The 70341-nt window shown below is 44.8% G+C and overlaps 8 protein-coding genes and 1 non-coding gene across 9 annotated transcripts in view; 6 read left to right on the plus strand and 3 right to left on the minus strand.

The window, feature by feature from the left end:
- The first annotated feature begins 2436 nt into the window (after positions 1-2436).
- Positions 2437-3802, plus strand: LOC124682436 (photosystem I assembly factor PSA3, chloroplastic-like). The gene is made up of 3 exons (XM_047217119.1): positions 2437-2837; positions 2929-3093; positions 3227-3802. Exons 1-3 carry the CDS (start codon positions 2496-2498, stop codon positions 3545-3547), a joined length of 828 nt encoding a protein of 275 aa, XP_047073075.1. The 5' UTR covers positions 2437-2495; the 3' UTR covers positions 3548-3802.
- Positions 3803-18351: 14549 nt separating this feature from the next.
- On the plus strand, positions 18352-21590 carry LOC124682437 (F-box protein At5g52880-like). The gene is made up of 6 exons (XM_047217120.1): positions 18352-18599; positions 19842-19993; positions 20375-20462; positions 20547-20749; positions 20844-20995; positions 21243-21590. The coding sequence occupies exons 1-6, from the start codon at positions 18367-18369 to the stop codon at positions 21360-21362; spliced, it is 948 nt and encodes a 315-aa protein (XP_047073076.1). The 5' UTR covers positions 18352-18366; the 3' UTR covers positions 21363-21590.
- Positions 21591-22148: 558 nt separating this feature from the next.
- LOC124682439 (reticulon-like protein B1) lies at positions 22149-24415 on the minus strand. The gene is made up of 5 exons (XM_047217121.1): positions 24176-24415; positions 23495-23675; positions 22928-23069; positions 22757-22826; positions 22149-22666 (listed from the first exon to the last, which is right to left on the minus strand). The coding sequence occupies exons 1-5, from the start codon at positions 24351-24353 to the stop codon at positions 22500-22502; spliced, it is 738 nt and encodes a 245-aa protein (XP_047073077.1). The 5' UTR covers positions 24354-24415; the 3' UTR covers positions 22149-22499.
- A 3835-nt stretch (positions 24416-28250) lies between these two features.
- TRNAD-GUC lies at positions 28251-28322 on the plus strand. The gene has a single exon. It is a non-coding gene; the product is annotated as a tRNA-Asp (tRNA).
- A 535-nt stretch (positions 28323-28857) lies between these two features.
- Positions 28858-29457, plus strand: LOC124682440 (RING-H2 finger protein ATL67-like). The gene has a single exon (XM_047217122.1). The coding sequence runs from the start codon at positions 28867-28869 to the stop codon at positions 29455-29457; it is 591 nt and encodes a 196-aa protein (XP_047073078.1). The 5' UTR covers positions 28858-28866.
- Positions 29458-33352: 3895 nt separating this feature from the next.
- Positions 33353-34155, minus strand: LOC124682441. Its single transcript, XM_047217123.1, has one exon. The coding sequence runs from the start codon at positions 34153-34155 to the stop codon at positions 33397-33399; it is 759 nt and encodes a 252-aa protein (XP_047073079.1). The 3' UTR covers positions 33353-33396.
- A 24794-nt stretch (positions 34156-58949) lies between these two features.
- Positions 58950-60670, plus strand: LOC124682442 (anthocyanidin 5,3-O-glucosyltransferase-like). Its single transcript, XM_047217125.1, has one exon. The coding sequence runs from the start codon at positions 59052-59054 to the stop codon at positions 60471-60473; it is 1422 nt and encodes a 473-aa protein (XP_047073081.1). The 5' UTR covers positions 58950-59051; the 3' UTR covers positions 60474-60670.
- Positions 60671-65369: 4699 nt separating this feature from the next.
- LOC124682443 (anthocyanidin 5,3-O-glucosyltransferase-like) lies at positions 65370-67079 on the plus strand. Its single transcript, XM_047217126.1, has one exon. The coding sequence runs from the start codon at positions 65408-65410 to the stop codon at positions 66827-66829; it is 1422 nt and encodes a 473-aa protein (XP_047073082.1). The 5' UTR covers positions 65370-65407; the 3' UTR covers positions 66830-67079.
- A 2741-nt stretch (positions 67080-69820) lies between these two features.
- LOC124682444 (UDP-glycosyltransferase 88B1-like) overlaps positions 69821-70341 on the minus strand; it is a 1419-nt gene continuing 898 nt past the window's right edge. Inside the window, exon 1 of the mRNA XM_047217127.1 lies at positions 69821-70341. This exon is cut by the window's right edge and continues 898 nt beyond it. Within this exon, the coding sequence (XP_047073083.1) occupies positions 69821-70341 (521 nt within the window).

Genomic DNA, 70341 nt, shown 5'->3' on the forward strand with positions numbered 1-70341 from the left:
GTATGGTAGAGCACCTTAGCAGTTCCAAAGTTAGTGTGCAACAAGGAGATCACCGTGACGAAATAATGGGTGAGAACGATCTCACTCGTGACAGTGTTCTCACTAGAGGTACTCACTAAGTCGTCTCCAACACTTTTTCTTTAATTTTAAAAATATGTATTAATATCAATAAGCTATCAATTGCACCTATCCTCTGCAGCAACAAAATGATGAAAACTAATCGAGACATCAAAGATGCATATAACAAAAGAAAAACAGAAAAAATGGCACCTGTCAAAACACTAATGCAAAGCGCTGGTTGCCAGGCACACAATTGCCACGTGCATGGTTTTGACGTGGACATAGTCACACAAATGAAACCATATTTGCACCTCGCACCGTGTAGTATATCTTCTAATGTTTGGGGGGCTGCCTGTTGGATGGAAGAAATTTTGTCTGGTCATCTCAAAAAGAAAAAATGTCTGTTCGATGAAAGAAATATTACATCACTTTTCTCAACAATCGGCGAAAGAAGTTCTCATTAAAGCGGTTGCCCAAGCTATCCCAATGTACGCCATGAGCGTATTCAAATTCTCTGCAAGCCTATGTGAAGATCTCATGAAGATGACTAGAAAATTTTGGTGGGATGAAGAGGATGATAAGAAGCACATCCATTGGACAAGCTGGGACAAGATGACTCAAAGGAAGGTACCTCCAAAAATAAGGATTTCCGGGATCTAGCCTGTTTCAACCAAGCTCTGCTCGCTAAACAAGCTTGGAGACTCATGGACCAACCAAATAGCTTGTGTGCTAAGCTCCTGAAAGCAAAATATTTTCCCAATGGTAAACTGACAGACACTGCCTTCATTAAAAATGCATCCCCGTGTTGGCAAGGAATTATGCACGGCATTGAACTTGTCAAAAAAGGTGTGGTCTGGCGAATTATCAACGGTAAAAATATTCGAATATGGAGAGACAACTGGATTCCAAGAGGAAACCTGAAAGCTTCAGGCAATCCAACCGGCTCGCGTGTCAGATGGGTTGTTGATCTTATTGACCATGATGCATGTGATTGGAAAATTCCTCTAATTAGATCCATCTTCCATGATCATGATGTTGATGAAATACTGAAAATCCGCATTCCAAACATATCCGGGGAAGACTTTGTGGCATGGCACCCCGACAAAACCGGCAAATTCTCGGTAAAGAGCGCCTATAATCTGGCTCTTGACCTCAAGTCCAAGAATAATGATATTGGATCTAGTTCACAGCCCAATGGGGACAGAAAAATCTGGGAACTGATCTGGAAAACGAAGGTACCTCCAAAAATAAGGATTTTTGGGTGGAAATTAGCTTCTAAAGGACTTGCAGTTCAAGAAAAAAGATGCAAAAGAATTAAAGACACGACTGAAACATGTACTATTTGTGGCACCGAGGCTGAAACTGAGTACCATGCTGTCATGACCTACCCAAAAGCTAGAGCTCTTCGCCAGGCTATGCGTAAAAAATGGCAGCTCCCAACTGAAGAAGATTTGAGAGAATCAGGTTCAGAATGGGCCCTTAATATCTTGGCAAATCAAGATGAGAATATGAGAAGTAAGATGTTGTTCATCTGGTGGCGTGCATGGCATCTTCGCAACAATTCCATTTTCGGTGATGGTAAAGCAAAGATCAGCGACTCTGCTAGTTTCATTGAAAATTATTTTGACACTACTATGCAAGGCCTACAGGAACCAGACCTTAAAGGCAAGACCAAAATAGAGAAACAAGCTCCCATGGTGGATGCAACAAAGGGTAACAACACTCAGTCCCTGTGGAGTAAACCTCTACCAGGATGGGTAAAACTTAATACTGACGCATCGTTCATCAAAGAGGATGGAACAGCACACTGGGGAGCCATTATCAGAGATGATAAAGGGAGAACAATCTGCTATGCTTGGAGCCTAATTCATAGGTGCAACAATGCAGAGGAAGCTGAAGCTATTGCTGTTCTGTAAGGGTTGCGCCTGGCTGCCAGTGTGAATTACCCAACAATACTAGAGAGTGACTGCAAGAATGTCATTGATGGCTTGTTACATCAGAATAACGACAGGTCTCAGTCCAGTATAGTGATCACTGAAGCCAATCAGGTGGCTGCCTCCTTCACTATACTGGAAAGGTTCCTAGAAATGCTAACAAAGCAGCGCATTTGTTGGCGGCTTTCAGCCGTAGAGTAAACCTAGGTGGTGTTGCGTACGACTCGACTCCTCAGTGTGTTCGGGATCAAGTCTTGAGTGATTGTAACCATGACGATATTGTTTAATTAATACAAACACCCTCTCAAAAAAAAAATGACTGTAACAAGTTTGCTCGGATTTATTTGCTGAAATACAAGTTCTCGGAAAATTTCATTATGAAGTTACGAAACTACTACTCCTACAGATTGTGAATGAAAATCTCTCGGCAAAAGCTAGTCCATGACCAGATAAGGCGCGCGCCACTACCACCACACGCAAAGCGTCCAAGAAAACCCATCGATGGGCATGGGGACACTGCCCGTCGCCCACAAGCTCTCGCTCGCCTCCCCCTTCCTCCCGCGGCACCGGAGGGGCTGTCGCTCCCCCGTCCAGCACTGCCGGCGCCGGCGGCATGGGGCGGTGGTGGCGTACATGGAGCCGGATCCGAACTCGCCAGCGGCCATCTTGGGTCGCATCGTCGGGGCCCTCCCCGTGGTGGGCCTCGTGGCGCGCATCCTGAGCGACGACGGTGGCGTCGGCGGCGACACCGTCGACTTCGCTGAGTTCCGGCGCCGCGTCAGCAAGAACTGCACCGTCATGGACTCCCAGGCCTTCTACGACTTCAACGACCGCCGCGGCAAGGTGCGTATACGCCCACCTCCTTTTTAGAACCACCGTAGCGTTTACCCGGCCGGCGTGCGTTCATGGTTGTCACGGTTGAATTGCTGCGAAGGTAGGAGACCCCTTCTATGTTCTGCTGTGCTGCTGGCTGGCCGCCATTGGTGCCGGGCTGCTGAAATCAGAGGAGATCTTGGAAGGCGTGGCTCGGCTCCGCATGTCCAACGACATCGAGTACGAGGAGGAGACCTTCCTCGAAATGATGAAGATTGCAAGAGAGGTACACACACACAGACACATGGCACATTCACTGTCCCAACTTTGTAATTTTAGTGCCACACAGGGAAATATCAATCAGTTCATCACTGACCCCTATGACGAAGACATGATCGAACTCTAATGTATATATGTAGAAACGGGCAAAGTCGAAGGGCCAGGCTCCGCAGGTACCCATGGAGGTGCGCGCGGAGAAGGCGTTGGAGGCCATCTACGTGTGCTGCTTCGGGCAGGACATGGTGGAGCCCGAGGACGAGGAGCTCCTGTGCGCGATGCTGAACGCGGTGTTCCCGTCGGTGGGGAGGCCGGCAGTGGAAAGCATGGTGTCTACTTTGGCCAAGCAGGTGGCCTCCGGGGAGAGGAGGGGCCCCGACGCCAAGGTCGTGTCAAAGGAAGTGGCGGCGCGGCAACTCAAGGACCTGGAGTTCCTGAAGGAGAACAAGCTGGACTCGATATGAGGAGGGGAACATTTTTGGCAGGTAGATCGATTGGCACTTTCAGTTCGAGGAACAGACGAAGATAATGATTTTTTTAATGTAGAAAGAACCAACTATCGTAGGATTGCAACACAGTTTGCACCGTCGATAGAGTAGCATGCAGGGCATTGCATGGTAGAAGATGTGACTTGTGAATGTGAGTTGTGCAACTTGAAAATACTGTTGCGAGATGTGACACACTCTGGATTACATGTTAATGCAGTAGTACATTTGCTATGTCAATGATCAATACTTACCAATTGTGTTGCTTGAGAATAAAAATAGAAAGGCATAGTTTTCACATAATATTATACTTCCTCCGTACCATGAAACTTATCTTAACTTTGTCTAAACTTAGATATCTAGACCCCAAATTTAGACAAAGTTACGACATGTTTCATGAGAGGGAGGGAGTACTTAATATTATTTTCTCCACCTATTGTATTTGAGTGCCACGTGGACAATTGTTATTTGATTGAAATAGCTGCCACATTAGCATTTGATTTCTGAGTTTAAACCAATAGGGGGTTCCCCTACCGTATTCCTTTCGAAAAAAGTTTAAAACAATAGGTAAACATGATTAGACTCAATATATTGTTATAAGGATTTTTGGTGTGTGATTGTTGAACGTCAAGGAATTCAGATCTGCCATTGTGCTAAATCATAGGCTTTCGCACGTTTATCTCTTCAATTCCTCATCATCCTTCTTCTCGTCCAGATTTTCTTAGTGATGTTGCGCATGTATTGACTCTATATTGATGGTTGTATTGCTAGTGTGTTGCTTATTGCCAGTTGCAGTTGTGTTGTTCCTCTATTGCAATGGTCCTCTTCCTACATGTGCATCATTATTGGTTATATTGCAACTTTGCTTTTCAACTATCGTGATATGTCTCCATATGCTTTCAAGCATGCTCACCTAATTATCAGTATCAAGGGCAAAAGCACAATGTGAGATCAAGGCACTTGCAGACACATCACATAATCTAGAATTTCCTATTAGGTTACAATTACGACAGAAAATCATACTCTTCAAACGTCTATTGAAATATTTGCAGGATATTTGAAGATATTAAAATAAGAATGCATATAAAGATACTACAATAAATCGATTGAATTGTCTTTGCATTGATGTGATTATGTCTAAATGTTGTATGTTTTTGAACTAAATGAAATCCAATTCAAACAAAGTGTTCGTCACATTATCTAAAAATGACATAGTTTTGACAGATAAAATTCTACCTTACTAATCTCATTCTACCTTACCAATCTTGTATTTATTTGTACTGATGGAAGTTTGAATTATATAACTATGAAATTCAAGTATAATAGTGCATGATCTTAGACTTCACAGAAAAAATAATAAAATTGTATAGAAAAGTCTTTAACAATGAGAATATATTTAATTATAAAAATAGCCGATGTGAATAAGTAAAATTGTTTGATATAAATTGGTGACAAGCACAATAGTCTCAAACATCCATGTGAAGTTTACTGATTGTTTTAGAAAAATGCTAAAAAACAATCATCAAGTTGTTTTACTATGTTATGTTGAAAATTTTACTATATTTTTATGTCTGGAGAGGTATCTACAAAACACCATTATTTTAGTAGTAGCTAATATATACGTTGTGATGTTATGAAATGACAAAAGATTACGGCATAGTTTGTACACACGAATCAATATTTGTTCTCCATATTAAATTAAACTGGTTGCTACATTATCATTTGATTTATCAATTTAAAATAAATAAATGTGGCCTACCAAAAAAAGATTGTTATCCAGGGAAACAGGACAAGAATCAACAACTTGTTGCAAGTATATTTTTTATGTGTGATAATTGACATCATTGATAACCCTAAAGTGCAAGAGATGGTTACAGCACAATTCAGTGAAAATGTGAGTACATCAGACCATAGGAGCAAGAAGGTAAAATATCCTATGAAGCTATATATATCTCACTTAAATAACCGTATACGCACACTTAAATACTGTGCAGGGTTCAAATGTGTTGCTACCCAAAAATAAGACAGACATTATGCGAGACAAGAAAATAGCTTAAGCAAATAAAAGAGAGAACAAAGGTAACCAAACAGCAAGCACAACATCCTGTGAAATTAGGTTAACTTTAAGAGAAGCTGAAGATGGAGACTTCATGGGTAAAATCAAGAAGTGTGCACATAATGCACCTAATTGTTCTACCTATACTGGGTTGAAATCCTATGTGGGTTGTTTAGTCACAGTGAAGAGCGACTGTTGTAGGTCCACTTTTCCATCCATTCTCTGCATGGCGGCTCCGTAGGATATACGATGGTCTTATAGTTTTAGCAAGCTAATGAAACCAAGATAAGCATGGACCACCGAAATAACTTAGGTGGTAGATTCAAAATCTAGGTGGAGACTGGAGATGGAGGTCACTACAAAAAAAAACCCATACATAACGGTGCGCCAGACTAAATGCTGAAAAAAAAGCCCTCGCGTCGCCCGCAGCGGGCGACTCGGGGGAGCCGCATCCGTGCCGCCGCCGGCACCCCAGGCATCCTCCTCGCCCCCGCCGCTGCCGCTGGCCTCGCCGCGGTGGCGGCGGCCCCCGCCGCCGAAGGTGACCGGGGGAGAGCCGTGATGCGTGTAGTTGACACGTCCGTTGGGAACCCCAAGAGGAAGGTGTGATGCGAACAGCGGCAAGTTTCCCTCAGTAAGAAACCAAGGTTTAATCGAACCAGTAGGAGTCAAGAAGCACGTTGAAGGTTGATGGCGGCGGGATGTAGTGCGGCGCAACACCAGGGATTCCGGCGCCAACGTGGAACCTGCACAACACAACCAAAGTACTTTGCCCCAACGAAACAGTGAGCTTGTCAATCTCACCGGCTTGCTGTAACAAAGGATTAACCGTATTGTGTGGAAGATGATTGTTTGCAGAAAACAGTAAAACAAGTATTGCGAGCAGATTTGTATTTCAGGTATAAAAGAATGGACCGGGGTCCACGGTTCACTAGAGGTGTCTCTCCCATAAGATAAAAGCATGTTGGGTGAACAAATTACAGTCGGGCAATTGACAAATAGAGAGGGCATAACAATGCACATACATGTCATGATAAATATAGTGAGATTTAATTGGGCATTACGACAAAGTACATAGACCGCCATCCAGCATGCATCTATGCCTAAAAAGTCCACCTTCGAGGTTATCATCCGAACTCCTTCCGGTATTAAGTTGCAAAACAACAGACAATTGCATTAAGTATGGTGCGTAATGTAATCAACAACTACATCCTTAGACATAGCATCAATGTTTTATCCCTAGTGGCAACAGACACATCCACAACCTTAGAACTTTCCGTCACTCGTCCCGGATATCAATGGAGGCATGAACCCACTATCGAGCATAAATACTCCCTCTTGGAGTTAAGAGCAAAAACTTGGCCAGAGCCTCTACTAATAACGGAGAGCATGCAAGATCATAAACAACACATAGGTAATAACTTGATAATTAACATAACATAGTATTCTCTATCCATCGGATCCCGACAAACACAACATATAGCATTACGGATAGATGATCTTGATCATGTTAGGCAGCTCACAAGATCCAACAATGAAGCACAATGAGGAGAAGACAACCATCTAGCTACTGCTATGGACCCATAGTCCAGGGGTGAACTACTCACTCATCACTCCGGAGGCGACCATGGCGGTGAAGAGTCCTCCGGGAGATGAATCCCCTCTCCGGCAGGGTGCCGGAGGAGATCTCCGGAATCCCCCGAGATGGGATTGGCGGCGGCGGCGTCTCGGTAAGGTTTTCCGTATCGTGGCTCTCGCATGCGGGGGTTTCGCGACGGAGGCTTTAAGTAGGCGGAAGGGCAACGCGGGGGCCACACGAGGGCCCCACACCACAGGTCGGCGCGGCCGGGGCCCGGGCCGCGCCGCCCTAGTGTGGTGGCGCCTCGTGGCCCCACTTCGACTCCTCTTCGGTCTTCTGGAAGCTTCGTGGCAAAATAGGACCCCGGGCGTTGATTTCGTCCAACTCCGAGAATATTTCGTTACTAGGATTTCTGAAACCAAAAACAGCAGAAAACAGAGAATCGGCTCTTCGGCATCTTGTTAATAGGTTAGTTCCGGAAAATGCACGAATATGACATAAAGTGTGCATAAAACATGTAGATATCATCAATAATGTGGCATGGAACATAAGAAATTATCGATACGTCGGAGACGTATCAGCATCCCCAAGCTTAGTTCTGCTCGTCCCGAGCAGGTAAAACGATAACAAAGATAATTTCTGAAGTGACATGCCATCATAACCTTGATCATACTATTTGTAAACATATGTAATGAATGCAGCGATCAAAACAATGGTAATGACATGAGTAAACAAGTGAATCATAAAGTAAAGACTTTTCATGAATAGTACTTCAAGACAAGCATCAATAAGTCTTGCATAAGAGTTAACTCATAAAGCAATAAATCAAAGTAAAGGTATTGAAGCAACACAAAGGAAGATTAAGTTTCAGCGGTTGCTTTCAACTTGTAACATGTATATCTCATGGATAATTGTCAACATAGAGTAATATAACAAGTGCAATATGCAAGTATGTAGGAATCAATGCACAGTTCACACAAGTGTTTGCTTCTTGAGGTGGAGAGAGATAGGTGAACCGACTCAACATAAAAGTAAAAAGAATGGTCCTTCAAAGAGGAAAGCATCGATTGCTATATTTGTGCTAGAGCTTTTATTTTGAAAACATGAAACAATTTTGTCAACGGTAGTAATAAAGCATATGAGTTATGTAAATTATATCTCACAAGTTGCAAGCCTCATGCATAGTATACTAATAGTGCCCGCACCTTGTCCTAATTAGCTTGGACTACCGGATCATCGCAATACACATGTTTTAACCAAGTGTCACAATGGGGTACCTCCATGCCGCCTGTACAAAGGTCTAAGGAGAAAGCTCGCATTTTGGATTTCTCGCTTTTGATTATTCTCAACTTAGACATCCATACCGGGACAACATGGACAACGAGATAATGGACTCCTCTTTAATGCATAAGCATGTGGCAACAATTATTATTCTCATATGAGATTGAGGATATATGTCCAAAACTGAAACTTCCACCATGAATCATGGCTTTAGTTAGCGGCCCAATGTTCTTCTCTAACAATATGCATGCTCCAACCATTAAGGTGGTAGATCTCTCTTACTTCGGACAAGACGGACATGCATAGCAACTCACATGATATTCAACAAAGGGTAGTTGATGGCGTCCCCGAAACATGGTTATCGCACAACAAGCAACTTAATAAGAGATAAAGTGCATAAGTACATATTCAATACCACAATAGTTTTTAGGCTATTTGTCCCATGAGCTATATATTGCAAAGGTGAATGATGAAATTTTAAAGGTAGCACTCAAGCAATTTACTTTGGAATGGCGGATAAATACCATGTAGTAGGTAGGTATGGTGGACACAAATGGCATAGTGGTTGGCTCAAGGATTTTGGATGCATGAGAAGTATTCCCTCTCGATACAAGGTTTAGGCTAGCAAGGTTATTTGAAACAAACACAAGGATGAACGGTGCAGCAAAACTCACATAAAAGACATATTGTAAACATTATAAGACTCTACACCGTCTTCCTTGTTGTTCAAAACTCAATACTAGATATTATCTAGACTCTAGAGAAACCAAATATGCAAACCAAATTAGCAAGCTCTAAGTGTTTCTTCATTAATGGGTGCAAAGTATATGATGCAAGAGCTTAAACATGAGCACAACAATTGCCAAGTATCAAATTATTCAAGACATTTTAGAATTACTACATGTAGCATTTTCCAATTCCAACCATATAACAATTTAACGAAGAAGAAACTTCGCCATGAATACTATGAGTAGAGCCTAAGGACATACTTGTCCATATGCTACAGCGGAGCGTGTCTCTCTCCCACACATTGAATGCTAGGATCCATTTTATTCAAACAAAACAAAAAACAAAAACAAACCGACGCTCCAAGCAAAGCACATAAGATGTGATGGAATAAAAATATAGTTTCAGGGGAGGAACCTGATAATGTTGTCGATGAAGAAGGGGATGCCTTGGGCATCCCCAAGCTTAGACGCTTGAGTCTTCTTAGAATATGCAGGGGTGAACCACCGGGGCATCCCCAAGCTTAGAGCTTTCACTCTCCTTAATCATATTGTATCATACTCCTCTCTTGATCCTTGAAAACTTCCTCCACACCAAACTCGAAACAACTCATTAGAGGGTTAGTGGACAATAAAAATTAACATGTTCAGAGGTGACACAATCATTCTTAACACTTCTGGACATTGCATAAAGCTACTGGACATTAATGGATCAAAGAAATTCATCCAACATAGCAAAAGAGGCAATGCGAAATAAAAGGCAGAATCTGTCAAAACAGAACAGTCCGTAAAGATGGATTTTATTGAGGCACCAGACTTGCTCAAATGAAAATGCCCAAATTGAATGAAAGTTGCGTACATATCTGAGGATCACTCACGTAAATTGTCTTAATTTTCTGAGTTACCTACAGAGAATTAGACCCAGATTCGTGACAGCAAAGAAATCTGTTTCTTGCGCAGTAATCCAAATCTAGTATTCACTTTACTATCAAAGACTTTACTTGGCACAACAAAACTCAAAACTAAGATAAGGAGAGGTTGCTACAGTAGTAAACAACTTCCAAGACTCAAATATAAAACAAAAGTACTGTAGTAAAAACATGGGTTGTCTCCCATAAGCGCTTTTCTTTAACGCCTTTCAGCTAGGCGCGTAAAGTGTATATCAAGTAACATCAAGAGACGAAACATCAACATCATAATTTGTTCTAATAATAGAATCATAAGGTAACTTCATTCTCTTTCTAGGGAAGTGTTCCATACCTTTCTTGAGAGGAAATTGATATTTAATATTACCTTCCTTCATATCAATAGTAGCACCAACGGTTCGAAGAAAAGGTCTTCCCAATATAATGGGGCAAGATGCATTGCATTCAATATCCAAGACAACAAAATCAACGGGGACAAGGTTATTGTTAACCATAATATGAACATTATCAACTCTCCCCAAAGGTTTCTTTTTAGCATTATCGGCGAGATTAACATCCAGGATAACAGTTTTTCAATGGTGGCAAGTCAAGCATATCATAGACTTTCTTGGGCATAACAGAAATACTTGCACCAAGATCACATAAAGCATTACAATCAAAATCTTTGACCCTCATTTTAATGATGGGCTCCCAACCATCCTCTAGCTTTCTAGGAATAGAAGTTTCAGGTTTTAGTTTCTCTTCTCTAGCTTTTATGAGAGCATTTGTAATATGTTTTGTGAAAGCCAAGTTTACAGCGCTAGCATTGGGACTCTTAGCAAGTTTTTGTAAGAACTTTATAACTTCAGAGATGTGGCAATCATCAAAATCTAAATCATTACAATCTAAAGCAATGGGATCATCATCCCCAAGGTTGGAAAAAATTTCAGCAGTTTTATCACAGGCAGTTTCAGCAGTTTTAGCAGGTTTCAGTAATTTTGCGCGCTTTGCACTAGGAGTAGAAACATTGCCAACACCAATTATTTTACCATTAATAGTAGGAGGTGCAGCAACATGTGAATCATTAGCATTGCTAGTGGTGGTAATAGTCCAAACTTTAGCTACATTTTTCTCTTTAGCTAGTTTTTCATTTTCTTCTCTATCCCACCTAGCACGCAGTTCAGCCATTAATCTTATATTCTCATTAATTCTAACTTGGATGGCATTTGCTGTAGTAACAATTTTATTTTCAATATCCCTATTAGGCATAACTTTCGATTTCAAAAGATCAACATCAGAGGCAAGACTATCAACCTTAGAAGTAAGAATATCAATTTTATTGAGCTTTTCCTCAACAGATTTGTTAAAGGCAGTTTGTGTACTAATAAATTCTTTAAGCATAGCTTCAAGTCCAGGGGGTGTATTCCTATTATTATTGTAAGAATTCCCATAAGAATTAGCATAACCGTTACCATTATTATAAGGATATGGCCTATAGTTATTACTAGAGTTGTTCCGATAAGCATTGTTGTTGAAATTATTATTTTTAATGAAGTTTACATCAACATGTTCTTCTTGGGCAACCAATGAAGCTAACGGAACATTATTAGGATCAACATTAGTCCTATCATTCACAAGCATAGACATAATAGCATCAATCTTATCATTCAAGGAAGAGGATTCTTCAACAGAATTTACCTTCTTACCTTGTGGAGCTCTTTCCGTGTGCCATTCAGAGTAATTAACCATCATATTATCAAGGAGCTTTGTTGCTTCACCAAGAGTGATGGACATAAAGGTACCTCCAGCAGCTGAATCCAATAAATTCCGGGAAGAAAAATTTAGTCCTGCATAGAAGGTTTGGATGATCATCCAAGTAGTCGATCCATGGGTTGGGCAATTTTTAACCAAAGATTTCATTCTTTCCCAAGCTTGAGCAACATGTTCATTATCCAATTGTTTAAAATTCATTATGCTACTCCTCAAAGATATAATTTTAGCAGGGGGATAATATCTACCAATAAAAGCATCCTTGCATTTAGTCCAGGAATCAATACTATTCTTAGGCAGAGATAGCAACCAATATTTAGCTCTTCCTCTTAATGAGAAAGGAAACAATTTTAATTTTATAATGTCACCATCTACATCCTTATACTTTTGCATTTCACATAGTTCAACAAAATTATTGAGATGGGCAGCAGCATCATCAGAACTAACACCGGAAAATTGCTCTCGCATAACAAGATTCGAGAAAGCAGGTTTAATTTCAAAGAATTCTGCTGTAGTAGCAGGTGGAGCAATAGGTGTGCATAGGAAATCATTATTATTTGTGGTTGTGAAGTCACACAACTTAGTATTTTCAGGGGTGGCCATTTTAGCAGTAGTAAATAAAGCAAACTAGATAAAATAAATGCAAGTAACTAATTTTTTTGTGTTTTTGATATAGCAAACAAGATAGTAAATAAAGTAAAGCTAGCAACTAATTTTTTTGTGTTTTGATATAAGTGCAGCAAACAAAGTAGTAAATAAAATAAAGCAAGACAAAGACAAAGTAAAGAGATTGGGAAGTGGAGACTCCCCATGCAGCGTGTCTTGATCTCCCCGGCAACGGCGCCAGAAATTTGCTTGATGCGTGTAGTTGACACGTCCGTTGGGAACCCCAAGAGGAATGTGTGATGCGAACAGCGGCAAGTTTCCCTCAGTAAGAAACCAAGGTTTAATCGAACCAGTAGGAGTCAAGAAGCACGTTGAAGGTTGATGGCGGCGGGATGTAGTGCGGCGCAACACCAGGGATTCCGGCGCCAACGTGGAACCCGCACAACACAACCAAAGTACTTTGCCCCAACGAAACAGGTGAGCTTGTCAATCTCACCGGCTTGCTGTAACAAAGGATTAACCGTATTGTGTGGAAGATGATTGTTTGCAAGAAAACAAGTAAAACAAGTATTGCAGCAGATTTGTATTTCGAGTATAAAAGAATGGACCGGGGTCCACAGCTCACTAGAGGTGTCTCTCCCATAAGATAAAAGCATGTTGGGTGAACAAATTACAGTCGGGCAATTGACAAATAGAGAGGGCATAACAATGCACATACATGTCATGATAAATATAGTGAGATTTAATTGGGCATTACGACAAAGTACATAGACCGCCATCCAGCATGCATCTATGCCTAAAAAATCCACCTTCAGGTTATCATCCGAACCCCTTCCAGTATTAAGTTGCAAAACAACAGACAATTGCATTAAGTATGGTGCGTAATGTAATCAACAACTACATCCTTAGACATAGCATCAATGTTTTATCCCTAGTGGCAACAAAGACAACACAACCTTAGAACTTTCCGTCACTCGTCCCAGTGTATCAATGGAGGCATGAACCCACTATCGAGCATAAATACTCCCTCTTGGAGTTAAGAGCAAAAACTTGGCCAGAGCCTCTACTAATAACGGAGAGCATGCAAGATCATAAACAACACATAGGTAATAACTTGATAATTAACATAACATAGTATTCTCTATCCATCGGATCCCGACAAACACAACATATAGCATTACAGATAGATGATCTTGATCATGTTAGGCAGCTCACAAGATCCAACAATGAAGCACAATGAGGAGAAGACAACCATCTAGCTACTGCTATGGACCCATAGTCCAGGGGTGAACTACTCACTCATCACTCCGGAGGCGACCATGGCGGTGAAGAGTCCTCCGGGAGATGAATCCCCTCTCCCGGCAGGGTGCCGGAGGAGATCTCCGAATCCCCCGAGATGGGATTGGCGGCGGCGGCGTCTCGGTAAGGTTTTCCGTATCGTGGCTCTCGATCGGGGGTTTCGCGACGGAGGCTTTAAGTAGGCGGAAGGGCAACGCGGGGGCCACACGAGGGCCCCACACCACAGGTCGGCGCGGCCGGGGCCCGGGCCGCGCCGCCCTAGTGTGGCGGCGCCTCGTGGCCCCACTTCGACTCCTCTTCGGTCTTCCGGAAGCTTCGTGGCAAAATAGGACCCCGGGCGTTGATTTCGTCCAATTCCGAGAATATTTCGTTACTAGGATTTCTGAAACCAAAAACAGCAGAAAACAACGAATCGGCTCTTCGGCATCTTGTTAATAGGTTAGTTCCAGAAAATGCACGAATATGACATAAAGTGTGCATAAAACATGTAGATATCATCAATAATGTGGCATGGAACATAAGAAATTATCGATACGTCGGAGACGTATCAAGCCGCGGTGAACGTGGGTTTGGTCGGCGCCCCGCTTCTGTCTGCTCCGCCTCGCGCGGCGGCCGGACGGCGGTGGTTAGCGTCGGCGGTGGAGCTTCGGCGTCGGCGAGCGGAGCTGCGCGGTAGGCGTCGGCGTCAGCCCCTCTGCGGGGTTGGTGCTCGGTGGTGCTGTCGGGCTCTATCTGGGTCTGGGCGGGCCCGATCTGGGCCTGCTCGGGGTTGGAGCTCGCCGGTCGCTCGCAGGCAGGGGCGGCGGCCCCGGGGACGCGGTGGTGGCGGGGTTTGGGCGGCTAGCTTCTCCTCGGCGCGGAGGTCGCGCGGTGGCCGCTGGTTTTCGCTGCGGAGGGCCACCGTGGGTGGCAGGTCTGGCACCTGCAGGCCCGTGGCGGAGTTGTGCCACGGCGCAAGGACGGCGGCGCGGCGGCGCCGCATCTGGTGGGCGAGGCGCCGGTTTCGGCGTCACGCAGACGGCGGTTGGTTGGAGAGAGGTGCTGGCCTATCGTGCGTGGAGACCGGAGCGGCGGCTCCGGGATTCAAGGTGGTGCTGCTGGCATGCTCCTGGCTGTGTGGGCGGCAGGGCATGCTTCCTTGGGCGTGGGCGGAGTCCCTCTTGCCGGTGGCTCGCGCTCGTTTGTAGTCTGGAGGTGCTGGTTGTGGGTCTCCAGACGAAAGTCTTGCCCGACTTGGTCGGTGCCGGCAACGGCGGCGCTCGTGGGCGTCGTTCTTCCTCCTTGGAGGCGTTGTTGTGGAGTCTCGACACCCCTCACCCACCATTCCGGGGTGAAAACTCAAATCCGGCCTGTCGGATTGGATGACGGCGGCGTTTTTTGGACGTCGTGACCTCCCTGGAGGCGTCATTTTTCGGATGGTTGGGAGACTCGTTGAGTTGCTTGGCCTACTGGTTGGGTCGACGTCCTTGGGTTCCGTCGGTGCGCGAGTGCCGCTGGCTTGCTTCTCGCGACCTGCCTCTCCCCATGAAGCTGGTTTGGCCTAGCCGTTTCCTTCGGCTCTGACTTCCTCTCCAGGGACGTGGACCGGGCAGCCGCGGTGCTCGCCATTGCCGTCGTGCTGGTGTCTTCCGGTGGCTCTCCATACCTAGTTCGGCTAGGTTGTGTGGCCATGTGTGGTTTTCGCCGGTTTTTCCTGAAAAACTGCGCCGTGTTGGTTTTTCTTGTCTGGTTTTCCTCATAAACCGGACACGTCGGTGTCGTGTTTGTTTCGGTTTTCGGCCAGTTTTCCTTATAAACTGGTCATTTCCCTCTTCTTAATGAAAAGGCAGAGCTCCTGCCGGTTGCTCCACAAAAAAAAAACCATCTTACAGTGGATTTTTTTTTTTGAACGGCACAAGGCGTAGTTGTCTGTAAAAGTTTTTTCGCTGGTAGATGTGTGTTCCCAGTGGCAAATATAGTTTCTCCATGCGGATCTCATACTGGAGGAAAAATACGATGTGGAAGGTGGCCGACAAGCCCGAACACGGTACTGCCGCGGTACATTAAGGGAGGAATTTAGCGTTGCATCTTACAACGTAAAAAGTCGGGTCAAAACTAGAGATGGTCAAGCACGTCCCAATGACTTTTCAACGTCTCGCCGACAAGTGCAACCCACCTCTGCCAAACCGTGCAATGTCTTATGGGTTCTTTGCATAAACGAGACCCAGATAGTTGGCCGCACTTGTTCTGAAACATATAAACAAACCGTAAACCCCACTTCCCAGCGTTGTTTCCTATATAATATATGGAACACTTAGTCCCCACTCCCCACCTCGTACGCCGTTGCGCCCACCGTTAGCTACTCCCACTAGGCAAGATAAACCCTAGATCAAACCATCTTTTGAATGAAAAAATAGATTTCTCACCAAATCTCATCTCTTCTACTAACCACCCTCTCCACTCTAGTCATGGAAAGGAGATGATGAGCAAGTTAAAGATCTAAGGGTTTTCGATGTCAGGTAATATATCCTGATGTGGTGCAGCCTATGCGTCGCATTCATCAACATCCATTCCCGATTCTAAGGTATGGTCTTAAACTCTTCTACTAATCATGTTGAATCTTTTTTTTTCATCTCCACCACCCCATTCCCCATTCGAATCGATCTACTGTACTTTTTCGATCCAACTATGCGTGGACAAATGGTGGGCATCGGGACCACTGTCAACGTAAGGCGGGCGGAGGATGAAGGGCATGTCCCCGCCGCCTTCGTAGTACCTTGCGCGAACGATTCCGGCGATGTCTCACTCGTCTTCGCGTAGGATGGCGGCCATGACGCCGCCGGCACAGCACCTTGCATCATGGAAGCCAGAATAGAGAGGCACCTTGCGTCGTGTCGCAATACTAGTCTAAGGCTGGTGCCAACGCGGGCGCTAGGAGGGGCTCTACCGCCTGCGACGGGGCGAGAGGGAGGCGAGAGCGGGGCGAGACGGTAGCGTCGGGCGGTGGCGCGGGCGCCCGGCGTTAGGGCGCGGTACCGCCCGCCTATAGCCCGCGTTGGAGGCGAGAGCGGGGCGAGAGGGAGGCGATAGCGGTGCTAGTGGGGGCGGTAGGGAGGCGGTAGGGAGGAGAGAGAAGTGAGAGCTGACACTATAGCCCGTGCACTGGCACCGTGGGGTGAGAGTGAGGTGAGAGTGGGGTGAGAGTGAGGAAAAAGCTGACGTGACGAGGCTATAGTGAGGTGATGCATTGGCACCAGCCTAAGTAATAACTAAAAAAAGTGTACAAATTTTTTTGTGACAAACATACTGAGCTTTATTGATCAATCAAGATGTTCCATCTATTTGGGCCTAGTCATCACTTCCCACGACACACATGCAACTATCCTCTTCCCTTGCTTACTCCGCCACCAAGATTATTTGATTATTGAATTGGTGTGCTCACGTAGCCCTTTTGGTAGTTTGAAACATACCACATAGAAAAGGGGGGATTGCATGTACCACTGATTTAATGAGAGCATCCATCCCTTGACCTTGCTCCATACTCGAGATCCTTCCAATATTTAAAAGTGACATACTTTGAGCTCCCCACCTTCATGGGCATACCAAGATAGCGATCACTAAGCGACTCCTTGTTGTTCTGCTACATGTGTGCATCCTTTCCTGAAGAACACAAAAAGAATAGTTGTTAATTCTTTTACTCAAAGTGTGACAATAGGACTTCGACAATAGGAGTTCAACAAGTTTGATACCGCCACTGCACTACCATTACTACCCTTAGGAAACAACAGCCATCCGCAAATAACATGTAATTAACCACCAGAATTGATGGAGCCACCCTAATACCTCCAAAGTGAGATGATTAATTTAATTTTAAGAGATATCTATAAAATACTCTTTGCTATCAACAAAAATAGATACGGTGAGATATGATATTTTTGTCTGATTCCCCTTGCAGTTTTAATTTGATCTAACTTGATTCTTCTGAAAAGAACTGAGAAAGAAACTAATTTGACCATGCCCATCATTACTTTGATTCACCGTCGATCAAAACCTAGCTTATCCATTATGGATTCCAAATAGCTCCACTAAACCCGATCATAGGCCTTGATCATGTCCAACAGTAATATGCAACTTTGAAGGACTTTATTAATTTAAAGTCGGACAATATGTGCCTTTTATCTAAAAAATGGCTATTCATCTTTGCTCTACTCATTTTCATAAAGTGTAGACGTTGTATGCACAAATTATATTATCAGTAATTAATCACTTAAGAAATGATGTCAAGATCTAAAAAAATAGGAAAATTTACCACAGAACACCGTTATTTTTTGACGCTTGCTGAAACACACCGCTAACCTAAAGTCAAAATCATATGTGCCTAACCACACGCGTCATCGCCCGTTCGTCTATGATGTGGATCTACAGGCGAAAAAAAGAGACCGAACTTTTCGTGCGCGATACCCAAAACGGGCATACCGCCCAGCTGCAGCGAGGCGGAGACGGGAGGCCGGTGGTCGTCACTGTTCAGGCGGCCGGGACGGCCAGCGCGCCGGTGACGTGGCGGATTCACAGGCAACGGCCCCGTGCTCTCAGCGGCGATGCCGGTGCGGAGGCGGGCGCCACAGCGGTTGGTGGCGCGGCGACAAGAGACGGCGGTGGTGAAGAGGTACACGGAGATGGGGATAGCGGCCGCGCTGTCGCGGCCGTGGGACTACCCGACGGCGTGCTGCGAGCTGGCCGAGCTCCTGCGCCACGGATACGCGGACCTCCCCAAGGCCGCCCAGGCCCTCGTCGCCGGCGACGTACTAATCGCGTTTCGCCTCCTCCCTGAGTAAGTTCCTCTTCTCGCACCCCCAGATGTGCACAATTCCGTCGAATTTCGTGCGCTCTTCCCTCGCGGATCCGCCGGTGCGATTGACGGCGGATTATCGCGTGGAGAAATTGGGATTTGCTCCCTTGAATATGCCCTGATGATTCCGTTCCAATTGTGGAACTCTGCATGCTAATTCGATGTTGTCCTCCTCTCTGGAGCTATTTATTATGCGCGTAAATTTCGGCAATCGCTCTGATATTAACTTTGTGCGGCTATCCTCTTAACTAGTATATTCTGGAGATATTAGACTTTTCAATTATGTGCGAACATTCGAACAGCTCTGTAATTAACTGTAGGTGGAATTTTCTATGCGGGCAATGTCTTATCATGAGCAAGTTATAGCTGGAAATTTATAGAGCTCGGGTAACTAATGAACCCACAGTGATATGAAAAATAAAGGTAGTGTTGATGCTTGATAATCTGTGTTTGTAGGCAACATTAGTGTTGATACTTGATAATCTATGTTTGTAGGCAGCATTAGTGTTGATACTTGACAGTTTATGTTTTGTAGACAACATTGCACTGGCTTTTTAATTCGTCTGGTGCATAATGGACTATTGATTCTAATCAAAGTTTGTCCAAGGGAATAGACATGCGTGCATAATGGACTATTGATTCTAATCAAAGTTTGTCCAAGGGAATAGACATGCCCAACTGTCTTGGAATTAATATGTATAGAACGGAAACCCAAAACGCAAATGGGCCATGAGAAGGGGGAAGGTGGCTTAATAACTAAAATTGACTCAAGTTGTCTTCTCGATTTTATTTGTGCTGTTCAAAAACGATTATTGGTGTCATTGTAGTTTGGATTATGTTCAGTTGGTAATAATGTCACTCTTCATCCATGTTTAGTTTTGTAATTTGGAACTATCTTATTATTCATGAGTTCTCTTTGTCATGGTCATAATCTTATCTATGGTATGTGATCAGCGTATTGTAAGTTGCATATATTTTTTATTTTACAATAAAGATTACAGTCATCTATGGTATGCGATCAGTGTGTTATATAGTTGCATATACGTTTTCATTGTACAATAAAGATTACAGTCATCTTTGTCATTAAATTATGCATGGAATTGAGGTGGAAGTCTCACATTGAACTTTATTCTATGACTCCATTGCCCATTTATTGTTACTAGCATGGTGTGTTTAGTTTCGACTTGACTTTATCCTTCCGTAATGACACGCTGTTTCCCATAGTGTGCAGACAGGATATGCATTAGCGGCAGCCAATGGTCTCCTCCAAGCTGTAGAAGTTTCCCTACCAAAGCAAAAGAAGTCACAAGCTGTTTCAGAGTTCAAATGCTCTGTTATTGCACATAAAAGGCGTGCTAGAGTTCAAGAGGAGCCAGGTATGTTAGGTTCCTTCTCAGATGTGCAAATGCATTAATGTCTCCCTGCTTAGTAAAATTGCAAGTAGAAACCAGCAGCAGAGGACCATAGATAAATGTAGGGAACTACTGCGCTGGCTACTTATTTTATCTGGTGCTGAAATACTGCAATGAAAATGTCATCCCTGCCTACTGTGTGCTTCACTCGACTATTATGTTCGAATATTTTTCGAGGATGATATAATTCACAAGTATAAACTCCAGCTTAAGTTAAAGCTGATCATTGTCCTCATATTATATGCATCTTAAGCTGCAGCTTCCTGTCAATATTTAGCAGGATGCGCTTACAAATTTTTATTAATAACTAGTCATCGTGATGTTTATGTTGAACCTCATAAACAGGTCCTCCACACATACCACATGATGTGCTTGTTCATATCTTCAGTTTTCTGGACATGCGTTCTCTGGTAGCAGCTGGTCTCGTTTGCTGGTATTCTTTTCTTCTCTCCTGTACATATACTATTTCCAAACATTCGCTAGTTCTTGTCATTGACACTTTCTTATTTCCTAGAAGGTCATGGAATTCATCGGCAAACGACAATGAACTGTGGAAAATGAACTACTCCCTTTTCTTTAGCATATCCGATGTGAGTTCCGGCAGCATGCCTATATCCAGTGTACATAACAGTCATGGTCTTGTTGTGCAGACTAGCGCCGATCCAGTATTTCATGATCCCAATTTGATCTGGAAAGAGGTTTTCCACAAGAAGCATGCAGGTGATTCTCTCTTATGCTAGTATTCTCGATGTAATTTGCACTCACGATTTTATAATGGTCCCCTCTAAACATGGCTGAATTATTGTTACTACAGAATATATAAACTGGAGTTCTGCATCAAATAGAGCAATATGTAGACAATGTCGTTCAATTCTTTGGCTGAGCAGCTTGACATGCGCCGCTCCACACCATTGTCTCAAGAATGGAAAGGATGAAGTAAAAGTAGTGCCTCTATTACCCTATGCAGTAAGTGCTTCTACCTTTTATGGTCAATACTTTGTTTTTGTGGTGGGTTTAAGTTTGCACATAAATGGTTCATAGATTTTATTTTCAGTTTACCATTAAACATTGCGTTAGAAACTTATTGACTGTAATAGCCATTTTCTGACTGATCAATTGAGTGATTGTTACTTTTATACCATTTTGCTCTGCTCTTTCATCTGATATTCTGGTGTAACATTTAATCATCTGATTTCACTCTTTCATGGGCCAGGTTGCTTGTTACATATTGAATGCTCATGATCGGCCATCTTCATCATCCGATTGTGATGATAAAGATAGTGATTCTGAAGATAATGTGCCCAGACGGTTTTGGAATTCTCATGTTGAGTGAGTTGGCATGTAAATGTGGCATAGCTTTTCTGTATACCATTTGAATTTCTGGTGGTTTCTTAAGTTGTATGCTTAGACGCACTGTTGTAATTCACTACTAGTAGGAGAAGACTCAACGAAAACTTGGACCTTTTGCTACAATACTGTTGTCAATAGAACAATTGCAGCAAGAGCGATTGTTGATAGAGACAATAATTCTGAAGATATACTACGGCCACAGCTTCCCACACCAAAAGCATGATCAAACCCCAAAATAGCCGCTCAGTCTTCCACTCAATGCTTTGTTTGCTTTGTTTCCACTCAATGCTTTGTTTGCACGCGTATTCCAAGACGAACTTTGACCATAAAAATTGAGCAACACAATCTTGATTATATTATATGTAATTAGTATCGTTGGATTCGTATTAAAAAGTACTTTCTAATGATGGTAATTTTATACAAACAATCTTTATATATTTGAAGTAATTCTTGGTCAAACAAAAAGCACGTAAAACGAGGACGCCTTATTCCTTGAATCGGAGGTAGTATTTGTCTCCACCAAGCAACGTGCACAGATCATTTTGAAGTGCTCTTCACATCTTTGAGTAAGTTTTGGACTGCGATGTAGATGAAAACATAAAGGTTAACATCTTTGAGTAAGTTTTGGACTGCAATTCAGATGAAAACGTAAATGTTCTGCGCTGTTGTAAGTATTGTAATACAGAGCAACTGCATGTTGAACTGAGAAAATTAAACCAGCAGCTTTGGCACAGACATGACATGTCAAGCCAAACACAAAAGCAACGAATGATTTAAACCCCAGGGGTGACATGCATATCTAGCACCAAAGAACCACATTATAGCAAGTCTCCTCATACCACTAACATGAGTCCCACTGATAGTAGCATTCTAACACCGCCAAGTTGCAATTGATGATGCTACCTTAAACCACTCCCAAGATAGGTTCTAGACCAAAGGTGGCATAACATAAGTTCGTAGAAGTAGGCACGTCACGACTAGTCGACTACTGACCGTGCCAGGATTTGACCAAACAGGTATCCACTATCAACTACAGATATGGAATCACAACCATCCTTGAAAACCGACGAGTAGTGATCAGCAGAGAAGATAAATCTGCGCAGATACTCTCTCCACCGCTCTAATGCTTCTTGTCTTTCGACGGACCCTTGGGAATCTTAGACAGGCACTTCTCATCGAAGATGGCGTAGTACTTCTTCAGTTCGACCATGGCCTTCTCTCCAAAAGCGTCGATCTTGTCCTCGTACTTCTCGTACAGAACCGGCACAGTGTAGAGCACCATGAAGACTGCAAGCAAGAAAGCGATAATGAGTAAACAATGCTAGGCACAGTTATTGCACATCTGCAAGTTTAGGGTGTAGTAGCGAAGCACATTACCTATGTAGAACAAGGTCAGGAAATTGCAGCAGCTTCCAAGAGCCGAGAGAATCCACAGACCTGCAATCACCTGAGAGCAAAGAGACAACATAGCAAGTGCTTCGGTCACATAACAAAGCCACAAACAGCGAAGGCTAAAGAGAACGAAGTCATGCAACCAATTAAACGTACAATCAGGAATTTCTTTAGGTCACGGCCTTGACCGATCGCCCTCAAGCTAGCGAAGCCCCTGTTGATCTCATATCTCAGCGAGCGGGCAACATTGACAGCCAGGTCCTCCGTGATCTTCACCTCGGGAATGTTAGGAGGGGCCCTGAAAATAAATGCAAGCAGTGACTTACAACCACAATCAACCTGTGTACAATCTACAGATATCTAGAACTTGGAACAAGTTAATTCCAGGCAAAAGAGGATCATTTGCTCAGCGTAATTACACATAAGCCAAACCAATATTCAGGTTCAGCTAATGAGGCATTGTCACATTACTATATTGATCTTAGTGTGAACTGCAACAGAAGTTGAATGCAAGCAGTGATTTGAAACCTGTATACCATTTATAGATATCTAAAACTAGGAACAAGTTAATTCAAGGCAACAAAAAAAGAGGATCATCTGCTCAGTGTAAATACACATAAGCCAAACAGATATTCAGGTTGGAGTAATGAGGCGTTATCATATTATTATACTATATCTAGTACCAGTGCAAGTAACAGGTGAAGTTAAAAGAAGCTCACTCACTTGTTGATGAACGCAGATGCGTTTGACCAGAGGAAGAGTGTGCCGAGGGTGAGGATGAGGCAGTGGCAGAAGAGGGTGAGGAGGTGGTACTCCAGGACCTCGAACAGCAGCCAGATGGAGGTGGCGCCCGCGAGCACCCCGCCGGAGATCTTCTTGTTCCTCCACAGGAAGAGATCGGCAGCTGCAAAGCATAGAACCATAAGCACACACATCAGAGCAAAGGCCCGAATGAAGGGGGTATCTAGCAAACAAACAAAGAATCTCTCCAAGGTTTAAGCGCAGAAGCGTAGAGGCGTTGCAGCTCAAACCCGAGAGAACCCCACAATCGCTTCGACCCAACCTAGGAACGGAGGCTACAAGACATGAACAAATCGAAGCAATCTGACAGTGTAGTATCCCCATCCTGGCCTCCTACAATGCCGCTGAAATTTGAATCGAGGGAAACATCGCAGATCGGGACGTTTGGTGTGCGCTAATGAGGGAACTGTTTCCGATCGAGAGGGAACTAAAGCAAGCTCGCCAACGGACGAGCAGTTTCACGTTCAGACAAGCCGAGCAAAACCCCGATGCGGCCGGGCCGGATCTACAGATTCCACACCACACAGGCACGAAAACCCCATCGGGGCAAAACAGGAAGTAAACAGTAAACGGCAAGGTCCCGGTGAGGTGCGGACTACTCACGCTTGCCGCCGCCGAGGACGGAGTGGACGGGCTTCTCGCGGCCGAAGAGGCGGTAGATCTTGGCCTTGACTGCGGCCGCGGCGGACTTGCCCTCGCCGTCGGAGTCGGAGGAGGAGGAGGACCCGTGGAACTTCTCGGAGATCTTGTCCATCACCGACTCCTCCTTGTGCTCCGCCATGGCTGTCTTCTCTCTCTCCTCTCTCTTGGCTTGCTCGAGTCGAGCGCTTCTGTTCAGCAACGCCTTTTCTGCCGTCGCCGCTCCCCTTTCCCGTGGTTCGGGGCCGCGTGTTCTGTCCCGCGTGGACGTATGCCGTGCGTGGCCCCACCTGTAAGCGAGCGTGGGGAGGTGCGGGGTGGGTGCACGGGATGTTTACTGCCGCTGGGCAACGGCCGTGACAGGGAGGTTGTCATTCTTGTCGTGGGCCCGTACGCGGTGATGGATGGGGATGGGTGGAGATCGCGAGGTTGGCCAGCCGTCGCCGTGCCGACGCGTGGCGGGCCCGTGGCATCCGTCGGTCTAGGACGGGGTTGGAAGTTTCTGGAAGAGCGTCGGCTCCGTTCCAGGTTTGGAGTACGAGGCCTTTGGTCATGTTTTGAAAATTTTCCACAGAGATTTTTCTCGGAGATTTCGGATAGCTCATCATAGCTCACCTTCGTGAGTAGCACGCCAAGGTTTCGTGGGGAGACGGTTGCTTCACATGTGAATGACAACTTGGGTACACGAAGACGCTTTTCCTTTTCTTTTTTTTACTTTTCATGTTTTGGAAAACTAGAGATGTTCTTTCCGTTCTAAAAAAAGATGTCTCATATTTATTTTACGCTTGGAAGCACAAGCTTGCGATCATCATCAGACTTGTTTTACTCTATAGCTTTTGTCAAGGCACAACACACCATGCATAAACTGTCGTAAAACAAGAACTCAATTTGTTAGGGTTTTTAGCCGATGCGTCAACTTTTTTTGAACTTTGAACATGGATAATTTAATTTGACAATAGTGCTTGGTTCAAAAGCAGCATAGTCTAGAAGAAGTAGCGACAAATCTTACACAAATGTATGGATGAAATGAGCCAAATCAAGCAACACCGTTGTCGTTGCTAGCCGAAACACCAAGCACTATGGCCGTCACCCACCAAGCATCGACACCGCGAGCCGAAACACCTCTTGCCACAGCATGAACTCTTCTTTTCTAGTCTCCAAATACTTGCGTGGACACGAGGTGACTCGGTTTGTTATGAAAATTTCGAGAAGAGAAGACAGTCATGAGAACATCAACCAAATCTTCACTATGTTGTAGCACAACCAAAGGATCTTGGCCAATTCCGCCCAGTTAGCATCTGCAACGTAATCTATAAAATTGCTTCGAAGGTGTTAGCGGATAGGCTCAAAATCATACTACCGAAGATCATTTTGAAGGAGCATTCCGCTTTCATACATTTGTGTAAGATTGAGTAGAATGGGGCTATCTACAAGCAATTATGCTCCTTGTGGGATTTCATAACCGATGGGTACATACATTTATGAGAATGGTAACATCAGTCTCTTTCTCGATTCTTTTCAATGGTACACCATTAGAGGAATTCCGTCCATCTTGAGGGATTCATCAAGGCGATCTAATCTCCCCTATTTGTTCTTGATAGCAGTAGATGGCCCTTCAAGCCTCCTAAAACAAATCCGTCAATCATCACATCTTGACAGTATACAAGTGGCGCCCACAACCAGCCGACACAGATAAATATTGTGCAACATCATGTCAACAAGTGAATCTGGATAAGTCATCCGTCTTCTTTAGCAAAGGATGCGTAGAAGCCACACGACAAGCTATCAAGAGTACTCTTCAGGTGCCAAATGGAACACTATATGAGAAGTATCTCGGAATGCCTTCGGATGTAGGCCGCTCCCTTAATGCATGGCGCCAAAGTATCTCAAAGACATAGTTTAGAAAAGAATTCAAGGCTCGCTATTACATTAATTGCTATCGGTAGGAGCAAAGGAAGTGCACATAAAGTCGGTGGCCCATGCTATTCCGACTTTCTTTGTCACATTTCATGCTACCGAGGGGTTTATGTCTACACATTAATTCGTTGATTCGAAACTTCTAGTGGGGTTGCATTGATGGCAAACGGAGAACATGTTTGGTTTCTTGGGAAGTCATGTGCTCAACGAAATCTTCTGGAGGATTGGGTTTCCGTGATGTATTGAACTTTTCAACTTAGGCTTGCTAGCTAAATAGGCATGGTGTATTCTACAAAACCCAAGCACTCTCTATGCAAAGATACTCAAGGCTATCTATTTTCCATCGATCTATATTCTTGAAGCACAAGTTGGATCACACCCTTCGTAGGTTTGGCATTCTTTGATAGAAAGAAGAGACGTTATCATGTAGGGTTTAATTCGAAGAATCAGAACATGAGAGACTACACATGCTTGGAACATAATTAGATTCAGCGTGATCACATGCTGCCCTACTGGTTGTAAGAAGATTAATCCTCCAGTTCAGGCCAATGATTGTTTTTATCAACAACGGATCGGCTTCTTGGAACATACCAACTCTTGATGAATATTTGTTTCCCGATGGATGTTGAGAAAACATATGGCATCCTATCGAGATTACGGTATCACGATGATGATGGGTTTGGCATTATGAGCGATCGGGCATTCTTTTAATGCGATATGTATATTGTAGGAATGGCAGTGATCTTATGGGTGGTCTAGTATGCCAGACGGAAACCGATCCAAAAGAGTGAGCAACAAAGTCCTCTATCTACCTTCTTTTTGTTAGAAGATTTTTGGTGACCTAGCCTTGGCTTTGACGTCGGGTCTCCAAGTTATCGTAAGAGAACTCTGAATATACCGCTGAAGAAGGTAGTTAACGGTAAAGAGGTAGCGTCGAGAAAATACATCTAGAGATAACTTATCATGCACCGTCAAAGGAATATTGCTGGGATTTTTCGGTGAAGTACTATTGCTGGGTAACTACAATAAAAAAATTACTTTTGAAGTTAAAGATTTGCATCGAAGAAACACCGCTGAAAAATCACCATTTGTGCACTATGAGTAATTACCATCAAATAATTACAATTCAAGTTAAAGGTTATTGTAACATGTGTGTATTGTTCATGGGACACTGTTTATGCGCATTTGAACGGTGCGCCGGAGGGATGAGAGATCGAATAATTACGGTTGAGGATGAATCTGTAAGTAGGTTCTACCTTTTGTCTCATACTTAATACTCCCTCTATCTATAAATAGATGTTCGGAGTTTGTTTAAATCTGATTGTATTTAAACATCTAGTAGCATCTACATACATCGAGATTTATATAAATTTTAGATGTCTATTTAAAGGTAGAGACAGTATAATACATGAACTGTTTGCAAAAAAAATAAGCCTCGCCTCTCCCACCTCTCCCCATTCTTGTAATCTCACACAGAAACACCTATCCTTGAGTGAATTGTTGGACCGTGTTGACACAGCAAAACACTAGGACTTATCTTCCGCGTAACACAGTACATAAACAGACAATCATAAATATGTACATATACTTACCTATATAACCATACGTATGTACACCCTAACCTTAAAAACACATTCGAAAGACTGAATTCAGGAAACTAATCTGACAGGTCTTTAGATTGACGAAATCATCACATACGCCTTGCTAAAAATATTCCACCTTCATAAATTACCGAGTTGTTAAAACTAGAATTCGTAACTCTGATAGGCTAAGGTCCTAACTCTCCAAATATAAGTTTGTTCTCGCACGAGGATATTTTTCACCAAGCAGTGAAGTGAACCGGTCCACCATACTTTCACGCATGTACAGGGGAGTTGCTCCATTTTGGGAATTTCTTATTTTGTTCACGCAAAGTAGCTGAGCAAATATGGCACATATGAGCTCGGAAGCAGGCTGTGGAATTGAGGGTTCTCCTCTCTTTGGAATGTTCAGACTTCAGAAGCACTCTTAACGGAGTATTCCTCTGTTGTTGTCATTCTCTTTTGCTTGGTTTGTGTAATTTTGTTGCCAGTCTATTCCGGTGTCACGTGGTATACGAGCAGGCCAAAGGAAGCGCATCAAAGTCGTTGTAGTATAGTGGTAAGTATTCCCGCCTGTCACGCGGGTGACCCGGGTTCGATCCCCGGCAACGGCGTTTTTGTTTTTGTCGTTACCGCTTGTCTAAACTCTTTGCTTGACCCCTCATTACGCCATTCCCGTACTGTCCCCATTGTACCGGGCTCGCAGGCCTAGCGTCAACACGGACACGCAATCGTACAAAGCTAGCACCATTTCCCCTGACCTCTCTATAGCCCAACAGCAGCGCGGCCCACACACCACCCGCAAATTCTTGCGACGCCGGCCCACCTCCCGCCGCTCCACAGTCCCATCCCCGAACATCCTCACGCGTCTCCGCCCAATTCACACTCCCGCAGCGGCGGACACACACACCGAGAAGAGAACAGCGACGAGCAGAGGAGAGGCGAGACGAGCACGGCAGCAGCGGCAGCGCGTCCGTCCGTCCTGTCGCAGCGCCATTAACTCCTCCTTCCTCTTCCCCGGCAATTAATGCCGCCAACCACCCCTCCCCAAAACCTAGACCCACGACTAATACCCCAACAATCTTCCCCTTCTACCCTCCCCTCCCTTCCCCACCGCGCCATGCCATTCCGCCCCACCGCCCACTCCCCGCCGCCGCAATGTCCCTCGCCGACTCCCTCTCCAACCTCGGCCTCGGCGCCGCCATCGCCATCGCGCTCGCCTTCCTCGTCCTCCTCGCCGCGCTCCTCCTCGCCTCCCACTTCTGCCTCCGCCGCCGCCACCACCACCCCAACCCCGCCCACAACCACCACCACCACCCCGCATCCTCCGCCTCCAGCTCGGGCCACATCTCCATCACAGTCCCGCGCTTCCTCTTCGTCGCCGAGGACGACTCCCCGGGCTCCTCCTCCCGCGCCGGCGCCGCCCCCGTCGGCCTCGACCCCGCCGTGATCGCCTCCTACCCCAAGGCGCCCTTCTCCCGCGCCGCCTCTAACGCCGACGCCTCCAACGAGACCGCCTGCCCCATCTGCCTCTGCGAGTACCGCGACGGCGAGATGCAGCGGGCAATGCCCGACTGCCGCCACCGCTTCCACCTCATGTGCCTCGACGCCTGGCTGCGCCGCAGCGCATCCTGCCCCGTCTGCCGCTCCTCGCCCATCCCCACGCCCGTCTCCACCCCGCTCGCCACCCCGCTATCAGAGCTCGTACCGCTCTCGCAGTACGCCGCGGACCGACGCCGACACAGGTGACCGACGCAGATTCATTCGTCTGCACCATCTCGCCCCCTATTTTATTTATTCGTCTCTAGCACCGAAGCATTGGATCACTGGAAAAATGCCTATCTGCTGCTGATGCTGCTTCTCAACAATGCGTTCGGTTCGATTATTTAGTTGGTCAGGAGAGGTTTGGCTAGTCTCAAGTGTTAGTAAGTAGGATCGTCCAATTGTTCAGCTAGGAGAAAGTTTTGCTCAGTATGGTAGCACTAGTTCGTTGGACCAAGGCAGACATTCAGTGTATATACATTGTTCCTTCCTTCTTCTAATCTAATACTATATATATCAACTGATGTTAGCTGTGGTCATAGAGTACATGTTTCTGATCCATCAGTCTCTCAACAGCTATTATATGAATGACAAATTGCATTCTCTATTACTTCTATGCTGGTGTTTACACTGCTTTGCTAACTAAAAACATAAATGAAAAACCTGGTGTCACTTGAGAAACATACTGACTCGGCATTGTAAGAGTGCTCTTGCTATTAATACAAGGTAAGCCGCGTTAAATACAACTCCTATTGTCGTTATTCGACGTATTATTGGGAGACACAACTGATTCCTTGATGATTGATAATTCGGGGCATTGATTTCTTCAGTTAGTTTTGTTGTCGGCATCCTAGATCAAGTTATTTGCTTGAAATGCATACATTACTTTGCTCTCTACGCAGCGATCTTCTCAGCAGCATGCGTGATATAAACTATTAACGGAAGTAACTAGTTGCTACATTAATTTTAGTAGATAATTTTGATGTGCAGCTGTATATTATATGTTACTCCCTAACTTTCTATATCCATTGAATTTCTACCAACTCTACATGTTTTCTGTTTGCATCATACCTATATAAACCCGTGATGGTGCTAGTTACCTTGTATTCTGAAATGTTACCCTGATTGGTTCAAGTGCTCTGAATTCTCCGGTCATTAGATTTCTATCTTAACCGTGCTCATGTTTTGTGCTAGTGAAATTGTCTTCTCTGTTTACCAAGATATTGATTTCTATCTGGGAGTATCTGGTTCATCAGTCTTTGAACCACTGAATTTGGTAGGAGCTCGGGTCCTGCCGTGTCTAGGGTGTAGATTGTAGGGAAAGGAGGGAGGCTGACGCGGCCGAGGAAGAGGGCGGCGGCGACAGGGAGCCGTGGCGGCAGCCAAGGCGGCGCGGCGGCTAGGGTTTGGAGAGACCGACTCCTTTGGGAGTCGGCAATAATAATCTGATTATTGCTTAATCCTTCACGTACGGTTTACAACTAGTATTTATGAGCTGAAAATAGATAAAATAAATGGGCTAAGCCCCTAATTGGGCCCATGGTTGGGCCCCCTCCTGGAATATGACAGGCCGGTCATAACAGAATTCCAGTTATATGAATGGTTAGAAACTGCATTCTCTATCATTTTTATGTTGGTGTTTACCTTGCTCTGGTAACAAAAAGCATGAAGAAAAAAACATGTGTTTAAAAAGACCTGATTTGGTAACTAAACACACCTGTTGTCACTTGAGAAACATACTGATTCGGCATTTGTAATAGAGCTCTTACTATTAAGAGAAGGTAAGCCTTGTTAAATACAACTCATGTTGTCGTTATTCGAGGTATTATTGGGGCTAAGAGACAGGTCAGCTGATTCCTGGATGATTGACTCTTAATTCAGAGCATTGATTTCTTCACTCTAAATCAATTATTGTTGTTGTCGGCATCCTAAATCAACTTCAGTTATTCACTTAAAATGCATAGTTTGCCTACTTTAAGCTGTGAATTTTCAACGGGTTTGTTCGTTATTTAAACTTTCAAGAGAATGAACTAGTGCTACATTAATTCGAGATGATTTTGATGTGCAGCTGTATATCTCTAAGTTTCCATCGACAGTATGTCCATTCAATTTCTAGCGGCTTTATATGTTTTCAGTTTGCCTGATGCCGATACGAACTTGTGATGGTATTCATCAGCTTGTCTTCTGAAATGTTACCTTGATTGGTTCAAGTGCCCTCAACTCTCTGGCTGTTAGATTTCGATCTTAACCTGCCCATGTTTTGTGCTAGTGAACTTGCCTTCTCTTGTTACCAAGATATTGATTTGCAGTTCTGCACTGCTGTTTTCTTTGAACTAAACTAAGTTTCAACTGTGAATAACTGATATCGTTACCTGACATCCATGCTAGCATATCTTTTATTGGTATCTCATGGAAGTTGCATGTAGAAGGTATGGTTTGAATAGAAGGGTGTGATCTGCTACAGTTTGATTGCGGGTTACAGATTTGAACAACTACCTATGGATAACCCAAAATACTGCAGTTCTTGGTAGACAGAACAGCTGGCTTTGGAGTATGTCCATTCAATTCCAAGCAAATGTACTTATTTTCGGTTTGCGCGTAACTTGTAATGTTGTTATTTAGCTTGGATTCTGAAATGTTGCCTTATTGGTTCAGTTGGTCTCAGTTCTCACTGTCTGTGGATTCCTACCTTAGCCATCTTACGTTTTTTTGTTAGTGAACTTGCCTTCTCTGTGTACCAAGATTTTTATCTGCACTGCTGTTTTCCTTAACTAAACCAAGTTTCAACCATGCATAATGATTGATAACTGTTTTTTAATGTATCAAGGGAAGTTAATGTATAGAAGGGAAGTCATTTGTGTATTATTCGAATAGAAAGTTGTGGTCTGCCACAGTTTGATTGCATATTTGAACAACCACCTAACCAATAACGACAAAAAAAAAAAACTTCAGTTCCACTGGACAGGGCAACTGGAGTTCGAGTCATTTCCTTCTATGTATTTCTCTTCTACAACTATGCACCTCATGATGACACTGTAATCTTTCCTCTCTTTCTTTGGACATGAGTTATAAGTTATTTCTATTATTTCTCACTTGTTACTGCTTTATTTGTATTTGAGTTAGACAACTACTAGCATATTTTTGATGCCATATGAAGTTGATTCTCCCAAGTCGATTAAAATGTGTGGTAGAACAACAACAACATCCTCTTCACTGATTATTTTGTGTTATAGGCGGGTTTTGGCAGGAAGGAATGGTCTGTGTTCTACTTATCTACTCATCCTTGATTTAACAATGAATACCTCGTCACTGATTGCTTTCTGTGTTTCGGTAATATTATTGTACTTCATTGTACCGGCACCGAAGCTTCCTCTGACAGTGATTGCTAGTAAGACTGAATTGGTTATTATTAATATAAGTGTGTCACCTATGGTTATAGGCTTATAGCGTTGAAGTTTGAAATGTTAGTTCTGAATATTATGGGACCCACGTAGAAACCTATTTGGACGAATCAATAATAAGTAAATTGATAGCCTACTTTTGCCACGCCATGTGTTTCATGCTTTGATTCAGTTTCCCCATCATATTTCATAGTCGTCTTTGACCTCATATTATATTTGTGAACATCTTGAAATTTTTTCATAGCAAGTTGCTTCATTTGATCTTTTTTTTTCTGGGTGAATTGGATTGACCATTGTCGTTATTTATTGAATCAATTGGATCAACGGTACTTCGGTACTTCCGTAGCGTCTTTGATTTGTTCTGTTATCCCTGAGTCTAGCTTCAAATTTCTGCAAATTGGCGTAATGTTGGTAATCAATCTTGTGTGAACTGGATATGTATCAACTGCCAATCAATCATGAGCATGGAGAATCAGAGCATTGCAGAGTTGTTGCTTGGTTTTTTTTTCTGAATTGCTTGTTCTTTTCTCAATTTTTATATGGATTGCAGAGTTGTTGCCGTCCAGCGCCTTGAGCCAATTTCCATGCAGCATGAGTAACAACCATGAGCATGGAGAATCAGCACATACATATAACATGACTATAATCTTGATATAGAAGAAAAAAAGGCGATAGAAACTAAATACAGAGTTGAAGTAACATCCTGAAAGCCATCACGCAAAATCGCAAAGACACTCTAGACAGCTCACAGCTTCACACGCGCAACACAACTCACGCCCTGCGCGCCGGTGGGCGTCCCTGACGTATTGAAAATGCCGCCAACCGCCACACTGATGGAGCAGTTCATCCTCATCTCGAGGTCCTTCTTGTAGATCCCCAGCGCCTTCACGGTGCCATTCATCTCCGTGTAGGTGGTCAGGTTGTACACCTCGCCGAGCACCAGGCCGGTGATGTTGAACATCCGCGCCATCCGGTCACCGAGGATGTCCAGCGTCACGTTCATGCGCACCGTCCTGCGGGCGCCGACGCGGCCGGCGGGCACGTACACCACGCTGATGGTCCGCCCCAGGTAGCTAACCTCCGTCGCGCTGGGGGAGAACCTGACCGACGCGATGTTGGGGTTCTTGATCGAGACGTCGGCGGTTAAGGTGGCGTTGGTGGCGACCGGGTCGAAGAGCCCGGTGCCGGCGCCGGAGCTGATGGCGGTGAGGGACACGCTGTTCATGGTGATGCGCGGGTCCTTCACCTTGAACGCGGTGAGCGCGAGGATGAGGATGATGAGGCCGACGATGACGACGGTCAGGACGCAGCAGCCGCCGCAGCAGAGGAGGCACCGCCGGCGCTTCCGGAGGTACTGCACGGAGCGCCACCCCTTGGCCGTCTGCTCCGCCTCATCCACGTCGCCGGCCGCCGGGTAGATGGACGGGGACCAGATGGCCAGTGGCCTCGTCGGCTCGTTCTTGTCCTCCGCCGCCGCTCTGCTGCTTGACGCGGCAGCTGCCATCGAGGGAGAGGGAGAGCTGCCCGGCCGGGGTACTTTGTTCGGCACGGCCGGGATTCTTGGTCTTATAACTGCGGCTCCGGCGAGTCAATGTCTGCGCAACGCAGCCGCGTGTCGCTTTGTGCCGCGGTCGACACGCTTGACTTTTTCGGCGGCAACTCATCCGGCAAAAAACGATTCTCGTCGATCCCCGGTATGACCCGACGAGTGATATCGTGGTCTTCAGTCCGTGAGCAAGAACCCATTCCTGTTTGAAACTTCGAACTCCTGTTTTTTTTTTTTTTTCCTTGCGACGAGGGAGTTTGAAACTTTGAATCAGTGCAAAGTTTCTAGATGCTCGAAGTCAAGCAAGTCTCTGTTGATACTTATATCACTAATGGCATTCTCGAATGGAAGATGAACATTCACTATCGAGTATCTGTAAGTCTTTGCACGCATAGAAGACTCCTGCTCGATGGACCAATTCTTCTGCTCATCAATCATCATTATTCAAAATAATAACTACATCTGTTTTTTCTTCGTACGACTATAGTATATGGAGTACTTATTATTTTCTGAGAAATTTCACCAACTTCCCGCCCGTTGGAACCTCTTCCGGTTCCTTTTTCAGTGGGTCTTTTCGAGTGCCACTGTACCTTATATGCGTAAAAAATAATAGTAATCTTAAAGTGAAAAATCAGATTTTTTAGAAATCAAAGATGATCAAATATTGTCCTCATGATTTGAGGATGTTGGGCAAGGCGGGTCATTTATGGCGCGTTTGCGTCCCCGATAGCTATTTGGGGGTTGGTGCGGTTTTGGGCTCACACCGGCGCGTCCTAAAAAGCGCCGGCGCGGTTCCGAGCTCAATAGAAGCGCCGACAACCCCGTGCTGGCCCCTTCGCAAAGGGCGTGAATCGGGAACGCCGGTGCCAAGCGCCACGACGGTTTTCGCGAGTGAGGCTGCCTTGGCATTGACTCAAGAGCAGACGGTATCATAAATGCGATGCCTCCTATGCTCGCCGATCAAGCCACCAGTCAGCGCGCAGCCGCCGCCGTAAATGCGATGCCTCGGCTACTGTGCGGCTAGTTGGCACCGCTTATTAGTACGCCCTCCGCCGCGCTATCCCTGCCTCTCTCCACTACCGTCGCGCTATCTTCTACTCTCCACCACCGCTGCACTATCCTCTACTCTCCACCACCGCCACGCTATCCTCTAGTCTCCACCACCGCCGCTTTCCTCTACAGAACAATGCCGCGGCGGCTGCATACAACGTACTCGATGCTTGACCGTAACGGCCACACACCGCCATCAACGCCGCAACCACCACCGTAGCAACAGCCGCTGCAGCCCGACGACGAGTTCGACGTCAACTCCGACGACTCCGGCGACTCCCAGTTCACCCAGTGGGACGAGGCATACATAGCAGACGTTGAAGCTGAGGTGGCGGAGGAGGCGGCGCAGTAGGCGCGCAGCAGGTTCTCGGTGAGACAGAGCATGCGGCGATCCGGGCTTCCTTGAACGTGCAGCATGATACGTCTCCGACGTATCGATAATTTCTTATGTTCCATGCCATATTATTGATGATACCTACATGTTTTATGCACACTTTATGTCATATTGGTACATTTTCTGGACTAACCTATTAACAAGATGCCGAAGTGCCAGTTGCTGTTTTCTGCTGTTTTTGGTTTCAGAAATCCTAGTAACGAAATATTCTCGGAATCGGACGAAATCAAGACCCAGGGTCCTATTTTTCCCGGAGCCTTCCAGAACACTCGAGAGCCGCCGGAGGGAAGCCCCGGGGGCCCCACACCACACCCCGGCGCGGCCGGAGGGGGGCCGCGCCGCCCTATGGTGTGGGCCCCCAGTGCCCCTCCGAGGCTGCCCTTCCGCCTATTTAAAGCCTCCGTCGCGAAAACCCCGATGCGAAAAACCACGATACGGAAAACCTTCCGGAGCCGCCGCCATCGCGAAGCCAAGATCCGGGGGACAGGGAGTCTCTATTCCGGCACCCTGCCGGAGCGGGGAAGTGCCCCGGAAGGCTTCTCCATCGACACCGCTGCCATCTCCACCGCCATCTTCATCACCGCTGCTGCTCCCATGAGGAGGGAGTAGTTCTCCATCGAGGCTCGGGGCTGTACCGGTAGCTATGTGGTTCACCTCTCTCCTATGTACTTCAATACAATAATCTCATGAGCTGCCTTACATGATTGAGATTCATATGATGATGCTTGTAATCTAGATGTCACTATGCTAGTCAAGTGAGTTTTAGTTATGTGATCTCCGGAGACTCCTTGTCCCACGTGTGTAAAGGTGACGAGTGTGTGCACCGTGTGGGTCTCTTAGGCTATATTTCACGGAATACTTATTCACTCGTTATGAATGGCATAGTGAAGTGCTTATTTATATCTCTTTATGATTGCAATGTGTTTGTATCACAATTTATCTATGTGCTACTCTAGCAATGTTATTAAAGTAGTTTTATTCCTCCCGCACGGTGTAATGGTGACAAGTGTGTGCATCCGTGTTAGTACTTGGTTTATGCTATGATTATGATCTCTTGTAGATTATGAAGTTAACTATTGCTATGATAGTATTGATGTGTATTATTCCTCCTACATAGCATGAAGGTGACAAGTGTGCATGCTATGTTAGTACTTGGTTTAGTCGAATTGATCTTTCATGCACTCTAAGGTTATTTAAATATGAACATTGAATTGTGGAGCTTGTTAACTCCGGCATTGAGGGTTCGTGTAATCCTACGCAATGTGTTCATCATCCAACAAGAGAGTGTAGAGTATGCATTTATCTATTCTCGTTATGTGATCAATGTTGAGAGTGTCCACTAGTGAAAGTCTAATCCCTAGGCCTTGTTCCTAAATATCGCTATCGCTGCTTGTTTACTCGTTTTACTCGTGTTACTACTCGTCGCGTTACTACCGCTTGTTTACTCGTCCTGGGCAAAGCACTTTTTCGGTGCCGTTGCTACTCGCTCATATATATTCATACCACCCGTATTTCACTATCTCTTCGCCGAACTAGTACACCTATTAGGTGTGTTGGGGACACAAGAGACTTCTTGCTTTGTGGTTGCGTGGTTGCATGAGAGGGATATCTTTGACCTCTTCCTCCCCGAGATCGATAAACCTTGGGTAATCCACTTAAGGGAAACTTGCCGCTCGTTCTACAAACCTCTCGCTCTTGGAGGCCCAACACTGTCTACAAGAATAGAAGCTCCCGTAGACATCAAGCACTTTTCCGGCGCCGTTGCCGGGGAGGAAAAGTAAAAGGCACTCATACTCCGGTTCCAGTGTAACAGTACTTTTTCGGCACCATTGTGTTTGTGCTCGAAGCTATTTCCTTTAGATCCCGCAATTGCATCTTTTTGTTTCTTGTTTACACTAGTTTGGCATAATGGACAACAATGAGCTTCTTATTCTATTTCCTGATTTAAGACATGGATGGTTTGATGCGAAAATTAAAAAACCCATGGAACATATTAGCATGAACACTTTGAATACCATTATTGCTAATGATATAGAAAGTTCTAAGCTTGGGGAAGCTGGTTTTCATGATCTTTTTAGTCCCCCAAGCATTGAGGAGAAATTTTTCTTTGATGATACTTTGCCTCCTATTTATGATGATTATGATGATAGTGGTCTTTTGGTGCCACCTACTATGGAGAGTAAATTTTGTTGTGATTATACTATGCCTCCTACACTTGATGAGAATAATAATGATAGCTACTTTGTTGAATTTGCTCCCACTACAACTAATAAAATTGATTATGCTTATGTGGAGAGTAATAATTGTATGCATGAGACTCATGATAAGAATGCTTTATGTGATAGTTATATTGTTGAGTTTGCTCATGATGCTACTGAAATTTATTATGAGAGAGGAAAATATGGTTGTAGAAATTTTCATGTTACTAAAATGCCTCTCTATGTGCTGAAATTTTTGAAGCTACACTTGTTTTATCTTCCTATGCTTGTTACTTTGCTCTTCATGAACTTGTTTATTTACAAGATTCCTATGCATAGGAAGCATGTTAGACTTAAATGTGTTTTGAATTTGCCTCTTGATGCTCTCTTTTGCTTCACATACTATCTCTTGCGAGTGCATCATTAAAACTGATGAGCCCATCTTAATGGCTATAAAGAAAAGAACTTCTTGGGAGATAACCCATGTGTTATTTTGCTACAGTACTTTGTTTTATATTTGTGTCTTGGAAGTTTTTTACTACTGTAGCAACCTCTCCTTATCTTAGTTTTGAGTTTTGTTGTGCCAAGTAAAGTCTTTGATAGTAAATTAAATACTAGATTTGGATTACTGCGCAGAAACAGATTTCTTTGCTGTCACGAATCTGGGTCTAATTCTCTGTAGGTAACTCAGAAAATTAAGCCAATTTACATGCATGATCCCCAGATATGTACGCAACTTTCATTCAATTTGAGCATTTTCATTTGAGCAAGTCTGGTGGACTAATAAAATCCATCTTTACGGACTGTTCTGTTTTGACAGATTCTGCCTTTTATTTTGCATTGCCTCTTTTGCTATGTTGGATGAATTTCTTTGATCCATTAATGTCCAAGTAGCTTTATGCAATGTCCAGAAGTGTTAAGAATGATTGTGTCACCTCTGAACATGTTAATTTTTATTGTGCACTAACCCTCTAATGAGTTGTTTCGAGTTTGGTGTGGAGGAAGTTTTCAAGGATCAAGAGAGGAGTATGATGCAATATGATCAAGGAGAGTGAAAGCTCTAAGCTTGGGGATGCCCCGGTGGTTCACCCCCGCATATTCTAAGAAGACTCAAGCGTTTAAGCTTGGGGATGCCCAAGGCATCCCCTTCTTCATCGACAACATTATCAGGTTCCTCCCCGAAACTATATTTTTATTCCGTCACATCTTATGCACTTTGCTTGGAGCGTCGGTTTGTTTTTGTTTTTGTTTTGTTTGAATAAAATGGATCCTAGCATTCACTTTGTGGGAGAGAGACACGCTCCGCTGTAGCATATGGACAAGTATGTCCTTAGGCTCTACTCATAGTATTTATGTCGAAGTTTCTTCTTCGTTAAATTGTTATATGGTTGGAATTGGAAAATAATACATGTAGTAACTCTAAAAATGTCTTGGATAATTTGATACTTGGCAATTGTTGTGCTCATGTTAAGCTCTTGCATCATATACTTTGCACCCATTAATGAAGAAAACACTTAGAGCTTGCTAATTTGGTTTGCATATTTGGTTTCTCTAGAGTCTAGATAATATCTAGTATTGAGTTTTGAACAACAAGGAAGACGGTGTAGAGTCTTATAATGTTTACAATATGTCTTTTATGTGAGTTTTGCTGCACCGTTCATCCTTGTGTTTGTTTCAAATAACCTTGCTAGCCTAAACCTTGTATCGAGAGGGAATACTTCATGCATCCAAAATACTTGAGCCAACCACTATGCCATTTGTGTCCACCATACCTACCTACTACATGGTATTTATCCGCCATTCCAAAGTAAATTGCTTGAGTGCTACCTTTAAAATTCCATCATTCACCTTTGCAATATATAGCTCATGGGACAAATAGCTTAAAAACTATTGTGGTATTGAATATGTACTTATGCACTTTATCTCTTATTAAGTTGCTTGTTGTGCGATAACCATGCTTCGGGGACGCCATCAACTATTCTTTGTTGAATATCATGTGAGTTGTTATGCATGTCCGTCTTGTCCGAAGTAAGAGAGATCTACCACCTTAATGGTTGGAGCATGCATATTGTTAGAGAAGAACATTGGGCCGCTAACTAAAGCCATGATTCATGGTGGAAGTTTCAGTTTTGGACATATATCCTCAATCTCATATGAGAATAATAATTGTTGCCACATGCTTATGCATTAAAGAGGAGTCCATTATCTGTTGTCCATGTTGTCCCGGTATGGATGTCTAAGTTGAGAATAATCAAAAGCGAGAAATCCAAAATGCGAGCTTTCTCCTTAGACCTTTGTACATGCGGCATGGAGGTACCCCATTGTGACACTTGGTTAAAACATGTGCATTGCAAAGATCCGGTAGTCCAAGCTAATTAGAACAAGGTGCGGGCACTATTAGTATACTATGCATGAGGCTTGCAACTTGTAAGATATAATTTACATAACTCATATGCTTTATTACTACCGTTGACAAAATTGTTTCATGTTTTCAAAATAAAAGCTCTAGCACAAATATAGCAATCGATGCTTTCCTCTTTGAAGGACCATTCTTTTACTTTTATGTTGAGTCAGTTCACCTATCTCTCTCCATCTCAAGAAGCAAACACTTGTGTGAACTGTGCATTGATTCCTACATACTTGCATATTGCACTTGTTATATTACTCTATGTTGACAATTATCCATGAGATATACATGTTACAAGTTGAAAGCAACCGCTGAAACTTAATCTTCCTTTGTGTTGTTTCAATGCCTTTACTTTGATTTAATGCTTTATGAGTTAACTCTTATGCAAGACTTATTAATGCTTGTCTTGAAGTACTATTCATGAAAAGTCTTTGCTTTATGATTCACTTGTTTACTCATGTCATTACCATTGTTTTGATCGCTGCATTCATTACATATGCTTACAAATAGTATGATCAAGTTTATGATGGCATGTCACTCCAGAAATTATCTTTGTTTATCGTTTACCTGCTCGGGACGAGCAGGAACTAAGCTTGGGGATGCTTGATACGTCTCCGACGTATCGATAATTTCTTATGTTCCATGCCATATTATTGATGATACCTACATGTTTTATGCACACTTTTTGTCATATTGGTGCATTTTCTGGAACTAACCTATTAACAAGATGCCGAAGTGCCAGTTGCTGTTTTCTGCTGTTTTTGGTTTCAGAAATCCTAGTAACGAAATATTCTCGGAATCGGACGAAATCAAGACCCAGGGTCCTATTTTTCCCGGAGCCTTCCGGAACACTCGAGAGCCGCCAGAGGGAAGCCCCGGGGGCCCCACACCACACCCCGGCGCGGCCGGAGGGGGGCCGCGCCGCCCTATGGTGTGGCCCCCCGAGCCCCCTTCGAGTCCGCCCTTCCGCCTATTTAAAGCCTCCGTCGCGAAAACCCCGATGCGAAAAACCACGATACGGAAAACCTTCCGGAGCCGCCGCCATCGCGAAGCCAAGATCCGGGGACAGGAGTCTCCGTTCCGGCACCCTGCCGGAGCGGGGAAGTGCCCCCGGAAGGCTTCTCCATCGACACCGCTGCCATCTCCACCGCCATCTTCATCACCGTTGCTGCTCCCATGAGGAGGGAGTAGTTCTCCATCGAGGCTCGGGGCTGTACCGGTAGCTATGTGGAGCAATAGGTGTGCATAAGAAATCATTATTATTTGTGCTAGTGAAGTCACACAACTTAGTATTTTCAGGGGTGGCCATTTTAGCAGTAGTAAATAAAACAAACTAGATAAAGTAAATGCAAGTAAACTAATTTTTTTGTGTTTTTGATATAGCAAACAAGACAAGTAAATAAAGTAAAGCTAGCAACTAATTTTTTTGTGTTTTGATATAATGCAGCAAACAAAGTAGTAAATAAAATAAAGCAAGACAAAAACAAAGTAAAGAGATTGAGAAGTGGAGACTCCCCTTGCAGCGTGTCTTGATCTCCCCAGCAACGGCGCCAGAAAATATGCTTGATGGCGTGTAATTCACACGTTCGTTGGGAACCCCAAGAGGAAGGTATGATGCGCACAACAGCGCAAGTTTTCCTCGGAAAGAAACCAAGGTTTATCGAACCGGGAGGAGTCAAGAAGCACGTTGAAGGTTGATGGCGGCGGGATGTAGTGCGGCGCAACACCGAGATTTCGGCGCCAACGTGGAACCTCGCACAACACAACCAAAGTACTTTGCCCCAACGAAACGGTGAGGTTGTCAATCTCACCGGCTTGCCGTAACAAAGGATTAACCGTATTGTGTGGAAGATGATTGTTTGCAAGAAAACAAGTAAAGAACAAGTATTGCAGCAGATTTGTATTTCAGTATAAAAGAATGGACCGGGATCCACAGTTCACTAGAGGTGTCTCTCCCATAAGATAAAAGCATGTTGGGTGAACAAATTACAGTCGGGCAATTGACAAATAGAGAGGGCATAACAATGCACATACATGTCATGATAAGTACAGTGAGATTTAATTGGGCATTACGACAAAGTACATAGACCGCCATCCAACCGCATCTATGCCTAAAAAGTCCACCTTCAGGTTATCATCCGAACCCCCTCCGGTATTAAGTTGCTAACAACGGACAATTGCATTAAGTATTGCGCGTAATGTAATCAATAACTACATCCTCTGGACATAGCATCAATGTTTTATCCCTAGTGGCAACAAGCATATCCATAACCTTAGGGGTTTCGTCACTCCCCAGCATTCACGGAGACATGAAACCACTATCGAGCATAAATACTCCCTCTTGGAGTTACTAGCATCAACTTGGCCGAGCCTCTACTAATAACGGAGAGCATGCAAGATCATAAACAACACATAGGTAATAACTTGATAATTAACATAACATGGTATTCTCTATCCATCGGATCCCGACAAACACAACATATAGCATTACGGATAGATGATCTTGATCATGTTAGGCAGCTCACAAGATCCAACAATGAAGCACAATGAGGAGAAGACAACCATCTAGCTACCGCTATGGACCCATAGTCCAGGGGTGAACTACTCACTCATCACTCCGGAGGCGACCATGGCGGTGAAGAGTCCTCCGGGAGATGAATCCCCTCTCCGGCAAGGTGCCGGAGGAGATCTCCAGAATCCCCCGAGATGGGATTGGCGGCGGCGGCGTCTCAGTAAGGTTTTCCGTATCGTGGTTTTTCGCATCAGGCGTTTCGCGACGGAGGCTTTAAGTAGGCGGAAGGGCAACGTGGGGGGCCACACGAGGGCCCCACACCACAGGTCGGCGCGGCCAAGGCCTGGGCCGCGCCGCCCTATGGTGGCGGCCCCTCGTGGCCCCACTTCGACTCCTCTTCGGTCTTCTGGAAGCTTCGTGGCAAAATAGGACCCTGGGTTTTGATTTAGTCCAATTCCGAGAATATTTTGTTACTAGGATTTCGAAACCAAAAACAGCGTAAAACAAGAATCGGCTCTTCGGCATCTTGTTAATAGGTTAGTTCCGTAAAATGCACGAATATGACATAAAGTGTGCATAAAACATGTAGATATCATCAATAATGTGGCATGGAACATAAGAAATTATCGATACGTTGGAGACGTATTAGCATCCCCAAGCTTAGTTCACGCTCGTCCCGAGCAGGTAAAACGATAACAAAGATAATTTCTGAAGTGACATGCCATCATAACCTTGATCATACAATTTGTAAACATATGTAATGAATGCAGCGATCAAAACAATGGTAATGACATGAGTAAACAAGTGAATCATAAAGCAAAGACTTTTCATGAATAGTACTTCAAGACAAGCATCAATAAGTCTTGCATAAGAGTTAACTCATAAAGCAATAAATCAAAGTAAGGGTATTGAAGCAACACAAAGGAAGATTAAGTTTCAGCGGTTGCTTTCAACTTGTAACATGTATATCTCATGGATAATTGTCAACATAGAGTAATATAACAAGTGCAATATGCAAGTATGTAGGAATCAATGCACAGTTCACACAAGTGTTTGCTTCTTGAGGTGGAGAGAGATAGGTGAACTGACTCAACATAAAAGTAAAAAGAATGGTCCTTCAAAGAGGAAAGCATCGATTGCTATATTTGTGCTAGAGCTTTTATTTTGAAAACATGAAACAATTTTGTCAACGGTAGTAATAAAGCATATGAGTTATGTAAATTATATCTTACAAGTTGCAAGTCTCATGCATAGTATACTAATAGTGCCCGCACCTTGTCCTAATTAGCTTGGACTACCGGATCATCGCAATACACATGTTTTAACCAAGTGTCACAATGGGGTACCTCCATGCCGCTCTGTACAAAGGTCTAAGGAGAAAGCTCGCATTTTGGATTTCTCGCTTTTGATTATTCTCAACTTAGACATCCATACCGGGACAACATGGACAACGTAGATAATGGACTCCTCTTTAATGCATAAGCATGTGACAACAATTATTATTCTCATATGAGATTGAGGATATATGTCCAAAACTGAAACTTCCACCATGAATCATGGCTTTAGTTAGCGGCCCAATGTTCTTCTCTAACAATATGTATGCTCCAACCATTAAGGTGGTAGATCTCTCTTACTTCGGACAAGACGGACATGCATAGCAACTCACATGATATTCAACAAAGAATAGTTGATGGCGTCCCCGTAAGCATGGTTATCGCACAACAAGCAACTTAATAAGAGATAAAGTGCATAAGTACATATTCAATACCACAATAGTTTTTAAGCTATTTGTCCCATGAGCTATATATTGTAAAGGTGAATGATGGAATTTTAAAGGTAGCACTCAAGCAATTTACTTTGGAATGGCGGATAAATACCATGTAGTAGGTAGGTATGGTGGACACAAATGGCATAGTGGTTGGCTCAAGGATTTTGGATGCATGAGAAGTATTCCCTCTCGATACAAGGTTTAGGCTAGCAAGGTTATTTGAAACAAACACAAGGATGAACGGTGCAGCAAAACTCACATAAAAGACATATTGTAAACATTATAAGACTCTACATCGTCTTCCTTGTTGTTCAAAACTCAATACTAGATATTATCTAGACTCTAGAGAAACCAAATATGCAAACCAAATTAGCAAGCTCTAAGTGTTTCTTCATTAATGGGTGCAAAGTATATGATGCAAGAGCTTAAACATGAGCACAACAATTGCCAAGTATCAAATTATCCAAGACATTTTAGAGTTACTACATGTAGTATTTTCCAATTCCAACCATATAACAATTTAACGAAGAAGAAACTTCGCCATGAATACTATGAGTAGAGCCTAAGGATATACTTGTCCATATGCTACAGCGGAGCGTGTCTCTCTCCCACAAAGTGAATGCTAGGATCCATTTTATTCAAACAAAACAAAAACAAAAACAAACCGACGCTCCAAGCAAAGTGCATAAGATGTGACGGAATAAAAATATAGTTTCAGGGGAGGAACCTGATAATTGTCGATGAAGAAGGGGATGCCTTGGGCATCCCCAAGCTTAGACGCTTGAGTCTTCTTAGAATATGCAGGGGTGAACCACCGGGGCATCCCCAAGCTTAGAGCTTTCACTCTCCTTGATCATATTGTATCATCCTCCTCTCTTGATCCTTGAAAACTTCCTCCACACCAAACTCGAAACAACTCATTAGAGGGTTAGTGCACAATAAAAATTCACATGTTCAGAGGTGACAGAATCATTCTTAACACTTCTGGACATTGCATAAAGCTACTGGTCATTAATGGATCAAAGAAATTCACCCAACATAGCAAAAGAGGCAATGCGAAATAAAAGGCAGAATCTGTCAAAACAGAACAGTCCGTAAAGATGGATTTTATTAAGGCACCAGACTTGCTCAAATGAAAATTCCCATATTGAATGAAAGTTGCGTACATATCTGAGGATCACTCACGTAAATTGGCTTAATTTTCTGAGTTAACTACAGAGAATTAGACCCAGATTCGTTACAGCAAAGAAATCTGTTTCTGCGCAGTAATCCAAATCTAGTATTTACTTTACTATCAAAGACTTTACTTGGCACAACAAAACATAAAACTAAGATAAGGAGAGGTTGCTACAGTAGTAAACAACTTCCAAGACTCAAATATAAAACAAAAATACTGTAGTAAAAACATGGGTTGTCTCCCATAAGCGCTTTTCTTACGCCTTTCAGCTAGGCGCAGAAAGTGTAACTCAAGTAACATCAAGAGATGAAACATCAACATCATAATTTGTTCTAATAATAGAATCATAAGGTAACTTCATTCTCCTTCTAGGGAAGTGTTCCATACCTTTCTTGAGAGGAAATTGATATTTAATATTACCTTCCTTCATATCAATAGTAGCACCAACGGTTCGAAGAAAAGGTCTTCCCAATATAATGGGGCAAGATGCATTGCATTCAATATCCAAGACAACAAAATCAACGGGGACAAGGTTATTGTTAACCATAATATGAACATTATAAACTTTCCCCATAGGTTTCTTTTTAGCATTATCAGCGAGATTAACATCCAGATAACAGTTTTTCAATGGAGGCAAGTGAAGCATATCATAGACTTTTTTAGGCATAACAGAAATACTTGCACCAAGATCACATAAAGCATTACAATCAAAATCTTTGACCCTCATTTTAATGATGGGCTCCTGATACGTCTCCGACGTATCGATAATTTCTTATGTTCTATGCCATATTATTGATGATACCTACATGTTTTATGCACACTTTATGTCATATTCGTGCATTTTCTGGAACTAACCTATTAACAAGATGCCGAAGTGCCAGCTCTCGTTTTCTGCTGTTTTTGGTTTCGTAAATCCTAGTAACGAAATATTCTCGGAATCGGACGAAATCAAGACCCGTGTTCCTATTTTCACCGGAAGCATCCGGAACACCCGAGAGCCGCCGGAGGGGGCCCTGTGGGCCCCAGATGATAGGGTGGCACGGCCTGGGCCCTGGCCGCGCCAGCCTATGGTGCCGCCGCCTCTTCGACCCTCTGACGCTGCCCTTCCACCTACTTAAAGCCTCCGTCGCGAAACCCCTGATGCGAAAAACCACGATACGGAAAACCTTCCAGAGCCGCCGCCATCGCGAAGCCAAGATCTGGGGGATAGGAGTCTCTGTTCCGGCACCCTGCCGGAGCGGGGAGTGCCCCGAAGGCTTCTCCATCGACACCGCTGCCATCTCCACCGCCATCTTCATCACCGCTGCTGCTCCCATGAGGAGGAGTAGTTCTCCATCGAGGCTCGGGCCGTACCGGTAGCTATGTGGTTCATCTCTCTCCTATGTACTTCAATACAATAATCTCATGAGCTGCCTTACATGATTGAGATTCATATGATGATGCTTGTAATCTAGATGTCACTATGCTAGTCAAGAGAGTTTTACTTATGTGATCTCCGGAGACTCCTTGTCCCACGTGTGTAAAGGTGACAGTGTGTGCACCGTGTGGGTCTCTTAGGCCATATTTCACAGAATACTTACTCACTGTTATGAATGGCGTAGTGAAGTGCTTATTTATATCTCTTTAAGATTGCAATATGTTTTGTATCACAATTTATCTATGTTCTACTCTAGTGATGTGTTATTAAAGTAGTTTTATTCCTCCTGCACGGTGTAATGGTGACAGTGTGTGCATCCGTGTTAGTACTTGGCGTATGCTATGATCATGATCTCTTGTAGATTATGAAGTTAACTATTGCTATGATAGTATTGATATGATCTATTCCTCCTACATAGCGTGAAGGTGACAGTGTGCATGCTATGTTAGTACTTGGTTTAGTCGTGTTGATCTTTCTTGCACTCTAAGGTTATTTAAATATGAACATTGAATTGTGGAGCTTGTTAACTCCGGCATTGAGATATACACAAACATCTAAAAGTGCCTAAAGTCTATGAGTGGATTTGGAAGTCTAGTTGCATGATGAAAACTAAGGTCTTTGCATGGCTTCTTTTGGTGGATCGTCTGAATACCAAGGATTTGTTAAAGCGAAGACATTGGCAGAGTCACCGATGTTTATCACCGTGAATTGTGTCCTTTACATGCTTATGAGGATAGGATTCACCTATTTTTTGAGTGTAACTTCAGCGTCAGGATTTGGAATTATTTGCAATTTGATTGGAGGGCTAGTGATGATCTCAGATGGTGATAGCTCATGCCAGGAAAGAATTTGCGAAGCCATTTTTTATGGAGGTCTTGATGCTGGCATGTTGGAATATCTGGATTTTGAGGAATGCGAAAATATTCAGAGGAGAGAGACCCACCTTTGCAAGGTGGAAGGCAGGTTTTTTGCATGATGTATGGTTGTTGAGACATAGAATTAAAGTTAAGCATAGAGATAAGTTGTTAGATTGGATTAAGACTCTACCTTAGAGTCTAAATCTTAGATTGGGTAGGTTTCTGCTCTCTCTTTCTTTATTTTTGTTTGTACATAAGACTCTTTTGGTTTTGGAATAAAGTTGGGCTGTGGGGCTGTTGCCTCACAGTGGTTGGTCAATAAAAAAAAAAACTCCGGCATTGAGGGTTCGTGTAATCCTACGCAATGTGTTCATCATCCAACAAGAGTGTAGAGTATGCATTTATCTATTCTGTTATGTGATCAATGTTGAGAGTGTCCACTAGTGAAAGTCTAATCCCTAGGCCTTGTTCCTAAATATCGCTATCGCTACTTGTTTACTCGTTTCATCACGTTACTACTCGCTGCGTTACTACTAGCTGCGTTACTACCGCTTGTTTATCGTCCTGGGCAAAGCACTTTTCCGGTGCCGTTGCTACTACTTATTCATACCACCTGTATTTCACTATCTCTTCGCCGAACTAGTGCACCTATTGGGTGTGTTGGGGACACAAGAGACTTCTTGCTTTGTGGTTGCGGGGTTGCATGAGAGGGATATCTTTGACCTCTTCCTCCCCGAGATCGATAAACCTTGGGTGATCCACTTAAGGGAAACTTGCTGCTGCGTTCTACAAACCTCTCGCTCTTGGAGGCCCAACACTTGTCTACAAGAATAGAAGCTCCCGTAGACATCAAACACTTTTCACGGCGCCGTTGCCGGGAGGAAAGGTAAAAAGGCACTCATACTACGGTCCCAGGTAAAGTATTTTTCTAGCGCCGTTGTGTGTGTGCTCGAAGCTATTTCCTTTAGATCCTGCAATTGCATCTTTTTGTTTCTTGTTTACACTAGTTTGGCATAATAGACAACAATGAGCGGAAAGTGTCTTTGGCACATGAGCACCAGTGCTCCTGTTTTCTAAAAATCATATTTTTCGAATTCCAAAAAAATTGATATTAAATACTCACATACATATAAACATTTCGAAGATACGGTGTGAATTTTGTAGAAAAATATGTTGTATTTTGAGCTATACAAAAAAGACAAATTTCTGACAAATATATGCCACTATACGTAGCAACAAATTTGTTATTTTCCTGTAGCTCAAAATACAATGCAATATCTAACGAAAATTTGCACGAGTATTCATGACATATGTATGTATTCACGGAATAAATGTTACAATTTTTTGAAACATAGATATACAGTTTTTAAATATTTTAAAAACCAGGAGCACTGGTGCTCATGTGCACCAAATTTGCTTCCCAACAATGAGCTTCTTATTCTATTTCCTGATTTAAAACATGGATTGTTTGATGCGAAAATTAAAAAACCTATGAAATCTTATTTGCATGCTGGTAGTAATATTAGTATGAACGCTTTGAACACCATTGTTGATAATAATATAGAAAGTTCTAAGCTTGGGGAAGCTGGTTTTCATGATCTTTTTAGTCCCCCAAGCATTGAGGAGAAAATTTTCTTTGATGATACTTTGCCTCCTATTTATGATGATTATGATGATAGTGGTCTTTTGGTGCCACCTACTATGGAGAGTAAATTTTGTTGTGATTATACTATGCCTCCTACACTTGATGAGAATAATAATGATAGCTACTTTGTTGAATTTGCTCCCACTACAATTAATAAGAATGACTATGCTTATGTTGGGAGTAGTAATAATTTTATGCATGAGACTCATGATAAGAATGCTTTATGTGATAGTTATATTGTTGAGTTTGCTCATGTTGCTACTGAAAGTTATTATGAGAGAGGAAAATATGGTTGTAGAAATTTTCATGTTACTAAAACACCTCTCTATGTGCTGAAATTTTTGAAGCTATACTTGTTTTATCTTCCTATGCTTGTTACTTTGCTCCTCATGAACTTGTTTATTTACAAGATTCCTATGCATAGGAATCATGTTAGACTTAAATATGTTTTGGATTTGCTTCTTGATGCTCTCTTTTGCTTCAAATACTATTTCTTGCGAGTGCATCATTAAAACTGCTGAGCCCATCTTAATGGCTATAAAGAAAGCACTTCTTGGGAGATAACCCATGTGATATTTTGCTACAGTACTTTGTTTTATATTTGTGTCTTGGAAGTTGTTTACTACTGTAGTAACCTCTCCTTATCTTAGTTTTATGTTTTTCTGTGCCAAGTAAAGTCTTTGATAGTAAAGTAAGTACTAGATTTGGATTACTGCGCAGTTCCAGATTTCTTTGCTGTCACGAATCTGGGTCTACCTCCCTGTAGGTAGCTCAGAAAATTAAGCCAATTTACGTGCATGATCCCCAGATATGTATGCAACTTTCATTCAATTTGGGCATTTTCATTTGAGCAAGTCTGGTGGCCTAATAAAATCCATCTTTACGGACTGTTCTGTTTTGACAGATTCTGCCTTTTATTTCGCATTGCCTCTTTTGCTATGTTGGATGAATTTCTTTGATCCATTAATGTCCAGTAGCTTTATGCAATGTCCAGAAGTGTTAAGAATTATTGTGTCACCTCTGAACATGTGAATTTTTATTATGCACTAATAATGAGTTGTTTCGAGTTTGGTGTGGAGGAAGTTTTCAAGGATCAAGAGAGGAGTATGATGCAATATGATCAAGGAGAGTGAAAGCTCTAAGCTTGGGGATGCCCCGGTGGTTCACCCCTGCATATTTTAAGAAGACTCAAGCGTCTAAGCTTGGGGATGCCCAAGGCATCCCCTTCTTCATCGACAACATTATCAGGTTCCTCCTCTGAAACTATATTTTTATTCCGTCACATCTTATGTACTTTGCTTGGAGCGTCGGTTTGTTTTTGTTTTTGTTTTGTTTGAATAAAATGGATCCTAGCATTCACTTTATGGGAGAGAGACACGCTCCGCTGTAGCATATGGACAAGTATGTCCTTAGGCTCTACTCATAGTATTCATGGCGAAGTTTCATCTTCGTTAAATTGTTATATGGTTGGAATTGGAAAATGCTACATGTAGTAATTCTAAAATGTCTTGGATAATTTGATACTTGGCAATTGTTGTGCTCATGTTTAAGCTCTTGCATCATATACTTTGCACCCATTAATGAAGAAATACTTAGAGCTTGCTAATTTGGTTTGCATATTTGGTTTCTCTAGAGTCTAGATAACATCTAGTATTGAGTTTTGAACAACAAGGAAGACGGTGTAGAGTCTTATAATGTTTACAATATGTCTTTTATGTGAGTTTTGTTGTACCGTTCATCCTTGTGTTTGTTTCAAATAACCTTGCTAGCCTAAACCTTGTATCGAGAGGGAATACTTCTCATGCATCCAAAATACTTGTGCCAACCACTATGCCATTTGTGTCCACCATACCTACCTACTACATGGTATTTATCCGCCATTCCAAAGTAAATTGCTTGAGTGCTACCTTTAAAATTCCATCATTCACCTTTGCAATATATAGCTCATGGGACAAATAGCTTAAAAACTATTGTGGTATTGAATATGTACTTATGCACTTTATCTCTTATTAAGTTGCTTGTTGTGCGATAACCATGTTTCGGGGACGCCATCAACTATTCTTTGTTGGATATCATGTGAGTTGCTATGCATGTCCGTCTTGTCCGAAGTAAGAGAGATCTACCACCTTTATGGTTGGAGCATGCATATTGTTAGAGAAGAACTTTGGGCCGCTAACTAAAGCCATGATTCATGGTGGAAGTTTCAGTCTTGGACACATATCCTCAATCTCATATGAGAATAATAATTGTTGTCACATGCTTATGCATTAAAGAGGAGTCCATTATCTGTTGTCCATGTTGTCCCGGTATGGATGTCTAAGTTGAGAATAATCAAAAGCGAGAAATCCAAAATGCGAGCTTTCTCCTTAGACCTTTGTACGAGGCGGCATGGAGGTACCCCATTGTGACACTTGGTTAAAACATGTGCATTGCAAAGATCCGGTAGTCCAAGCTAATTAGGACAAGGTGCGGGCACTATTAGTATACTATGCATGAGACTTGCAACTTGTAAGATATAACTTTCATAACTCATATGCTTTATTACTACCGTTGACAAAATTGTTTCATGTTTTCAAAATAAAAGCTCTAGCACAAATATAGCAATCGATGCTTTCCTCTTTGAAGGACCATTCTCTTTACTTTTATGTTGAGTCAGTTCACCTATCTCTCTCCACCTCAAGAAGCAAACACTTGTGTAAACTGTGCATTGATTCCTACATATTTGCATATTGTACTTGTTATATTACTCTATGTTGACAATTATCCATGAGATATACATGTTACAAGTTGAAAGCAACCGCTGAAACTTAATCTTCCTTTGTGTTGCTTCAATGCCTTTACTTTGATTTATTGCTTTATGAGTTAACTCTTATGCAAGACTTATTAATACTTGTCTTGAAGTACTATTCATGAAAAGTCTTTGCTTTATGATTCACTTGTTTACTCATGTCATTACCATTGTTTTGATCACTGCATCCACTACATATGTTTACAAATAGTATGATCAAGGTTATGATGGCATGTCACTTCAGAAATTATCTTTGTTATCATTTTACCTGCTCGGGACGAGCAGAACTAAGCTTGGGGATGCTTGATACGTCTCCGACGTATCGATAATTTCTTATGTTCTATGCCATATTATTGATGATACCTACATGTTTTATGCACACTTTATGTCATATTCGTGCATTTTCTGGAACTAACCTATTAACAAGATGCCGAAGTGCCGGTTCTCGTTTTCTCGCTGTTTTTGGTTTCGAAATCCTAGTAACGAAATATTCTCGGAATCGGACGAAATCAAGACCCGGGTTCCTATTTTCACCGGAAGCATCCGAACACCCGAGAGCCGCCGGAGGGGGCCCCGTGGGCCCCGGATGATAGGGTGGCGCGGCTCGGGCCCTGGCCGCGCCAGCCTATGGTGCCGCCGCCTCTTCGACCCTCTGACGCTGCCCTTCCGCCTACTTAAAGCCTCCGTCGCGAAACCCCTGATGCGAAAAACCACGATACGGAAAACCTTCCAGAGCCGCCGCCATCGCGAAGCCAAGATCTGGGGGACAGGAGTCTCTGTTCCGGCACCCGCCGGAGCGGGGAAGTGCCCCCGGAAGGCTTCTCCATCGACACCGCTGCCATCTCCACCGCCATCTTCATCACCGCTGCTGCTCCCATGAGGAGGGAGTAGTTCTCCATCGAGGCTCGGGGCTGTACCGGTAGCTATGTGGTTCATCTCTCTCCTATGTACTTCAATACAATAATCTCATGAGCTGCCTTACATGATTGAGATTCATATGATGATGCTTGTAATCTAGATGTCACTATGCTAGTCAAGAGAGTTTTACTTATGTGATCTCCGGAGACTCCTTGTCCCACGTGTGTAAAGGTGACAGTGTGTGCACCGTGTGGGTCTCTTAGGCTATATTTCACGTAATACTTACTCACTCGTTATGAATGGCGTAGTGAAGTGCTTATTTATATCTCTTTAAGATTGCAATATGTTTTGTATCACAATTTATCTATGTGCTACTCTAGTGATGTGTTATTAAAGTAGTTTTATTCCTCCCGCACGGTGTAATGGTGACAAGTGTGTGCATCCGTGTTAGTACTTGGCGTATGCTATGATCATGATCTCTTGTAGATTATGAAGTTAACTATTGCTATGATAGTATTGATATGATCTATTCCTCCTACATAGCGTGAAGGTGACAGTGTGCATGCTATGTTAGTACTTGGTTTAGTCGTGTTGATCTTTCTTGCACTCTAAGGTTATTTAAATATGAACATTGAATTGTGGAGCTTGTTAACTCCGAGCATTGAGGGTTCGTGTAATCCTACGCAATGTGTTCATCATCCAACAAGAGTGTAGAGTATGCATTTATCTATTCCGTTATGTGATCAATGTTGAGAGTGTCCACTAGTGAAAGTCTAATCCCTAGGCCTTGTTCCTAAATATCGCTATCGCTACTTGTTTACTTGTTTCTATCGCGTTACTACTCGCTGCGTTACTACCGCTGCGTTACTACTGCTTGTTTACTCGTCCCGGGCAAAGCATTTTTCCGGTGCCGTTGCTACTACTTATTCATACCACCCGTATTTCACTATCTCTTCGCCGAACTAGTGCACCTATTGGGTGTGTTGGGGACACAAGAGACTTCTTGCTTTGTGGTTGCGGGGTTGCATGAGAGGGATATCTTTGACCTCTTCCTCCCTGAGATCGATAAACCTTGGGTGATCCACTTAAGGGAAACTTGCTGCTGTTCTACAAACCTCTGCTCTTGGAGGCCCAACACTGTCTACAAGAATAGAAGCTCCCGTAGACATCAGCTCCCAACCATCCTCTAGCTTTCTAGGAATAGAAGTTTCAAGTTTTAGTTTCTCTTCTCTAGCTTTTATGAGAGCATTTGTAATATGTTTTGTGAAAGCCAAGTTTACAGCGCTAGCATTGGGACTTTTAGCAAGTTTTTGTAAGAACTTTATAACTTCAGAGATGTGGCAATCATCAAAATCTAAATCATTACAATCTAAAGCAATGGGATTATCATCCCCAAGGTTGGAAAAATTTTCAGCAGTTTTATCACAAGCAGTTTCAGCAGTTTTAGCAGTTTCAGGTAATTTTGCGCGCTTTGCACTAGGAGTAGGAACATTGCCAACACCAATTATTTTATTATTGATAGTAGGAGGTGCAGCAACATGTGAATCATTAGCATTGCTAGTGGTGGTAATAGTCCAAACTTTAGCTACATTTTTCTCTTTAGCTAGTTTTTCATTTTCTTCTCTATCCCACCTAGCACGCAGTTCAGCCATTAATCTTATATTCTCATTAATTCTAACTTGGATGGCATTTGCTGTAGTAACAATTTTATTTTCAATATCCCTATTAGGCGTAACTTTCGATTTCAAAAGATCAACATCAGAGGCAAGACTATCAACCTTAGAAGCGAGAATATCAATTTTATTGACCTTTTCCGCAACAGATTTGTTAAAGGCAGTTTGTGTACTAATAAATTCTTTAAGCATAGCTTCAAGTCCAGGGGTGTATTCCTATTATTGTTGTAAGAATTCCCATAAGAATTAGCATAACCGTTACCATTATTATAAGGATATGGCCTATAGTTATTACTAGAATTGTTCCGATAAGCATTGTTGTTGAAATTATTATTTTTAATGAAGTTTACATCAACATGTTCTTCTTGGGCAACCAATGAAGCTAACGAAACATTATTAGGATCAACATTAGTCCTATCATTCACAAGCATAGACATAATAGCATCAACCTTATCATTCAAGGAAGAGGATTCTTCAACAGAATTTACCTTCTTACCTTGTGGAGCTCTTTCCGTGTGCCATTCGGAGTAATTAACCATCATATTATCAAGGAGCTTTGTTGCTTCACCAAAAGTGATGGACATAAAGGTACTCTCCGGCAGCTGAATCCAATAAATTCCGCGAAGAAAAATTTAGTCCCGCATAGAAGGTTTGGATGATCATCCAAGTAGTCGAGTCCATGGGTTGGGCAATTTTTAACCAAAGATTTCATTCTTTCCCAAGCTTGAGCAACATGTTCATTATCCAATTGTTTAAAATTCATTATGCTACTCCTCAAAGATATAATTTTAGCAGGGGGATAATATCTACCAATAAAAGCATCCTTGCATTTAGTCCATGAATCAATACTATTCTTAGGCAGAGATAGCAACCAATCTTTAGCTCTTCCTCTTAATGAGAAAGGAAACAATTTTAATTTTATAATGTCACCATCTACATCTTATACTTTTGCATTTCACATAATTCAACAAAATTATTGAGATGGGCAGCAGCATCATCAGAACTAACACTGAGAAAATTGCTCTCGCATAACAAGATTCAAGTAAAGCAGGTTTAATTTCAAAGAATTCTGCCTGTAGTAGCAGGTGGAGCAATAGGTGTGCATAAGAAATCATTATTATTTGTGCTAGTGAAGTCACACAACTTAGTATTTTCAGGGGTGGCCATTTTAGCAGTAGTAAATAAAACAAACTAGATAAAGTAAATGCAAGTAAACTAATTTTTTTGTGTTTTTGATATAGCAAACAAGACAGTAAATAAAGTAAAGCTAGCAACTAATTTTTTTGTGTTTTGATATAATGCAACAAACAAAGTAGTGAATAAAATAAAGCAAGACAAAAACAAAGTAAAGAGATTGAGAAGTGGAGACTCCCTTGCGCGCGTGTCTTGATCTCCCGGCAACGGCGCCGTGAAAATATGCTTGATGGCGTGTAATTCACACGTTCGTTGGGAACCCCAAGAGGAAGGTATGATGCGCACAGCAGCAAGTTTTCCCTCGTAAAGAAACCAAGGTTTATCGAACCGGGAGGAGCCAAGAAGCACGTTGAAGGTTGATGGCGGCGGGATGTAGTGCGGCGCAACATCGGAGATTCCGGCGCCAACGTGGAACCCGCACAACACAACCAAAGTACTTTGCCCCAACGAAACAGATGAGGTTGTCAATCTCACCGGCTTGCTGTAACAAAGGATTAACCGTATTGTGTGGAAGATGATTGTTTGCAAGAAAACAAGTAAAGAACAAGTATTGCAGCAGATTTGTATTTCAAGTATAAAAGAATGGACCGGGGTCCACGGTTCACTAGAGGTGTCTCTCCCATAAGATAAAAGCATGTTGGGTGAACAAATTACGGTCGGGCAATTGACAAATAGAGAGGGCATAACAATGCACATACATGTCATGATAAGTACAGTGAGATTTAATTGGGCATTACGACAAAGTACATAGACCGCCATCCAACCGCATCTATGCCTAAAAAGTCCACCTTCGAGTTATCATCCGAACCCCTCCGGTATTAAGTTGCTAACAACGGACAATTGCATTAAGTATTGCGCGTAATGTAATCAATAACTACATCCTCGGACATAGCATCAATGTTTTATCCCTAGTGGCAACAAGACATCCATAACCTTAGGGGTTTCGTCACTCCCCGCATTCACGGAGACATGAACCCACTATCGAGCATAAATACTCCCTCTTGGAGTTACTAGCATCAACTTGGCCAGAGCCTCTACTAATAACGGAGAGCATGCAAGATCATAAACAACACATAGGTAATAACTTGATAATTAAAATAACATGGTATTCTCTATCCATCGGATCCCGACAAACACAACATATAGCATTACAGATAGATGATCTTGATCATGTTAGGCAGCTCACAAGATCCAACAATGAAGCACAATGAGGAGAAGACAACCATCTAGCTACTGCTATGGACCCATAGTCCGGGGTGAACTACTCACTCATCACTCCGGAGGCGACCATGGCGGTGAAGAGTCCTCCAGGAGATGAATCCCCTCTCCGGCGAGGTGCCGGAGGAGATCTCCGTAATCCCCCGAGATGGGATTGGCGGCGGCGGCGTCTCGCAAGGTTTTCCGTATCGTGGTTTTTCGCATCGGGGGTTTCGCGACGGAGGCTTTAAGTAGGCGGAAGGGCAACGTGGGGGGCCACACGAGGGCCCCACACCACGGTTCGGCACGGCCAAGGCCCGGGCCGCGCCGCCCTATGGTGGCGGCCCCTCGTGGCCCCACTTCGACTCCTCTTCGGTCTTCCGGAAGCTTCGTGGCAAAATAGGACCCCGGGTTTTGATTTCGTCCAATTCCGACAATATTTCGTTACTAGGATTTCGAAACCAAAAACAGCGAAAACAAAGAATCGGCTCTTCGGCATCTTGTTAATAGGTTAGTTCCAGAAAATGCACGAATATGACATAAAGTGTGCATAAAACATGTAGATATCATCAATAATGTGGCATGGAACATAAGAAATTATCGATACGTCGGAGACGTATCACGCCCGAGCTACAAAAACTCCCTAAGCTTAATGCTCAGTGCCAGGCCGAGGCTGCCGCCCACGAGCAAGCGAGACTCGCCTAGAATGAGATGTCTCGCAAGTGGCTTGCGTCTCTAAGGGGGTAGCGCTGGCGGCGGCCATGCTCCACCGTAAGATGCGCGAAGCAAGGGCGGAGAGGTGGGCACTGATGCTGGCGGCAAAGGGGAAGAACGACGAGGCAGGCCCATCGAGCGACCCAACCAACGGCCAGTGGATTAGGGTTCGGTCTAGTTTGAATTTGAAGTTTCATTAAGTTTTATGTAAATTTAAATGGAATTTTGTCGGTTGCTTGTTCAAACTTATTTTGGGGGTTTCTTTGATGTTACTGGTGTGTGCAACCACTCCATACATTGGGTTGCAGGTGTTGGCAACCCCCATAGCGCGGTGCTGGCGCACCTTCAGACGCTTATTTGGGGGACAACAGGTGGAGATGCTCTAATATTGGCCGGCAACACACATGCCGACAACGTTTAGGGGTCTGCCGATCAAAAAATTTCAAACCTCCACACCGGTACTCCCCCATAGCCGCTCCCGATAGAAAAAAGACCGCCAAATCGGTGTGGAAGTAGCGTGGGTTTGGTCCCGGCGACCCCGATAGCCTCCCTTGACACTGGAGTTTGTTAGGGCTCGTCGGCTATTCTATTGAGCTTGGGATGAGGTGGATTTCCTATGAGGTTGCCGGTATAAGCACTTTCTCTCACTAGGATTTTCAAATCGCCGTCGGCTAGATTTGCGGCTCCTTGATGGACATGCTCTAAGAGGAATTTTTCACCACCTTGTATCAGTTTGACCCGTTTGTGACTTTATTTATAAAGCGGCGAAAGTCTAATTCAAAAGGCAAAATAGGATTAATCATTCACTAAGATTATTGAGAGAAATCAAGGGGGTCAGCCAGTGTACAAGGCACTTTCCCTAGCAAAACTGAAACACGGACAAAGATCAGGTGGACAGTAACATAAAATCCAAAAAACTCTCGCGACAAATATCTCAGCTCGTCGCCGGCTTGCTCCTCGACATCGCACTGTGCAATCGTCCACCTCATCGTCTTCGGCGCATCAATGGAGCCCAAACCCGATCCTACTGTGGTGCTGTACGCCGCTTTGGGCGTGGGCCACCTAACTCCCATGGTGGAGCTCGCCAAGCTCTTCCTCCGCCGTGGCGTCCCCGTCGTCATCGCCGTACAGACCGCGCCGACCTCCGCGCCCGCTTTATTCGCCGCCACAGCCTCCGACAGCGCCAGAATCGCCGCCGCCAACCCTTCCATCGCCTTCCACCACCTCCCGCCGCCCGACTACCCCAGCCCGGACCCGAGCCCCTTCCTGCAGATGCTCGACGTGCTCCGCCTAACCGTGCCGCTCCTCCTCGCCTTCCTCCGCTCCCTCCCCTCCGTCGCCGCGCTCGTCCTCGACCTCTTCTGCATCGACTCCCTCGACGCCGCCGCCGAGGCCGGCGTCCCGGCGTACATCTACTTCACCTCCTCCGCCGGCGACCTCGCGGCGTTCCTCCACCTGCCCCACCACTTCGCCACCACGGAGGGGGACTTCAAGGACATGGGCAAGGCGCTCCTCCGCTTCCCCGGCGTCCCGCCGATCCCGGCGTCGGACATGCCGCACACCGTCCAGGACCGCGCGACCCGGATGTGCACCGCGCTGATCGGGCACTACCGGCGCATCTCTGAGGCGCGGGGCGTGCTGGTCAACACCTACGAGTGGCTGGAGGCGAGGGCCGTGAGCGCGCTCCGGGAGGGCGTGTGCGTCCCCGACCGCCCGACCCCGCCGGTGCGCTGCATCGGGCCGATGATCGTGAAAGGCGCGGCGGGCGGAGGCGAGCGGCACGCGTGCCTGTCGTGGCTGGACGCGCAGCCGAAGCAGAGCGTGGTGTTCATCTGCTTCGGCAGCGTCGGCGCCGTGTCGGCAGCAGAGCTGAAGGAGATCGCGCGCGGGTTGGAGAACTCCAGCCACCGCTTCCTGTGGGTCGTGCGGACCCCGCCCGTTGACCCGGCCAAATTCTTCATGCCGCGCCCGCCGCCTGACCTGGACGCGCTCCTCCCCGATGGGTTCTTGGAGAGGACGCGCGACAGAGGGATGGTGCTGAAGATGTGGGCGCCGCAGGTGGAGGTGCTGCGGCACGCCGCCACCGGAGCGTTCATGACGCACTGCGGGTGGAACTCCGTCCTGGAGGCCGTGTCGGCCGGGGTGCCGATGCTGTGCTGGCCGCAGTACGCCGAGCAGAGGCTGAACAAGGTGTTCGTGGTGGACGAGATGAAGGTTGGGGTGGTATTGGAGGGGTACGACGAGGAGCTCGTGAAGGCCGAGGAGGTGGAGAAGAAGGTGAGGCTGGTGCTGGAGCCGGAGGATAGCGACAAGCTCAGGGAGAGGCTGGCAATGGCGAAGGAGAAAGCGGCGGAAGCAATGGCGGACAGCGGGTCGTCACAGACGTCGTTTGCCGAGTTTCTGAAGGATCTGAAGCTCACTGAGTGACCAAGCACAGAAGGTAGCAACAAGACGAGTCTTAGAAAGGAATGGTTTTGAAGGTTTGCATAAATTTCCAATCCTCTGAACTATGAAGTATGAACAATCCCTTGTGATGTTATTACTGGCTTAGAGTTAGAGGAGGTGGTGTAGTGATTTCGAGCATATGCTGCAGATTAACTGCTTCAGAAATTATACTCGAAATGATTTGGCATAGGTGGACAAGTTTTGAGCAAAACTGTGAAAACTGCCAATATTTCTCAGTTATGCTGCATCACGATTTACAGTGCGTCGATTGAGAATTGAAAGTTACTTGAACTGTTGCATTTAGCACAGGCTCTGCAGCTATTATTTTAGTTTTACTGGTATAATTACTTTGAGCCTTTCTGGAGTGGATATAAGAACGCAAAATAATAGCATCTCTTATGCTGATGAGAAGATCTATACCATCTGACTTCTGGGAGTTATGGTATGCAAGTTAGCTGCTTTAGCAACTAGATGAAACCCCGCGCGTTGCGGCGGAAAAATAAGCTAATAGGTAGGTGATTACATGTGAGGCAACTGCATAGTTAGGTTGACCCTTTGATCATACCTTTGTTGTAATTCAATGGAAAAGAATAACAAAATTATGCAGTCATTCATATACAACAACTGTCCATTATCCCTAATTTATTACAGAAGGTAGGGCAAAAGCTTGAAATAGAAAATTAATGTACCGGAGGAAACGACAAACCTTCGGCAAGACCCTCTGTATTAGAAAGTTATGATTTTGAAGGTCTGCATAAAATTCCTCTCTGAACTATGAAGTATGAACAATCCCTTGTGATGTTACTGGCTTAGAGGAGGTGATGGTGTGATTTCGAGTATATGCTGCAGATTAGCTGCTTCAGGAATTATACTCGAAATTTACAGTGCATCGATTGAGAATTGAAAGTCACTTGAACTGTTGCATTTAGCACAAGCTCTTTGATCTGCTGCAGCTATTATTTTAGTTTTACTGGTATACTTACTTGAGCCTGTCTGGAGTGGATATAAGAATGCAAAATAATATCATCTCTTATGATGATGAGAAGATCTATACCTGTCTGGGTGTTATGCTATGCAAATTAGTTGCTTTAACAATTATATTCTTCAAATGATGTGCCATAGCCAAGATGTGCTTGCAAGTTCGAAGTGAAGCCATGAAAAATGCAAAGGCACCAAAAAAGCAGTTTTAGGACACCATTTCCTACTTTTTACAATATATTAGGGCACCAAGCACCAATTCCAGATTATGTTAAAATAGGGCACCACAACTAATAACCTATAATCACAATTGAAAATATATGCATGTAAATATCATGAAACATGTGAATCTAAAAATCTTTGCAACAACATCTCCCCACATATTAATAACATATGAATTTAAATCTTAACTTGTTCATCATACACATATTAAAGTTCACAAGCATAGCATAGTTCAAAAAAAAAAAAACACAAACAAACGCAAAGCTCGTCAAACACACATAGATAAACCCAAAGTTCGACAAACCCACATAGACAAGAGCATTCCTACTCATGGCTCAATGGCTTTGCCTCAATTGCTATTGTCGGCATCTTCTTTTGGTGCCTAAGGGCATCTCCAGCGGCGCGATGCAAACGGACGCTCAGCGACCGTTTGTGTCCGCCGTGATCGGAAATGCGTCTGGCACCACCTCCAGCGGGGCGACGCAAAGTGACCGGACCGTCCGCGGAGACGCAAACCTGGCCCAAATATGCGCCAGGTTTGCGTCTCCGCGGACGCTCGGTGGTCGCGGAAAATGTCCGCTCGGTCCTCGCACGGGCCCGCCTGGCAGCGGCACAACTGCTTCGTCTTCCGCGGCATTACTTCCGGGCGGCGCGCTGCAGCCTTTGCAGGGCCGCGTTAATGGCGTGCCTCGGCTTCCGCGAGCGTGCGCAGCGTCGATGCGTCTTCTCCGCCAGTCGCGGCACCGAGGCGTCGCTTCGGCAGTCTGCGGCCGCGTTAATGGCGATGCCTCGCGTGGCGCGCGGCCGTCGCCTACCTCTACGCACGTAGTAATGGCGATGCCACGCGTGGCGCGGCCGTCGCCCTGCCTCCGCGCTATATATACAGGGCGCGAGCATCTCATCTCCTCCCCACAAACCCTAGCCGCCGCCGCCGTAGCGCCGCTTCCTCTCAAGCGGATCCACCATGAGCGGCGCCGGACGCGGCCGGGCTGCCGCGCCTCCACCTCCACCTTCACCTCCCACTCCACCTCCTCCGGCGTCGAGCTCCTCCGAGGAGTTCGACTCCGAAGATAACACCGATCTCCTCCACCCGGTCAGGGATGCCGCGGCCCTGGCACTCGCGGCGCAAGAAGCAGAGGAGGAGCTGGCGGGCCACACGGCGTTGGACGCCGAGCTGGAACAGCGCAGGCTGGCGGCCGCCGCTGCAGCCGAGGACTCCGACTCGGAGATACCTTGGTCCTCTGATGACCCTGATGCGCCGACGCCGGAGGAGAAGGCGGCGGAGCAGCGGGCCCTCATCGAGTCTTTCGAGACGCTCAAGGACGAGGCCGCCAACGCGAGGCTGGAGCAGTGCCTGCAAGAGGATGCGGCGGCGCACCGAGCCATAGCGGCCGCGCGGGAGGCGGCGGAGAAGCAGGCGACGGAGCGACGCAACGACGGTGCCGGCCCGTCAGGAAACAAGTAGTCTAGGCCAATAGATCTACTTTGTATAGTTTTTATGCATTTTTATGTACTACTTTCAATGTTTGTACTATGTTGCAATTCAAAAAAATGGGCCGCCCCGGTGGGAGCACACCCAGACGCAAACGGACAAGCGGACAAAATATGTCCGCGGGGCGATGCAAACGGACGCTCGCGACCACATTTGGGCGTCCGAAATGTCGCGCCGCTGGAGATGGCCCTAACCTCCATTGCTATCATCGACGTGAGTGGTCTTGAAAGCACCCATGCCCCACCCATCTATGGCACCATGCAGCCAAGTAGGCCGGCCATGCCTCCATGCATAGCACTTTCCATGGCATTCTTGGGAAATGCACTCGGCCGATCCAATGTTCATATTTTGCAAAAAAAAAAAAAAAAACATCGTCGACATTACAAACACCAAAAATTACAACGAACACTTACACATTGCATTGAACTCATGGCATTGTTTTCTATAACTGAAACAATATTTTTTTTTATTTTTTTTTACCTTTGGGCCATTTCATCGATCATGTTGTGGTCAGCCGACGGAGCAAATGGGGGTTGTCACTCCTCTACCATGGGCGGCCGTGGTGGGGGCAGCTACGGGTCCCTAGATCATCCTTCCTTTCCAAAACAAAAATGGTGTCTGAAACTAATCTTAAGATCACGATTCATAGTACAAAAAATAATTCTATGCTTAATTAGGAAACTAAATCCAAATTTATATAAAGGTCATTAAATTGGGACAGTTAGGGGTCGTCGATGCATGATCAACTATCGCAACATTAGATCTCAAATGATACATATAATGAATAATGTGTCTACTATCTCAGAAAATAAAGTCATACCCAAATGTGTTTGGAACTTTGAAAAATGAGAAGACAAATTAAGTTGTGGCTATTATGAAATAATTTAACAATTAGCTACTCCCTCATTTTTAGAAAGTAGTCCATATATGTTTTCATGTGGCCGTGTACGTAGCCACATCTTTTCATCACTAGATGGGTTGATTCTTTTGGTATCCCCTTCGCCCTTCATTTTTCCCTAGGTGTAACTCTAACATAGGGAGACTGGGGTTACAAAAGGCCAAAGGCACCTGTAATTTGGGGAACCATATGAATGACAAGTGTCTACTATTTCACAAAAGCAATACACAACCAAATGTGTTTTACAGTTCGAAATAGAAAGGTATTGCATCTAGGGCATATTTACTTTAATACTTTGAACTATGTTGTGCTATGCTATGTAGATTAAAAGTATAATTTTATATATGTATGTAATATTTATTGTTGAAATATTTGTGGTGATATTCCAAAGTTAAAATTTTATTTGATGATATGTGTTGGGGTGTCATGTTTTATATCATCTAGACAACAACATGCCCTTAGATACATCATCTCCTACGAAGACAGAAAGTGTTTGGTATCCTAAGATTCATTTTTTTGGTGGCCTATAACTTTTGTTCTAGATGGCATATTTTATATCATTCAAAGATGCACTCCTTACAGCTGGACATGGGTAGCCCGGCCAGAAAATCCCAGGCCGGTCCGGGTCGGGTTGCATGTCCGGTCGGGTCCGGGTCTGATTCGGAGCACGAACGTTGGGCCAGGCTGGGCTCGGGCTTGCAGAAAATGTGATTTAAGCCTAGTTTGGGCCGGGATTTGTCGGGCTAGGCTGGGATGTTCTCTACTCGAGTCGGGTTTGGGCCCGTTTTGTAAGCCCGAAGGTCGAGCCGGGCCGGGCTCGGGCTTGAGAATTTAGGTTCGGGCTTTTTCGGGCCTAACCCGAAATCTGGCCCAGCCCGAGGAATGCCCAGGTGTAGCGCTCCTACACAACCTTGCTTCAATTACGGTTCACATAGTTCAACAAAATAATAATTTTAGTGCATTTTGGTAAGTTGCTACGGAGTATGTGAAGTTCTACTAATTTTTTTTGACATCTTTACCGTAAGGAATGCTCATACGGTGTAATTTTCTATATATACATAAGGCAAAACAAACTGTACAAGGACTAAAAGTCCCAGTCAATTGAGAAAAACATAATTTTTCGAAAGGAGAAAAGTATAACTGCAGTTGAGAGAAAAATGCTGTCAGAAACCAAGTTGCACTTTTTTTAACACTGCGATTACCTCTGCTACAGCAACTTAATCCAAAAAAAAATCTTACTTACATAGCACCCTAGAAATTTTCTCGGTTTCGCCGGGTTCTACTCAGCCGCACACTGTTCACCTCGTCGTTGTGGGCGCGCCGCTAATGGAGCCCAATCCCGATCCAACCGTGGTGCTGCACGCCTGCTTGGGCGTCGGCCACCTGATCCCCATGGTGGAGCTCGCCAAGCTCTTCGTCCGCCGGGGCATCCCCGTCGTCATCGCCATCCCGACCCCGCCGGCCTCCGCCGCCGGTTTCTTCGCCGCCTCCTCCTCCGCCGTCGCAGACATCGTCGCCGCCAATCCTTCCATCGCCTTCCACAACCTCCCGCCTCCCGACTACCCCAGCCCGGACCCGAGCCCCTTTCTGCAGATGCTCGACGTGCTCCGCCTAACCGTGCCGCTCCTCCTCGCCTTCCTCCGATCCCTCCCCTCCGTCGCCGCGCTCGTCCTCGACCTCTTCTGCATCGACTCCCTCGACGCCGCCGCCCAGAGCGGCGTCCCGGCGTACATCTACTACACCTCATCCGCCGGTGACCTCGCGGCGTTCGTCCACCTGCCTCACCACTTCGCCACCACGGAGGGGAACTTGAAGGACATGGGCAAGGCGCTCCTCCGCTTCCCCGGCGTCCCGCCGATCCCGGCGTCCGACATGCCGCACACCGTCCAGGACCGCGCGACCCAGATGTTCGCCGCGCTGATCGGGCACTACCGGCGCATCCCTGAAGCGCAGGGCGTGCTAGTCAACACCTACGAGTGGCTGGAGGCGAGGGCCGTGAGCGCTCTACGGGAGGGCGTGTGCGTCCCCGACCGCCCGACCCCGCCGGTGCGCTGCATCGGGCCGATGATCGTGAAGGGCGCGGCGGGCGGAGGCGAGCGGTACGCGTGCCTGTCGTGGCTGGACGCGCAGCCGAAGCAGAGCGTGGTGTTCATCTGCTTCGGCAGCGTCGGCGCCGTGTCGGCAGTGGAGCTGAAGGAGATCGCGCGCGGGCTCGACAACTCCGGCCACCGCTTCCTGTGGGTCGTGCGGACCCCGCCCGTTGACCCGGCCAAATTCTTCATGCCGCGCCCGCCGCCAGACCTGGACGCGCTCCTCCCCGATGGGTTCTTGGAGAGGACGCGCGACAGGGGCATGGTGCTGAAGATGTGGGCGCCGCAGGTGGAGGTGCTGCGGCACGCCGCGACCGGCGCGTTCATGACGCACTGCGGGTGGAACTCCGTCCTGGAGGCCGTGTCGGCCGGGGTGCCGATGCTGTGCTGGCCGCAGTACGCCGAGCAGAGGCTGAACAAGGTGTTCGTGGTGGACGAGATGAAGGTCGGGGTGGTAATGGAGGGGTACGACGAGGAGCTTGTGACAGCTGATGAGGTAGAGAAGAAAGTGAGGCTGATGCTGGAGTCGGAGGAAGGTGAGAAGCTCAGGGAGAGGCTGGCAATGGCGAAGGAGAAAGCCGCAGAAGCAATGGCGGACAACGGGTCGTCGCAGACGTCGTTCGCCGAGTTTCTGAAGGATCTGAAGCTCACTGAGTGACCAAACACGACGAGTCTTAGAAAGTTATGATTTTGAAGGTTTGCATAAATTTCCTCTCTGAACTATGAAGTATGAACAATCCGTTGTGATGTTACTGGTTTAGAGGAGGTGGTGGTGTGATTTCGAGTATATAGCATTTCTCAGTTATGATGCATCACAATTTACAGTGCATCGATTGAGAATTGAAACTTGACATTTAGCACAAGCTCTTTGATCTGCTGCAGCTATTATCTTAGTTTTACTTGTATAATTACTTTGAGCCTGTCTGGAATGGATATAAGAATACAAAATAGCATCTCTTATGACGATGAGAAAGATCTATACCTTTTCCGATAAAGCGAATATATTAATATGAAGATACCAATTACACCCAGCCTTTGCAAATGCAATGCTCCGGATGCACAAGTCCCGCTACAGTGATCTATTTTTTGAAGCAGCAGTACTAACAACATCAAGACAGCACCAAAAGTTCAGCTTCTCCAAAAACGACGCCTCCAAGAAGGAAACAGTGCACAAGCGGCGTCGTCGCCCAATCAAAGATCTTAGCTCACAAAACAACGTCTTCAACAAGGTCATTGCCAGACGCAACCAATTAAAGGTAGACCTTGGATTTTCACACTGAGAGATAAGGCCTTGAACTTCTCTTGTGCAGAGGCCTCCACTTACGGTGTCGCTGCTCCAAGAAACAGCCCACCAAGCCAATTCCTCGTCGCCACAAAGAATGGAACCACCAAAACTAGTCCTCAGGTCCAGACCTCAATGACATTTCCCGCCGGCTGACTTCACCACGAAACGAGAAAGCATGCTCCATGCTCCCTCTGAAACCAAACGGCCAGAGAAAAACATGGGTGCGCACGACCGAATCCCACTCGATCCAGCAATCTCCAGCCATGAATTGCCTAGGAGTTCGCCGAAGGCGACTTCCGAAACACGACACTCCAGCCAGATAAACGGAAACTCGCAACTAGCAGATCTTCACCTTGTCGTGAGTTGGAACCCTAGGACAACCACCATTATTTGGCCAGGCCAGCAGCCCCCTCACCGCCGGCCGGCTTTTGGCTAACAAATGGAACGGGTTGACCTGTGCCGGCGCAGATCAGGATCCAGGTCGGCCCCAGATCGAGCACGCGAGTGGTACCGAGAGACAGGACCGCACGCGGGAGCCGCCAGCCCACCACCGCGCGCGCCCATCATTGTCTCCTCCACGCCTCCCTGCCGCGCGCCAGCAAGCGCCGCCGCCCCGCCCCGATGTCGATCCCCCCACGCGAAGGGAGCCCGACGGGCCGCGCCATCCCTGCCCGCCGCCCTTCGATAGCAAGGCGTGGCCGCCACCACCGGCATCGGCGACGGTAGCGATCGGTGGGGGAGATCGGGATCTGGTGCTCTTGGGGTGGTGGGTGGGCTTCGGAGCCGCCCTCGCGTGAGCGACCCGGGAGTCGATATGATGCTATACGTGTGTGATTTCTGGGTCTTATGCTATGCAAATTAGCTGCTTTACAATTATATTCTTCAAATGATGTGCCATAGTGCTTGCAAGTTCCGAAGTGAAGCCGTAAAAAAAATGCAAAGGCACCAAAAAGCAGTTTTAGGACACCATTTCCTACTTTTTACAATATATTAGGGCACCAAGCACCGATTCCAGATGATGTTAAAATAGGGCACCACAACTAATACCCTATAATCACAATTGCAAATATATGCGTGTAAATATCATGAAACATGTGAATTTAAAAATCTTTGCAACAACATCTCTTACGAGGGATTAACTCGTCAATGCCTACAGATTGTAGACTTAGGGTTTCGTGGTAACAGAGGGCAAGTAGAACTCGAAGGAGGTCAGACGAACATAGACGTCTAACTCGCAATAATACGGTCCGCTCCGCGCTTGCCACGTGTTGCCTGGGGGACCTACCGCCACATATAAGGTAGTCTTTTTTTGTCAATTCCATTCGTACATGCTTTTTTCCGGCAACTTACTAGGGCAGGTGGTTCTTTGTGTTAAAATTGTAGTTAACAACAGGAATAAGGTCTTCATCTTCATTGTCAAGCCACTCCTCAGTCACCATGTTGACTTCTGATTATCTTGTGCAAGATTATAGTGGCTGTAGTGATCTTCACTTGGTTGTTCAATTAGTGGGAAGTGGCAACATATAGGATAGAAAATCTCTTCTATAGTATTTAATGTTCCTTTCCAAACTGTTTCACACTAAAATGTGTTGATGATTAAATGAATCTTGGTAGTTGGTTGGGCGATGGTGTCCATGGCTCCATTCCATCAAGTGATACCGCACACCATGATATGTAGCGAGGAATGACTTTGTGTTTGTGTATCCTTTGTCAACTAGGTAAAACTTTCTATGAAGTCATATGCCACTGAGTTCTCTCTGCTTACCCTCTTGTACTTTTTTTTTTTGTGATAGTACAATATTATTGGTAAATGTAAGAACACGAACTCGTCCTTTTCCTCTCTTCTCTTCCTAGTAAGCTCTAATTTTTTTTTGAATCCGTTGCAGCATCAAAACAATAGCAATTAAGGGCAGATAATAAGAATAAAAGAGCTAGCTTGCATGGTTTCAGATCAAGTACAATTGCTAAATATGATTCATACCAAAAAAATTAAGAGTTCTCACAAGATCTAGAGGTAGTCCGTCCAATCCAACAATAGACCGAAATTATAGGAAAAGTTTAACGAAATCCAATATGTAATCTATACGCACTTTTGTACAATGGTGTTGCTATGTCTCAGTTAACTGATATTTTTTTAAGTCTAAATCACTTAAAAAAAGAACATGAGTTGTACTTTTCTCTGTTAAAAAAGTGCAAGTGCACTTTTCTGCTGGAAATATAAAACTAGATTGAGTTGCATTTTTTTTAAACTACAGTTACACTTTTCTAAAATAACTAACACTTAAGAAAATCTCAGTCAACTAAGATAAAGACACGCGCTTTGTAAAAATGCATCGAAGCAAGCTCACGGAACACCCTCATGGATCACGTCGCGTGCCGGCTCTCGACGTCCGAGAGGAAGCGGGTGAAGGCCGCGCGCGACGACCCTCCGTCGTCCCAGGCCGCTGCCGCGGCCTCCTTGTGCGCCGACGCGCGGGCCCTGAGCTCCCTGCCCTCCTCGGTGTCCATGACCATCCTCACCTTGCCCTCCACCTCGGCTGCCTCGACCAGCCCCCGCTGCCACCCAACCATCTCCGCGGCAACCCCCATCTCCCCCACCATGCGCAGCTTGTTCATCTTCTGCTCCGCGTACAGCGGCCAGCACAGCATCGGCACGCCGGCCACCACGCCCTCCAGCACCGAGTTCCACCCGCAGTGCGTCACGAACACGCCGGTGGCCGCGTGCCGGAGCACGTCGGCCTGCGGCGCCCACTGCCTGACGACGAGGCCGCGGCCGCGGGTGCGGTCGAAGAACCCGTCCGGCATGGTGGCGTCCAGGTCCAGGCCGGCACGGGGGTCGTCGGACGGCTCGTTGCTGAACGGTGCTCTCACGACCCACAGGAACC

Source organism: Lolium rigidum, chromosome 1, assembly GCF_022539505.1.
Source record: "Lolium rigidum isolate FL_2022 chromosome 1, APGP_CSIRO_Lrig_0.1, whole genome shotgun sequence".
Taxonomy (NCBI): domain Eukaryota; kingdom Viridiplantae; phylum Streptophyta; class Magnoliopsida; order Poales; family Poaceae; genus Lolium; species Lolium rigidum.

What these genes read in the sequence shown, in the direction of transcription:
- LOC124682436 (XM_047217119.1), top strand. Translation starts at nt 2,496, where the DNA reads ATGGGCATGGGGACACTGCCCGTCGCCCACAAGCTCTCGCTCGCCTCC. An exon ending in TCAACGACCGCCGCGGCAAG is followed by an intron (nt 2,838 to 2,928) that starts GTGCGTATACGC and finishes ATTGCTGCGAAG; the next exon opens with GTAGGAGACCCCTTCTATGT. An exon ending in TGATGAAGATTGCAAGAGAG is followed by an intron (nt 3,094 to 3,226) that starts GTACACACACAC and finishes GTATATATGTAG; the next exon opens with AAACGGGCAAAGTCGAAGGG.
- LOC124682437 (XM_047217120.1), top strand. Translation starts at nt 18,367, where the DNA reads ATGCCGGTGCGGAGGCGGGCGCCACAGCGGTTGGTGGCGCGGCGACAA. An exon ending in TAGAGTTCAAGAGGAGCCAG is followed by an intron (nt 19,994 to 20,374) that starts GTATGTTAGGTT and finishes CCTCATAAACAG; the next exon opens with GTCCTCCACACATACCACAT. An exon ending in TTTCCACAAGAAGCATGCAG is followed by an intron (nt 20,750 to 20,843) that starts GTGATTCTCTCT and finishes TTGTTACTACAG; the next exon opens with AATATATAAACTGGAGTTCT.
- LOC124682439 (XM_047217121.1), bottom strand. Translation starts at nt 24,353, where the DNA reads ATGGCGGAGCACAAGGAGGAGTCGGTGATGGACAAGATCTCCGAGAAG. An exon ending in GCATCTGCGTTCATCAACAA is followed by an intron (nt 23,070 to 23,494) that starts GTGAGTGAGCTT and finishes ATTTATTTTCAG; the next exon opens with GGCCCCTCCTAACATTCCCG. An exon ending in CCTGACCTTGTTCTACATAG is followed by an intron (nt 22,667 to 22,756) that starts GTAATGTGCTTC and finishes TCTTGCTTGCAG; the next exon opens with TCTTCATGGTGCTCTACACT.
- LOC124682440 (XM_047217122.1), top strand. Translation starts at nt 28,867, where the DNA reads ATGTCCCTCGCCGACTCCCTCTCCAACCTCGGCCTCGGCGCCGCCATC.
- LOC124682441 (XM_047217123.1), bottom strand. Translation starts at nt 34,155, where the DNA reads ATGGCAGCTGCCGCGTCAAGCAGCAGAGCGGCGGCGGAGGACAAGAAC.
- LOC124682442 (XM_047217125.1), top strand. Translation starts at nt 59,052, where the DNA reads ATGGAGCCCAAACCCGATCCTACTGTGGTGCTGTACGCCGCTTTGGGC.
- LOC124682443 (XM_047217126.1), top strand. Translation starts at nt 65,408, where the DNA reads ATGGAGCCCAATCCCGATCCAACCGTGGTGCTGCACGCCTGCTTGGGC.